We start from the raw sequence: 72,089 nt of genomic DNA on the forward strand, positions 1-72,089 counted from the left end.
GAACCTTGTAATGTCAGTGAAGTGCGATTGTTGCTTGGTCTCTTTTGGTTATTACAAGTATTTCATTCCTGTTTTGCTGAAAGATCAAAACCATTGACAAAGCTCAAAGACAGGAGTAGCGCAATGGCATGGACACAAGAATGTCATGATGCCTTCCTTGATCTCAAAGAGAGGTTATGTAAAACTCCGGTGTGTTAGCAATGCCAGATTTCAAGCAGGAGTTTATTCTGAACACGTTTATATTTTATCTCGGAAGATGAAAGACAAGTAGAATATGCCAGTCGCACCTTGACCAAAGCAGAGCGCCAGCATTGTGTGACAAGAAAAGAACTTTGAACGGTGATGTATTTTGCTAAGTACTTTAAACACTACCTGTATGGCAAACATTTCACTGTCCGCACTGATTACAGTTCCTTACGTTGATTGCTCAGTTTCAAGAACACAGAGGGACAACTTGCCCGTTGGCTCGAGACACTTAGCATATGTGAAATGAGAATAGAGCACCGCCCAGGCAAACATCATGCAAATGCTGATGTACTCAGTTGAAAACCGTGTAAGCAATGTGGATTTATTAGTGACTAGGGAAAAAACGACTTCGTCAGTAGTTTTACAGATCAAAGATTTAGAATCTGGATAAATGTCCTTGAACAGTCTTCAAGAAAAGGACGGATCATTACAGTTAGTTAATACATGGGTAACAGAAGGAAAGAAACCTCGTTGTTCAGCTATCAGCAGGGACGGGTGATTTCTCAAGTCCTTATCGTCTCAGTTTGAGTTATTGAAAGTGGTCCGGGGCATCTTGTACCGAAAATGGGTTAAAGGTAGAAATACAAAGCTTCAGGCAGTGGTGCCATCTAATGAGGGGCGTATGGTCTTAGCTCAGTACCATGACAATTAATCATCTGTACACCTCAGTGTGTCTAAGACTGTATTCAAGATCCGCCTTTGTTATTACTGGCCAGGGATTCAGGGAGATGTCTACATATACATAGCTGGATGTAACAAATGTAGCAGGAAAAATGGTTCCAACGAAGTAAACGCGCCCCATTGCATTTAATTCAATCCGGTGCTCCGATGGAATGCATAGCCACTGATATACTTGGAGAACTGTCCATTATCAAATAAAGATAACAGATATATCTTAGTTGCATCAGACTACTATTCCAAGTGGACTGAAAATTTTCTCGTGAAAAACATAAAAGGAGAGACAGTGGCAAAGATCGTCGTTGAACAAGTCGTGACTAGATCTGGCGTGTCATTATGTCATTCACTCTGACCAATGCACATAATTTGAGAGTCGCCTATTTAGTGAAGTTTGTAAGCTCTTCGGAATCAAGAAAACCCGCACAACTCCGTGTCATCCTAAATCAGACGGCATGGTAGAATGCTTTAATAAAATATTAACAAAATGTTCAGCGACTACGTTGATGAACATAAAAAACTAGGATATTTACTTGTCGTAAGCTATGATGATCTACCGGTCAGTAGAACGCGCAACTACCGACAACACTCCCAACTCGCTCATGCTTGGTAGAGAGGTTATTACACCTCTCGATCTTATGTACAAAACGCCGCCTATTGAGCGCAAAATTCCTCAGCATAGGTGGGTGTGGGAGCTGAAACACGCTTGGAAGAAGCTCACAGTGCAGTAAGACATCATACAGGCCAAGAAATGCGCAGGCAAAAAACGATACCATGATGCCAAGATAAACTGGCAGGTGTATGGTTTCTTTCCGTAGAGGAAAGCAGGTCATTATACCAAATTTACAAGCTACTGGAGGGGTCTATACACAGTCAGGTCTTCTATACGAAGTAGACTGTAGACCTCGTGATAATGCCGAAGTAATCCACGGAGATGGCATGCGACTTAAAAACCTCAACGTTTGGCAGACGAAGTTGACGATTGTGGGTTAACGACAGGGACAATGGCATTGTCAGTTACTCAGATCAAGATGAGTGTGAAAAAGAGTTTGCTTAGAAGCAAACGAACACGTCAACCCCCAGTCTGCCTGCAGGACTATGTAAAGTTCTAGCAGCATACACCGGGAAGAAAAGAAACCTGAATAGTTAGATTTCATGCGAGAGCGCATAAACATAGGGAGAAGTAACGTGGCAAGGAAAGCCATTTTGTTGTATTGCATAGAAATATCTCCCCTTGAATCATTGGCTGATTATGGAAAATATATATAGTTTATTTCCTAATCAATATTTCAGTAATTTCGCCTGATAAGATTTATCATTTAGATTCGTGAAAGTAAACCAGAGGGTTGTATTTGTATTAACTATGGATGTGTAAAACCCCTTTCATCAAGTAAAAAAGAACTCAGTTATATAGTGAAGTTTGAGGCTGAAAGTAAAGATAATACATGGTTCGTGTGATAGTTGAATTATGGCTCTCTGATAAGTCAGTTAGATGACTACATTGCAACTGCAAGATACAGTCTGATTAAAATCAGACCCCATACTCATTATCATACCCAATGATATAATAATGAGTATGGGGTCTGATTTTAATCAGATTACTGCAAGATAGGGATTACACTATTTATAGGGTTCAGTAACGCTGAACAAGTGTTAGTGGACTTGTGTAGCAGTGTTATTGATCAAGGCTGAAGACGTGTCAGTGGTATTGATTGAGATTTAGGAGTGTTGGCATCTCCTTGGATGAGTTGCGGGTACCAGAGGTGTTGGTATCCTCGTGAAGCCTAGATTAGAAGGGGTGTTGGTACCTAGCGTCTGTGAGAGATGTTGGTATTCTCTGCATAGGTACTAGGTTTCAATAAGGCTCTGTAGACCTGGTGAGTCTTAGGTTTCAGTGAGATCTTTGAACTGGAGAGAAGGCAAGCAAACAGTTAACATCCATAGTGAAGATCAGGCAGACCATTTATTTACGTTGCGCATTGTATATTTTGAAGCACACCAAGTTTTCCAGAATGTCAGTTATACCTATTGTAAATATGTTTTGTATATCTGTATAATTTAATTGGCACCAGGCTCTCTTAGGTCTGCTACTACGCAGACCCAACCCCGTGATATTAAGGCAGAAAAATAGTCTGACCCCCTACACGTTACAATGCTTTAAAAAAAATTGCAATGGCTGAGAAACACAAATCGGACTGAAATGCAGAGAAAAATTTATCGTAGTTTTTTTCTACAAGCTAGTAGTATCGAGAGGATGGGGTGGGGTGGAGTTGTCAACACATTTATAGGACACCGCTTATCACATTCATAACGGTTAATTGGTTACAACTAGAATAAAAGAGGAGTTTGAGGAAGAAGAAAGTGTGACAGGCGGACCAGGGTAAGAACAATATACCTGAACTTTCTTCAGAAAGTGTGGGTATAATGATATTTCATATAGATGAAATTTTAGAAAATTAATCAAGTGTTCTTATATAAATGATAGTACAATGCTTTTTTTATAAAGTGGATATGCAAATAAAATGGTTTCTTTTGTTTCCATTTTTAAATAAAATATTTTATATTACAATTTCTGTCTCTTTCTTTGGAAATAATTTACAATATTAAAAATTTTAGCGACAGATTTCGTGATTTACATAAAAATCTTGTTACATTTTGTAAACATATCAAAGGCAAAAACATTGGAAATGTCAATGCTATGAAATCAACACCATTCTCATAAAATTAATTTTTGGAACAAAAAGGCTAAACCAATTAGGTAAAATATTAACATTCACGTTTCCTACTGGTACAATTTATCTAAGTTTCCTAATGGTATATGTATTTGTTGAAAATGATAAAAACAATAAAAAAAAAAAAGTTTCCTAATGGTAGAATTTACTTGAGTTTCCTATTGGTAAAATTATCAAAGTATCGTACTGACAAAACTTAAAGCTTCCTTGTGGCAAAATTTATTTAAGTGTGTTATTGGTAAAATTTATTTCAGTGTTTTATTGGTAGAAGTTATTTTTAGGTCGTATATTTATATTCTCTCTTGTCAGACAGAAGGTTACACAAGCAGAAAAGGTCAGGGGGGGTGTTGGCTCTAGTAATTTGGTTATCAGAGAAATTAATCATTATATCTTTGGCTTTCAATTATTTGTCAAAATTCTATTACACCAATATTCCTGTGATGAGATTCTAACGTTGTTCATGTATACGGAACGACACTCCTCAAAACAAGGGCTTTCGGTGAGTTACCCCCCCCCCTCCCCCGTCAAACTTTGTAGGGAGCGTGGAACACTACAAAATATTTGACTTGGTAGTGACCATCTGAGTTTCAAACCACATCCTGAAAAAGTATATATAATGGACAAAAACTTGTAAATACTTGTAACAAAAGTAATTGTATTTGATCCTTGAATCAGTTGAAATCACTGGACTGTATTTGATTGACCTGATCCGTCTCTACAACATCGGCCCATGTGTAGCACGTGTTTCATCCCGTACAAAAGCTCCTTCCCATGTACCACGTCATAAAATCTGTATCAATTTATCGCCTCGACAAGGAAATATAATGTTTAGGTGTGTGTTGGTTATAAGTCTTTTTATTTATGCACATAGTGATCTTTTTAGTGCTCTATGTAAACTACAAGAGTTATTGAGAGAAGAGGAAAAACTACAGTTAAGCTTAAACAGGTACATCACTAGCATTGAGGAGAATGGACAGGATGTCCCCCCAGAAATTACCAGGTAAGAACGACCCTCCATGCGTCTCGTTACACCTTCGTCGATTTCAATAATTCTCGAGGTGGTTGACGAGACTGAAATTCTACACGAACCTGTTCATATGATAATTCTGTAGGACCCTAAATTTATCGTATAATAATTCTATGACGTTTTTATTTATTGGCGAAAAGGGCACTTGCTCAGAACATCCGCGCCAACCGTTCCCTTACCTCCAATAGACCAGCATTTACAGAGTTCAGAATGATATTTATTAAAGGTTGTTCTCACCGCCGGGTCATATATTCACTTTTGAAATAAAAAATTCAAGAAAAAATAAATTTCCAACAGGAAAAAGTAATTTTCTATAAATAGAGTAAACAACCATTCTGCGGGAATATGAGAAAATTCATATTGCTTCGTTGTTCCGTCTTTGATCTTTGTACGAGTTTTTCCGGCAAGCTACATTAGGGTGGGTACGTTGTTCAAGCAGTATACCCCCTCGTCACAGATTGTCATGGTATCTGTCATTCTACCTTCTAACCATAAATTTCAGGAGACGGGGTCGAAATATACTTTGAAATTCTTTTTTTATTATTATTATTCTTGTCTGTTTATTTTTCAGTCTTAGTTTGCAAAGATTCAGTGTGTATTTGTTTGGATTCTTTTATTAATCAAATTAAATGATATTCAGTGTGTTGTCTCTCAGATTGTAAACTGCAATTACAGGAGAACGATATTAACATCTTAAGATATTGGGCGAGGGGATACACAGACTGTTAAAAAAAATTTGAATAATCCAAAAATGTTAAAATGTTCCGGGAACAATCGATTGTGAATTTTAATGGAAATCTGTACTCATATATCAATCAAAATGAAATTAGCAAATGAAGACGTAGCTTATCCGATATTGCAATGCATCTGTATGACTTGAGAATAAATCATTCATCTGTCACTCTAAGCAAGATGTCACACACACACCTTCCCCCTGCTGCGGTTCATTGAAGGAAAGGTCCAGGGACAACTTGTTATTCCCAGATAAAGGAGTGTTATCAAATCTTATTTGAATGAGAACTGTCGAACCCCCCCCCCCCCCCCCCCCCATTCCCTCCACGCTCTCCCATATACATATAATAGACCTGTGTGCACAGATGTGAAGTATGATGGCCGCTGTGGGCTGATGAATAAAACAGGATTTTACTGATAACTACACAGAAATATCTTCCAACGACATCTTGATGATATATATATAAAAAAAATAATTAAGATTTTACCATTTTCCGTTTTAATGCAGCTTTATCGCGATATAGATCTACGAATAAAATTATTGAAATCGCATGCTCTTTCCAGCGCACGCACATGTTTTCAAAATCAATCAAAATTTATAGATTTACAATAAGCATGTATATAAAATAAATATACAGACCGATATAAAAACTGTGCATATTTTGTGTACACCCTATATAGCTGTTAGAGAAAACTCCGCTGTAATGAAAAGGAATATTGCTAGATAAACGCAAAATTCTCTCATTAATCTACGCATTGTGACGCAGTCTCTATTAATGTGTGTTATTTTCAAATCTACTTTCAGCTTCAAACATGTCATCGAAATTAAAATGACACAAGTGTTTCTTTTATACCGCATATTTTAATTATTTTAAAATACATGTTTATATATGTACATGAATTTTTATTCCTATATCTAGTAACGATATGCAGATTGTATTATGTACATGGTATAATGTTCTGCTGTCCGGACAATTCGTTTTTCATACTTTTGGTGTTTCGAGATGAAATATTTGGTATGAACATTGAATACGTTTATAACAACAATACCTGAACATAACTAAAGGGACTGGAGAAGATCCTATCGGGATCTACAATCTGGGCAGTACGCCGTGCTATTGATTACATTTAAATCATAGATCTCATGAAAAGACGGAAACATCTGTGTACTTGGAGGTTTTTGTCTGTCCTTGTTTTACAGAGACTAACATCGATATTAGAATGAATCAAGCCTATGTTATTGCATGAAATATTGACCGGTCATTTAATCATCTTTTTTCGAATAATTTACAACCGAACTGAGCGTCTCTCTAGAAAAATTTGAGCTAGTTTTTGCGTCAGAATGCTTTATATTTAATTTTTGCGTCTCAAAATATAAGCGGTGAATCTACTTTTTAACTCAAACAAATAGCAAGTATTTCCTTTCATTTCTATAGAAGAAAAAATTTGCGAGAATAAACAAAAATTAGATTTGCGGTATATTTTTGCAGATGACTATAAGCTGAAGTTCACTGTCGACTGAAAACGGCACAGTTTGTTTCACTAGTAGCAGCAGTCCTAAGATAAACTTTGAATTTGTTAGAGAAAAATAGTGGATATCAGAAAAGTCCGAACTACATGTACTTCAAATACCCAGATATCGAGATCCTGCACCCAAACATCAGATCAACATCTTTCTACATTTTGTTTTAGATGTTTGGTTTTTGTGGTTTTGAATTGTGTGTTATTCTGGGGGGGGGGGGATACTTTTTTTCTTTCGTTGCTTTGGTGTATGTGTAGTATTTTGTCATCTTCATTATGCGAATTCCTCTCTCTTTTTCTTCATCCGGAACATATTAAAAATTCATCAATTAGTTTCAATCAAAAGTCAATGAATCGGTCCATATATCGCAAAGATATGGTACACCATAGATTACTACATGTAAATCATCCAGCCCAGGTGTCCACACCATGTGTCTGAGGATATCCGTCTATAGTGTACAACCCAGGGGTCCACTCTATGTGTCTGAGGAAAGCTGCCTATAGAGTACAACCCGGGGGTCCACACCATGTGTCTGATCGAGGAAAGAGTACAACCCAAGGGTCCACACCATGTGTCTGAAGAAATCGGTCTATAGAGTACAAGCCCTGTTTTACAAACGAACTTGCGACGAAGACAGAATATTACATAATTCCAAAAACTTGTATTAATTTTGTGAGATTATACTTGTATCAAATTACATAACTACATTTTTAAAGCGCTAAGCGTAGCTACGCTTAGCGCTTTATTGTTGACATTTGGACTTTGCTTTCGTCATCACGTTTCCGGTTTATCGCCACCTATAGGCAAATTTATGCATCGCTTTAAAGAGCTAATCGTAGCTATGCTTAGCGCTTTATTGTTGCCAGTTGGACTTTGCTTTCGTCATCACGTTTCCGGTTTATCGCCACCTATAGGCAAATTTATGCATCGCTGTAGTAAACAAGTCGTGTTTAAAGTAGTCGTAATTTTGCGACCGATCTAGTACCGGGATAACATTCATATCCACAGGGACATTTTCCCCCGGAAATACAGTTCGTTGAACAGTGGATAAAATATGTATTAAAAAGGTGACATTTTTGTCCTCATTCTGGGGGAAAGTGAAACACAGATGCAGGTCATTCTTCAGTTAAAATTCCTGTTTGAATCTGCGTCTGTGATAATTAAAGTGATTATTAAGTAATTCAAAATCTAAAAATGAATAAGAATCTGTACATGAAACCGTTTTGGCTAGGGTGCCTTTTGCATGGTGGAATCTATAATTAGAAGCCACGTCATTAAGCTATACACGAGTCATGAGGGTATTCCACTTGTGTTTTGACTGCTGTTCCGACTCAATAAAAATTTTGTCCGACACAGCAAAAATGTGTACAACACAGTAAAAAACTTAACTGATCCGCGTCGATCGTGAACGAGAAAGAACTTGTGCACGATTATGTTTTCACAGCGAAGGACAGAGATCGGTGTCTCAGAGGGACGATATTGCGTAACTGATTACACCTCCCCGATCATATATATAAATAGGTCATGCAGGAATTTAGAGGATGCAACGGTGTAACTTAGGCTTACCTTACTATTTCTAAACGACAAAGATATTCTTCAGAATCATCGTCAACACAATCGTTATTTAGTTTCAAAAATGAGACTGAAAATATTGATTTTGGGAGAGGGAAAAGACAAAAGGTACAAAATTATAAGTCTGCGTTTACGGAAGACAATGCCTCGGTTTCAAGTCTTCAAAACACCGCCTGGAATTTTACGAGGGTTGTTTATTGAAATACATATGGTTAGAACAAGAGTTAGATAAACATTGTCATTGTGTCAAGCATGAATGTAAAATGGTTTGCGGTCCACAGCACGCTACACACAATGAAAAATAATCGTGTTTTCAATTTGTTTGTACTTCAAACAAACAATTGACAATGCCAGGCATATGCTACATGTATTTCCGAACGTACAAAGGATGAGGGAGGGGAAGGGGGCATGGATTTACTGTCGTTGTTCCCTGTCCCCACATTTTGTTTTCGCTGAATGATATTTTCATATAAAAATGCATTTAGTTTTTCGGCGAGATGCCATTACCGTTTGAAAATTACTTTTGTAACTTTCAAGTGCCTAGCTTGGGATTCTCATTGAGCTTATACATTTGCATGTTGTAAATGTTATATATTTATTGCGAGTCATTTCTCTTACGTTTTTTTTTTTTTTTTTCATATTAAGGTTATTTGCATTTTTATATAAAGAACTGTTTTATAAAGTTAAAACAATAACATGTGTATTATGTCTCATTCAGACAAACAGGTGAGTTTCCTTTACAATATGAATATGACCTTTTACACAAGTAGTGTAATACACACATGTTGATGAGTACAGTGTTTAATGTACCTGTGTACAAACTTTTGGAGTTGTTTTTTTTTTTTTTTTTTTTTAGATTTACGTATAACTAACAATCACTACAATGCCTAAATGTAAATCCATGCATATATATTAGTCTAATTTATCATATTCGATTTATTACATCCTCTTGTACTAACTTTCATGTTAAAAATGAGCTCTTTCCACTCTTGTTGATAACGCAGCATTCAGTTTCAAAGTTTTTATTATTGCACATGTATGGTGAACATCTTTTTAAAATAATTTCCTAAATTTTGTTTTCATTTATACATGTATTTATCTGACTTATTTGGATTCACATTCTCTCCAACATGATTTTGAATTGAAATCAACTTCATTATTGATTACAAAAAATAATTCCACTTTCATGGTTTGATTGCTATATACAGAGAATTATGCACTGGATTATGAAGTACAAGTCATACAGATGCATGTTTATGTATGTATTTTAAAAATGATTTCTGGCGAGGTGATGAAATGGATGCAAATTGTTCCATAGACCTGCATTATTGGTGTGTTTTGATATGAATATATGTGGCACTTGTTAGTTAGTGTATGTGGTTATGTGTATTTTTCTTTTTTGTCCAGTTGTTTGTTCCTTTTTATTATTATTTAACATACATGTATGTATTAAACTATTGATTTGTTTCATTTTAGTTGTATTCTAAAAATATTTCATACACCATTAAACTGGAACAACAGTAAGTTAGTTGCGTAATAACAATTGAACACTTGTTACCGAAAACTACCATTACAAGTTTTCACATTTTCTACCAAAACTTGACAAATTTCCATAAATATTCTTCTCTACAACATCACATCTGTAAGAAAAAAATTTGCATAGTCATGTAGAGCATTTCATGATCCAGGGTGGGGGCCGAAGCGGAGCGGATCAGAAACCCTGACTTGGGGAGATGGAAGGGGGCCAAACTGGGTATAACGTGTTTATGTGTTAAATATTTGAATAACATAGCCCTTAATGCTATTGATTGATTGTATATTATTTAACGTTCCTCTCGATAATTTTTAATTCATATGGAGACGTCACCAAGACCGGCGAAGGGCTGCAAAATTTAGACCTTTGTTTGGCGCATACGGCCATTGAGCAGTGGGGGTTCTTTAGCGTGCCACACGTACTGTGACACGGGACATCCGTTTTTAAGACCATCTCCGAGGACCCGTGATATTCACATCTGATGCCGAGAGTTTGGCAATGGAAATCTTACTACCTGTTTTAACGACCTAGGTCTGTCGTGGCCGGGATTCAAACCCCGACCGTCCGCATACAGGGCGAACGCTTTACCTCTAGACCACCGCAGCATTACCACAATGCTATTGACACTTAATTCTGATTATAGATGTTTAAAAAGAGCAGGTGCCCTTTACCAAAATTGTAAATTTCATGATCCAAGGACAGAGTTTTAGTTCCGGGTGTCATATAAATCATATAAAGTTTATATTTCAACATGTTGAAAAGTTTCAGGACATTGTTTCCAATCCATATTTGTTATTTCCTTACAGAAAATGTATTATGTAGTTGTACGAAAATAAAGAATAATTCATGAACTTTTTTTTTACACTTGTTCCTGCTCATTAACATTACATACAGAATCCATGAAGTCAGCTTAGCGCTTTTCAGTACTTTCAGTACTTTGATTTATTCTTGTCAAAAATACAATTTAATCAATACAAAGAATATAAGTAAATTGCAAAAGAAGATCTTGTTAGTTCTTTTGTAAAACTTTAAGACTGACGCTGATGCTGCCGGCAGTGTGGCAGACGAACACACAGTCTACCCTCGCCTCCTCCTTACTGCGACCCGAGTTTGATACCCGTGATCGGCAGTGGTTATAAGTGAGAATATATGGTGGTCGCCCAATCGGACCCGTGCGTTTCCTTCGAGTACTCCAGTTTCTTATATCAAAATGGCCCCTTAGCACCAATTTTCGTGCAAGCCGTGAATAGCTACACTGTAGTATGTAGGTACTGTTCATTGCTATTTGTATGTATGACTTTAAAAATAAATATTGTTATCATTTAGATTGAAAGTTTCATGTTCTATCATTTTTTTCATTTTGTAGATAAGTGTAAGATACGACAACTTCTATTATTTTTTTGTTGTTGTATCTATATCTACAAGAGTACAAAGTCGCAATCACGTTAAATCGTCTGTACTTAAACGGTGCATGAGATCAACGTCATTTTGTTGTATTTTGCAGATTTTCAAAGTCCCTTAAAGCAAGGAGATTGGAAATTGGTGATGGCACCAAATACATTGAACATCCTATTAACGACTTCCATCTTCTTTATCGATTCGTGGTGGAATGGCAGTCGGTGTTCGATAATATTTGGTGCGAAACTTGTGAAGTGACCAATGCTGCCAAAGGTTGGTTGTTTGTTTTACGTCCCGTCGAGAATTTGTCACTCATATTGAAACGTCATCAGCTGTAGGTGAAGTACCACAAATTTAGAGCTATGCTTAGCGCTCAAGACCGTAGCATTGGGGGTTCCTTAATGTTCCAACGCCTACCGCGACATGGGAACTCTGTTTTCAAAGTCATATCCAAAAGACTAAGGTTAATGTCCGAATACCTCTCCAAATATATGCCATATACTATTACAGAAGATGAACATTTTTCTATTTAATATCAAAATAAAGATTTTTCTTCAGGATTTGATTGTTGTGACGATCTTATTTCACGATTCGCTAGTGATGAACTTGTTCGTGGCGGATAATTTTCGCGACCGAGATTATTTTAAACAAAATACAAGAGACATTAAAATGGACTGGTTCGTTCGCAACGAGAATTGTTCGCGATGATGAGGTTCTCGCGAAAAAAATTCACACGCGAATAAAAGTTGGTTTGCAGTAGTTTCATCACAGTTATTAAACACTTGTCACCTTTGTTCTTTCTTAATACTGCCTTATTGTTTTTTTCCCCAGATTTTAACTTCACTGTACAAATTGTACACAAGCACCTGGGTCTGTGGCCTTCAATGTACGATATGGACGGCGCCTCGCACGCTCTACTCCGTCTGTGGAAAGTTTATAAACTGAATTTGGACGACTTCATCAATGGAAAAGTCCAGAACTACACAGCTGACCAGCCACTGTCGGACGAGCAAGTTCTAATCGTGACACAATACGCAGACAATAACAAGGAGGATTATTCGGAGATGAAATGGCTAGAAGCCTTATACAGACGACTACAGAAGCAGGATGGATTTTCTAGAAACGACTCCTTTGTCATTCGTATCGCGCGGGCATTAGCCGCGTCATTTTACAAAGTTAGTAAATAATCCATATCTAGGGAAAAAATTGATAATTCCTTTCACATCGAACTATGTTCTGCTATGTAAATACCTAAAATTATTCTTGCTCCGATTTTGATCATTTGTTTGATATTGGTTTTGTTTATTTGTGGTTTTCCCCTTTTGTTTTGCTGTTGTTTGTATGACTAAATCCATATTGCCCAAAGGATGTTATCGAAATTTGTGAAGGAGTCACACGTCTTGCCAGTAGCAGTCTCTGTATTGAACGTAATGTATAAGTTACTCGTTTCTTGGCAGGTTTCAGTTGGGCTTAAACATATTACCTCCATTCTCACTACTAAATGGCTGCAGAACTGTAACTTTCTGGGTAAACGTCGGCACAGATCAGTAAAAGTTACAGACCCACCCCATATAAAATCCTTCAGCTTACAGAGGGATTTCCCTGTGCATGATTGAGGTTTTATATCGACGTATGCTTGCTTTGCCACCTTAACATTTTGATATGGGAACATTTCTAATATTTTTCCCTACCAAGACATACGTTTCAAACATTTATCAAAGCCATATTGAAACTGAATACTCTCAGCTCCAATAAAATGTCGCATGTTTAAGTAGCCATTTTTGGTTGTCAATCGATTCGAGCCCTACTGAATTCCACATCCACAAGTTTCAATACTTTTCCTCTATTTACAAACAATCCGGTATATTTTTAACTATTTTCCAACTAAAACTTTCAGTGAAATATTTTGGATTTAAAAGTCATTCCATGTAGGTTAATAAAGTAATTGCTTAAATGGCTCCCATAAGATACCGGTACCAGGATTAATATTCATTAATTCTATGTCATAAAGGAAATACATGTATACAGTGTTCATGAAATTAGATATGGTAGTATGAAAGGTGAAGATAATGAATAGTAATCAATCTCAAAATCCCTATAAGGAATACAAAATAGAGAGTTGGGCAAACACGGACCCCTGACTATACCAAAGATGGGATCAGGTGCCTAGGAGGAGTAAGCAGCCCCTGTCGACCGGTCACACCCGCCGTGAGCCCAATATATTCATCAGGTAAAAGGAGTAATCTGTAGTCAAAATGAAAGTGCCAAGAAAGGCCTAATAATCGGTACAAAACTCGCCAGACGGCTTTTGACCCAATGATAGGTTATATTGGCAAACTAGATCATTGTGAATAAAACAATAATCAATAACGTTCCAATTTATTGAAAACTTTACATGACTACGTAATGAAATGAAATCAATTGAGTCTGAGTTTTTGGTTCAAATGTGGTGTTGCTAAATGTTTGAAGGCATGTTTTCACATGTATAAGAATTTTTCCATGTTGAATCTTTGAGGCGGCGAAGGAAGGATACGGCAACATAAGACATTAATCGTGTGCAGAGAGAATTGTGTCGTCAATTAAAGGTTTTTATAAGAGAGGATTCTGTAGATCTTTGGTCTATTCCAATTTCTCACCAGAGAGTTACTTTCCTGCATCAACTACTAAAATGAGTCGCGGTATGACGTTTCAACATTTTTACTATGATGTCTGAAGTATTCTTCTGTTGCTCTTGAGGTTGTTGTTTTATTGAGTTTGATGAAAACAGATAAAACCTTACCGAACATATACTACATTAGTGGAATTTACTGGTATATTGGCAAATTCTACTTCATCATAAACAAAGCTTTTAAGAATGTAATATAAATTTGTATCTTTCATTATTTACAATGTAAGACATCATTGTCCGGCATTTCAGGCGAGTCGAAGACCCGTCAAGTCCATATCATATTATAATCTTTATTTTTCTTCCCAGCTAGGTATTTCTAAGAAATCAGTTCTTCTTTTGGAACCTTTCCAAAGTTTAGGTGAGTATTAAAATTTGGAGAGAACGAACAGTATAAAATGTTTCACCACAGAGTCATGAAGCAGATCATGCAGTAGATCGAAGTCTTCTGATTGATCGATTAAAACATGGAGTATGTGTTTATCATTGATCCGACTGGTTTCTTCAGCTGTGGATCTTGCTAGGTAATTAAACATTCATTGAAATAAACACTAGCCTCCATATTTGATATCCTACCAGACGTGTAACAAATAAATTCTTCTGGTTCAGTCTGTCCACACTTTCAATTCATTCTGCCCATACTTCCGGTTCAGTCTGCAAATATCACGAGTTGAGAACTATAGAGTGACAAAACAAAAAGAGGCCTAGTTGGGGAAAATCGTGATATCGGATATTGTATGATAACAGCAGTTCCCTTCAGCTTTTGTGTGAGTAGCGTTGAGGAATCGGGTAGAATGATATTGTGCCTTTTTAACTTAAAAAGAGCATTGGAGACCAATCGAGACACGGAATGGACCAATCAAAACACGCGTAACAGAATTGGTTTGAAATCATCCAACAAAGATGAAACGGTTGATTAATACAATCCGTGGTCTGCAGTGCAATAAAAGCCTACATACATTAGACTGTTATGAAAATTTTTTCCTTAAACAATCCATTACAAACCTACACACTGATAATTCTCTCTATGGAACAGTGCATTACAAGCATACATAAACTTATCATTCTCTCTATAGAACAGTCCATTACAAGCATACATAAACTTATCATTCTCTCTATAGAACAGTCCATTACAAGCATACATAAACTTATCATTCTCTCTATAGAACAGTCCATTACAAGCATACATAAACTGTTAAGCGTCCGCATTTGATGCAATGTATAATGAGATGAACATCGTCGTGCAATCTTCTGAACATTTCACCAGGAGAGAAGATCAGTGATTTCAGACATTGTATCTCAAGGAAGAATTTTCATCGTTTGGATTGAGATTCAATGAGAGGCCCATCAACCAGACCTTGAAAGCTAAACTAGATAGTTATTGGGACCGTTACACTGTGACGGTCACGGTGTTGACATCACTTATTGTAAATGTCCTCATTCAGTGAAAGGTCACCAGTCAACCGAGGAAATTCAAGACTGATGTACAGCAACTCCTGAGGTTGATCACTGTACAAAATTGCATTCTGCAACACAGCTCATTAAAATGTTGATCAAATACATAGTTAAGATTGAATGCATTAAGATTGGGATATAACTGAAGGTCGCTTTATCACTGTTGTAGACGGTATGTACGTCAATATGAATGACTCCTTCGTCCACTTACCAACCATTACCAATACGGGTACCTTAGGACTTCCTCTCAAATCCGAACATACAACTTTATGGTCTGTCATAGAAACTAATCGTTGATGAGACCATTGTCTTATCTGGAAGCGACTAGAGAGCATTCTCACTGCCTTACTTGTGATGAAATCGAACACTCTTGAGATTGACAACGTTCGAACATGCGTTGAGTTGCGATTTCCGGCTTTTCAAACTCGATGAAGTAAACTGAAACGACAAATGTTCAAGATATAGAAATACAAATAAACTTTCTATGTGAAATGCATTATTTCTAAAACATGTAGATATTCATAAGTTCTAGAATGTAACCACATTGAATAATTTTACCATTTATTATTAGGACACCGTGGTATAACAAGAGATATAGCATTCTATCGATCCAGTGTATCAAATAAAGGAAATGCCACAATCACAGAGCCAGAACCACGTGACCCGATGTATGAAGCCCTCTGTCGGGGAGATCAGAAAGTAACTATTCTGTATGCTGATATTTAATTAAGGACACTTATTACCAAAAAATGGATGCATGGGTATTATGAGTTTAGTTGGGTTGTACAAATATAGAATTCATAAAAAAGAAAAATAAGGAATTTGTAAATATTTTATGATGTTCAAACGTTGAATTACCCCTATATACAAATTTGAATTTCCTCATTGTTTTGGACTTAATTGAGAAATCATGGTAATAAAGTATATTCCATACGCCATACGGTACAATGCATTCATTTTACTTTTTAGTTTTCATTTTCATAAATGGGAGGGGAGGGGGTGTAACAAGTGTTGTTAAATCCAACTGATATGTATCTGTTTATTTCTGGAAATACATGTGAATTTTAGCAAAGTCATTAAAACATTTTGTAGACAGCAATAGAACTGTCCAAACTCCGTTGCTTCTGGAGAAAAACTATAGTGCCATACTACAGAGGGAAAGAGGAAGTTGTGAACTATGAACCCAGAATCTCGCTCTTCCATGACGTCATCTCTCCCACCTATATAGACCTACTTAAATCCATCGCTCAGAAAGGTGTACGTTGGTTTTTATTTTTCATTGAGATCTGTAACTGGTAAAGGTCCTTTGACACTGTCACGACTTATAAACGATTTCCGAAGAATTGCTCAGTCAAAAATCACCATTATTCGCCAGGCCTATCTTGGGGGTTTTCTACAGACGAAGCTATTTTCGAATAAAGTACAATACGACTACGATGTCTGTTCAACTCTGTACGATATTTGTACGATAACAGGACGCGATTCTTGTGCGGATTGGAGCGATGACGTAACGAACGCATTGAGATCGTAGTGCGACTGTATAAGACAAAAAGACGATTTAATACGATACTCTTACGAATGACTACGAAATTGTACGTTACATACACATTATTTCTACGAATTGTTGCGATTTAATACGAATATACATAGTTGGTTGGTGATGACAATAGATACAGTGCGGAGGTTTCGATTGCTGCAATGTTTGGGGGAGGAAGTTGAACAAAATGGTGCAAAAAATGACGAGGTAATTGCCCAATTATTACACAATGAACATGCACAAGGACAAAGAAGGAGGAGAGGATAGTGATCTCCAGACGCACTCAGTATGGATATTTGGAACTTGAAATTGAGGATAATTGAAAAACTTCCTCGGAGTTGAGTCAGATATGTTTCTTGCTCTTGTAGACAGACTGAATTCCAGATTCCAGACTATAAAGAAATGACACTTGATTCCGAAAGGCTTTGGAATCTGGATTAAAGTTGGCCATATCACTTCGGTATGTAGCCAAAGGAAAGTCATACACAAGTCTAATGTACAGATTTGGAGTTCCGCACACTATGTACGATTTCTTTGCTGGTTCGAGAAGTGTGTGAAAGTATAATAAAAGAACATGCTGACGAAGTAATTGCACGTCCAACAACTACACGAGTGGCAACAGATAGCTGAGAAGTTCAGAGCTAGATGGAACCTTGACCATGTTCTTGGTGTTTTGGATAGTTATAAAATGCCCACGAAATGGAGGTTCCCTTATCACAACTACATGTACAAAGGGTTTCACTCCCTCATTCTTATGGGGCTTGCTGATGCTGATTATAAATCTATTTGGGTTGGTCTAGGTGCAAAACGGCTCTGCATCAGATGCTACTGTACTTAACAGCTCGGAACTAAAAGACGTAATTAAAAATAACTATATTGGATTTCCAAAACCTGTCCCTCTTCCATATGACTTCCTTTCATTATTGATGATGATGCCTTCCCTCTCAGTACATGGATCATGAAACCATTTTCAAGAAGGAACTTAACCAATGAAGATCATGTATTCAACTATAGACAGAGCAAGACGCGTTGTAAAAAAATATTTTTGGAATACTCGCTAACAGATGGTCATGTCTTTTAAGTCCCATGCGCCGAGAACTAGAAACTATTTCACCTATTGTCATGTTACTGTCTGTACTATTTGATGAGATTGTGATTTCCAAATATCCAAAATGAAAATATTGTCAAGAGGACAATAATTTTCAGGTGGTCCCAGGGACCTGGAGAGATTATGCTAACTTTACAGATTTGGACAACACTGTCAGACGGAATCGAGCAACTAACGCAGCAAAACACAGAGGCTGTACTTAAAGCACTACTACAATTCAGCAATAGGGGCGTTTCCTGTCTCTTTTTGTTTTCTCTAATTTCCATTTTTCTTCGTGGCATTTTGATTTTTGACAAGGTTTAGACAATTTGTTCTAAAATTCAACGCGTACTTTCATTTATCGTACAAACTCGTAGTTCAATCGCACAGTACTCGTATTGCACTTGCATTTGCCACCAATCACCTGTTTTCATAGCGTGTTTGCATGAAATTGCACTACATTCCTATTTATTCGAGGAATACTTGCAGTAACTCGTAGAACACTCGACGTGCCTCGTAGGATATTCGCAGTGTCACAAGTACGGTACTAGGAAGTTCCACGAGAGTCCTACGAATACGTACACGAGTGTAGTGCGAGTGTCGCGCGATGGTCTACGATAGCTTAAAAAATCGTACTGTGGCCACGACTGTTTTGAACATGTTCAAATCAATTGTTGCGTTTGCCGATTTGCTGCGATGCGGGAACATAGCTAAGGACTATCTCTACGATAAACCCGAATTACTGCGATTTTGGAATTCGTACGCTATCGTATCTCAAAATCGTGACAGTGTGACAGGGTCTTTACCAGCAAGAACAGCCACACGTTGTATAACAGATATTTACTTGTACGTTAGTTGGATGTGGTTTTCCCCCAAATGAATACCGAGAATAACATCTAATACTAATTGCATTCATTAATTGAATAGATGGAATATCATGGGGGAAGAGGGTTTTACGTAATTTAAACAGCTGATATTATTGTTTTTAAGTTCACCAGATCAACCGTTTTCTTAGAGGGAAAAGGACCAAACGGGGAGACTGTTTATGGTAAAGTGGACGACGTCCGGATCAGTCAAACGTACGTCTTCATTAATTTCCTGTTTTACTTTAAATGCTTCCGATGTTTCTGTGATGTTGATGTTAAAGGATGTATGCTTCCAGATGTTGGATTGTGATGTTATCAGATGTAGGATTGTGTTTACATTATCAGATGTTGGATTGTGTTTACATTATCAGATGTTGGATTGTGTTTACATTATCAGATGTAGGATTGTGTTTACATTATCAGATGTAGGATTGTGTTTACATTATCAGATGTTGCATTGTGTTTACATTATCAGATGTTGGATTGTGTTTATATTATCAGATGTAGGATTGTGTTTACATTATCAGATGTTGGACTGTGTTTACATTATCAGATGTTGCATTGTGTTTACATTATCAGATGTTGGATTGTGTTTACATTATCAGATGTAGGATTGTGTTTACACTATCAGATGTAGGATTGTGTTTACATCATCAGATGTTGGATTGTGATGTCATCAGATGTTGGATTGTGTTTACATTATCAGATGTAGGATTGTGTTTACATCATCAGATGTAGGATTGTGTTTACATTATCAGATGTAGGATTGTGTTTACATCATCAGATGTAGGATTGTGTTTACATCATCAGATGTAGGATTGTGTTTACATCATCAGATGTCGGATTGTGATGTTATCAGATGTTGCATTGTGTTTACATTATCAGATGTTGGACTGTGTTTACACTATCAGATGTAGGATTGTGTTTACATTATCAGATGTTGGACTGTGTTTACACTATCAGATGTAGGATTGTGTTTACATTATCAGATGTTGGATTGGGTTGTTATCAGATGTTGGATTGGGTTTATATTATCAGATGTTGGATTCTGTATACATTATCAGATGTTGGATTGTGTTTACATTATCAGATGTTGGATTCTGTATACATTATCAGATGTAGGATTTTGTTTACATTATCAGATGTAGGATTGTGTTTACATTATCAGATGTTGGATTGTGTTTACACTATCAGATGTAGGATTGTGTTTATATTATCAGATGTTGGACTGTGTTTACACTATCAGATGTAGGATTGTGTTTATGTTACGAGGTCCTAGATTCTGTTAAAAATCTTATAAATGTATAGTGATAAGTGTTGGATTATGTTAACGTTATAAATGTATACGTATATGTGTTGGGTTCTATCAACCTTATAAGTGTATACTTATAGGTGTTGGATTGGAACAGATGAGTATCCAGAGCTAGCTAAATTAGAGAACAGGATCAAACTTCTAACTGGACTGAGTGCAGCCTACAAACTTCAAAGAAGCCATTCGGAAAAATTCCAGGTAAAACTCCCGAGTCACGTTTTGTGGGTCTTTATACTAATCATCCATCTGTTTATATCCTAATTGCAATGGTATGTGATATTAACCCGGATTTACTGATGTTTTAGGTTCTAAATTACGGAGTCGGCGGAATGTATACCGTTCATTACGACAACACGGTAAGTTTCATGCATACATACGCGTGACTTATACAGATAAACAGATAGTCCATGGGTAAGGGTCCAAATACTTGAGTTGTGAGCTGGTCCTAGGAATAGACCTCGTCTTTATGGGCTGTCCTCTTTGTAGTCTCTTTAATGCACATAGTTCGCCAGCACCTAATGCATGTAATGACTGTATACATGTATTCGTCTAGCAGTTTTGTTTCAAGTAATCATCGCTACAAACATCGAAATCAAAATATTATGAATATAACACATACGGTTATATAAGTTGATCTGTGTTTTGTGTAGATACACTGTTATATAGATTGAGTTGTGCGTTTTGTATAGATACACTGTTATATAGATTGAGTTGTGTGTTTTGTATAGATACACTGTTATATAGATTGAGTTGTGTGTTTTGTATAGATACACTGTTATATAGATTGAGTTGTGTGTTTTGTATAGATCCACTGTTATATAGATTGAGTTGTGTGTTTTGTATAGATACACTGTTATATAGATTGAGTTGTGTGTTTTGTATAGATCCACTGTTATATAGATTGAGTTGTGTGTTTTGTATAGATACACTGTTATATAGATTGAGTTGTGTGTTTTGTATAGATAAACTGTTATATAGATTGAGTTGTGTGTTTTAGAAGTTCACGTTGTGGACACCTCCTAATCCTCTAGATCCGGACGATATTCGGACTTCTGGAGACAGAATGGCGACATGGATGTTTTACGTAAGATCTCATTACGACTGTTGATGTTGTTAAATGGAAGTTTTCTTTAATTCATAACGGAAACCTCTATAAAGTGTAATTCAGCAAAGAGAACTTATGAGACAAGTTTGGTTGATATTGTATTTATGCTCATACTAGCTTAATGACGTCAAACTTGGCGGTGCTACAGTCTTTCCGGAAGTAAAGGCCCGGGTACCAGTTGCTAAGGTAATAAGTAAGCTACTGTAATTCACTGTCGATATGAGCATATTCCTTATTTTCTATCAAACATTTAATGTTTCAGTTTATTTAAAATCATCTTATTAAATCTGCTTGCTACATCATTGTGTAGGGTGGTGCTGCGTTCTGGTACAACATGAAGCTGAGCGGAGCAGAAGACCTGCGCACACTACACGCAGGATGTCCAGTGCTGATAGGATCCAAGTGGGGTATGTAATCATATTGGGGCTGGTTGTGATTTCTTTTTCTATAGAGTATACGTATTTAATGCATAGGCGCCTGTTTCATAGACTTCTTAAGCTGTACTATTTATTAACACAAGGTATCCATCTTTTTCGAGATCGAAAAGTAGGTCACCGCTACAATCCCAATATATTATGTTTTTCTTCATTTTAGCGTCTAAGAAAAACATTTAATGTTGTCCGGAAAACCCCTTCTCAGACAATATGGCGAACTTGCTCTAGGATTTGAATAATGAACTCTGTTAATCAAGAAAATATCTTCTCCGTCAATCAGATACTTACTGATTGATTGTTTATGGGTATGATGAATGTCAACAAGATTAAATATTGGAATAGCAATAGCTGATCTCTTGAATGTGATTGGTTGCTTTGACGCTGATACATCAACGTAATCAGCTACGTTTGCTCGAAATTGAAAATTCTCTAGAAAATCTTCCAAAGTCTATTTTAGCTACACATCTGAATTAATAAACATTGCTTACTGTTGAGTTGTGTGACATCTTATTTGAATTTTTTGCACTTGATACATGTATATTTAACATTCAGGTGATTCACTTGTAATAATGACCATAATTATATCTTAATGATAATACATGTAGATATAATGCAATGAAAGACAAATAATCTACATTTAATTAAAAAAAAGTATCCTTTTTCAGAATATCTCTCTTTCTATCAGTTATAACATTTTTGCATTTAAAATGTTATATATAATTGATTTCAAACACCATTTCTGTCCTGCGAAAAATAATTCGTGAAATTAATATTTCTAAATCCTATATTTCGAAATTCAAAAAAATATTGAGGTCCATACTGAAATTATTGCGATGAAGAACTGCAGCTTCGTTTTTAGAGGAAACCTTGTGTGAAGCTTACAATTTTCGTGGATTGTTGAGATTTTACAGATGTGGTATTTCTTTGTGGTTGTAATTTCGTAGGATAGGAATACTCACAAAATCCACGAAAAATGAGCCCCAACGAGATCTAATGATTCCATAATATAAGAAATGAATATATATCAGTTCATAGAAATCGCAAACTGAAAGCACCATGTTGTATTTTGTAGTGAGCAACAAGTGGATTCGCGAAGAGGGAAAAGTGTTCAAAAGGCTGTGTGGTCTGACTGAAGACGCCACAGAAAATCTACCAACTTCCTGATGAATAACAAATCTACAGACTTCCTGATGAACAACAAAAAAGACATCCTGGTGAACAACAAATCTACATACTTCCTGGTGAACAACAAATCTAAATACTTCCTGATGAACAACAAATCTACAGACTTCCTGATTAATAACAAAAAAGACGTCCTGGTGAACAATAAATCTACATACTTTCTGATGAACAACAAATCTACAGACTTCCTGATTATAACAAAAAAGACGTCCTGATGAACAACAAATTTACATACTTCTCCTGATGAACACAAATTTATAGACCTCCCGATAAACAGAATCTTGTACTGCAAAGCTTCTTAAACTCATGTGTTTCTGAAAGAAGTCCATAGACAGGGCTAAATACAACCCCTCAAAAGTGTGAAAATATGTGAGAACTTTTTTGAGATATGAAATATATTTTCAAAATTTGAGAAAAAACATCAGGTAGGCACATGTGACCCTAATTTCCATGTGAATTATAAAATAGACTTCAAATTGTGAAATCTAGTAAACGGTATATCAAAATGATACCTTAGTAAAAATATATAATCATGAACGCAAGCATCTAAATCCACAATGTTGTCATGGATATTAGCAAATTGGGATTTTCAGACGAAAATGCATATTTTTTTTTATTTTTCATATATTTTGCTAGGGAAAATATCGAGCACAATTTTGCATATATGTACCATTTTTATGCCGAACTTGCAGCTGATATATATAGAATATCACACTCTAATGCTGATCTCAGACCTGGGATTGGCCCCGAGAGTTGAACTCGAGTGAGATCACTCGAGGGGCAATCCCAGGTCCGAGATCAACATTAGAGTGTGATATTGTTTATATCATATACCTAAAACACAACAAGTTGATAAACATTTTTTTTTTAAATGGGGGGGGGGGGGTTTGACCCAACAAATACGCTACATGGTATACTATACAAATGGCAACGATATTTCATTATTTGACTATTTCATTCCTTCAGTGAATTTACTTTAATGGTAATGTTTCCAATACTGATGGCTTTTGTGAAACATGCTAAAGTTTGGGTTTTGTAGCTTTATTCCATTGCTGGTCACGATAATTGGATGATTAATTATGGACATCCCATCATGTGGTCTACAATCTGGACGTTTCAATATTAACTGAACTGCTTGGTTGAGAAACTCGTCACATCTATCGTTGTGTTGTTCATGTACATGAATATACTATTAAACAGCTCCTAGGAGTTTGCTAATTAATAAATTGGAAATAAGTGAATTAATTTCATTTATTTTTTCGAATTTACCATATATTTTGCTAGGGAAAATATCGAGCACACTTTTGCATATAAGTACCATTTTTATGCCGAACTTGCAGCTGATATACAGTTGTATAGAACGTGCAAGTTTGAGAGGTAGGCAAATACGAGTTCCATATTTTCTGAAGCAATTATATACTTCAGATCTGTCAATCATATTTTGTCAAAAATAAGAAATTGGAATTTTCATAAACTTTGTGACCTTCCTGTCAGTTTGAAATATGTCATCACACATATTGAGGTCTGCATGATCTAAGTTAATAAATAATGATATACATATTTGTTCATATTGACTTCTCAAGTTGAGGACCACAGAGAGCCCTGTCCTGCCTTCTCCAAGAAAAATCCACCTCTTGCAAATTGACGTCACCTTTAAAACATGCCGATATCTATGGGCGTCGGGTCGGGCAAAAAATACCGTATAGGAGAAAGTAAACACTCGATATATTTTTATGACCATAAAAACTTTATGAATGACTTAAAAGCAAAATTAACCATCTGGTAAGTAAAGAGGAGAGACGTTATCGCAAAACGAACAATACAAAACAAGACAAACCACTTGATTTTATATGCACAACAGTGTTATTTTACAAATAAATTATAATAAGATCAAGATAAACGGTTTTTCACCATATATACATATATTGAAATCAAGATACATTTACGCGTAACGAACGAGCGCGTAAACAGTAGTCGGATTTTTACGCTTTTCAGGTTGCGACCCAAATGTACATTTTGTAGGTCACCGTGTTCTCATTTTAGATTTCCAATTGAGAACGTCACATCTTGTGACTACAAGTATTTTCGTGCAAACATGGATGTGCAACTATAACCTAACATTGGGTCAAATGCTGTCTGACGTGTTTCATACAGATTGTTAGGCTGTTCATGGCACACTGATTTTGACTACGGGTTACTCCTGTTTATCTGATCGGGATACAGGGGTGACGGCGGGTGTGACCGGTTGACAGAGAATACTTACTCCTCTCAGGCACCTGAAAGTGTCCTAAGAATAGTTATAAGATTTGACTTAAGAGATATCTTAAGACAATACTTCGGATTGTTCTACTTTAAGACATACCTTAAGATGGATAGGTCTGTAGAAGCTTTCATAGGACTATCGATTAGGATATTCATCAAAGAACACTCAAATATCAACGGTAGGAGGCTGAGTTACTTTCACATTCAAAATAATTCTGTTGTCCCTTTTCTGTAATTCAAAGAACTTGTCAACAAACACCTTACTTTTTTAAAAAACATTTGTCAAAGCAACAAACTGTGCGCCAATAATTAAATGAGGAAAGATAACAGTGTTATAAACTTTTGATAATGGTGCATATTTGACATAAAAGTTTGCAGACGACCTAAAATAACTCTTTTCTGTGAAAGTGTCGTGCAGAAAGAATCAATGTGGACATTTATCTCAGCAATCGGATTATGTTCCGCAATCATAGTTCCCATGTTCGTGTATACGACGCAATGTCGGTTAATACGAAACTATCATTGTAGGAATTCTCTCAAACAATATTCCCATGTTTGTTTTGCTGAATTTTTCTTCAGATCTTGAGGATGATTATAGTTTTACCGGTAGGTGTTATTTGGTGCACAGATTGAATAGTTGAAAAATCCTGTCAGTTACAGCATGTATTGCTCTAACTGTTCACATTTAGGTAATGAACTGTCAAACTCAGCAAATTTGTTCCCAATGCAGCAAAAGAAGTCGTTAAAAACAATGGTCATGTCTTTCGCATCTGTAACTGTAACTGATTCCCCTTTCATTTCTAAGTGCACTCTATCAATGTAACGAGAGTTGATTATATCAGTGATTTGAGATTTTAATGAATTTCTAATACAAGTGAATATCCTTGTCTAATGATGACATGTAACGAGAGTTGATTATATCAGTTTGAGATTTTAATGAATTTCTAATACAAGTGAATATCCTTGTCTAATGATGACATGTAACGAGAGTTGATTATATCAGTGATTTGAGATTTTAATGAGTTTCTAATAGAAGTGAATATCCTTGTCTAATGATGACATGTAACGAGAGTTGATTATATCAGTGATTTGAGATTTTAATGAATTTCTAATAGAAGTGAATATCCTTGTCTAATGATGACATGTAACGAGAGTTGATTATATCAGTGATTTGAGATTTTAATGAGTTTCTAATAGAAATGAATATCCTTGTCTAATGATGACATGTAACGAGAGTTGATTATATCAGTTTGAGATTTTAATGAGTTTCTAATAGAAGTGAATATCCTTGTCTAATAATGACATGTAACGAGAGTTGATTATATCAGTGATTTGAGATTTTAATGAGTTTCTAATAGAAGTGAATATCCTTGTCTAATGATGACATGTAACGAGAGTTGATTATATCAGTGATTTGAGATTTTAATGAATTTCTAATACAAGTGAATATCCTTGTCTAATGATGACATGTAACGAGAGTTGATTATATCAGTTTGAGATTTTAATGAGTTTCTAATAGAAGTGAATATCCTTGTCTAATGATGACATGTAACGAGAGTTGATTATATCAGTGATTTGAGATTTTAATGAGTTTCTAATAGAAGTGAATATCCTTGTCTAATGATGACATGTAACGAGAGTTGATTATATCAGTTTGAGATTTTAATGAGTTTCTAATAGAAGTGAATATCCTTGTCTAATGATGACATGTAACGAGAGTTGATTATATCAGTGATTTGAGATTTTAATGAATTTCTAATAGAAGTGAATATCCTTGTCTAATGATGACATGTAACGAGAGTTGATTATATCAGTGATTTGAGATTTTAATGAGTTTCTAATAGAAGTGAATATCCTTGTCTAATGATGACATGTAACGAGAGTTGATTATATCAGTGATTTGAGATTTTAATGAATTTCTAATAGAAGTGAATATCCTTGTCTAATGATGACATGTAACGAGAGTTGATTATATCAGTGATTTGAGATTTAATGAATTTCTAATAGAAGTGAATATCCTTGTCTAATGATGACATGTAACGAGAGTTGATTATATCAGTTTGAGATTTTAATGAATTTCTAATACAAGTGAATATCCTTGTCTAATGATGACATGTAACGAGAGTTGATTATATCAGTGATTTGAGATTTTAATGAGTTTCTAATAGAAGTGAATATCCTTGTCTAATGATGACATGTAACGAGAGTTGATTATATCAGTTTGAGATTTTAATGAATTTCTAATAGAAGTGAATATCCTTGTCTAATGATAATTCCTTTATAATGTATGTCTAGTTCTAAAAGATTATAATTATAAATGCAATGAAATATTATACATATTGGAAAGTTTAAGCGTGCATGTATATGCATGTAACGTTAAATTTCCATATTAGATAAATAGATAAATATCAGGTTTGATTTTTATACACATGTAATATTCAACAAACGGCTATTCCTTCCCCCTGCAGAATATATATATATATATATATATATATATATATATATATATATATATATATATATATGCAAGGTGAAGATAACGAACAGTGATCAATCTCATAACTCCTACAAGCAAAGCAAAATAGATAGGTGGGCAAACACGGACCCCTGGACACAGCAGAGGTGGGATCAGGTGCCTAGGAGGAGTAAGCATCCCCTGTTGACCGGTCACACCCGCCGTGAGTCCCATATCCTGATCAGGTAAACGGAGTTATCCGTACTCAAATCAGTGTGCCAAGAACGGCTTAACAATCGGTATGAAACACGTCAGACAGCATTTGACCCAATGCGAGGTTGTATTGACGAACTAGATCGTTATAACGACCATATATATATATATATATATATATATATATATATATATATATATATATTGCCGGAGAAAACTCGTACTGCTTACAAATCTCATTCACTCATTGACTACCATTGAATAAGGACGATTATAAAACTCTGACATCAACTTCGACATCAGCCATATCTAAGCATAACAAAATTGGGATACCTCGTAGGATGAGTTCAATGAAAGGTGAAGATAACGAACAGTGATCAATCTCATAACGCCTGTAAACAATACAAAATATACAGTTTGGCAAACACGGCCCCTGGACACACCAGAGGTGGGATAAGGTGCCTAGGAGGAGTAAGCATCCCCTGTCGACCGGCAACACCCGCCGTGAGCCCCATATCCTGATCAGGTAAACGGAGTTATCCGTACTCAAAATCAGTGTGCCAAGAACGGCCTAACAATCGATATGAAACACGTCAGACAGCATTTGACCCAATGCGAGGTTGTAATGACGAACTAGATCGCAATAACGACCAAAGAATTTGCAAAATGCTGACTTCATTCGAGACTGTTCAAACCCCTGTACCATCAACTTGTTTGTCAGTAGCTTGCCTCGATTTAAAAACTGATCATATGCAGAACAAGCTCCTGCATATCGAATCAGTTGAGAGATATAAACACCATATGCAGGTGATAATGGAATATTGCTACATAAATATGGGAAGTTGACGATGGAGAAGCTGAAATCATTCCGTTTGTCATACAGTGAGTTGTCAGTTTGCCGTTAATGTCTACTTTCAATAAAATATCAAAGTATGAAGCAGAAGTGAACGACCGTGTGGTGTCTTTTATTTCGAGCTCACAGGGATATATCGAATCGACATATGTATGTTGTTATTTTTAATAGACAAAACGTCGTCGATATATTTAAATGTCGAATTGAAGGCCACAGAAAAAGATTTTTTCTTCCCGCATAGACGTTTTTGAATAAATTTTGCTTCATACGAATATAGAAACAGGTCACCTAACAAAGGAGCACAAATCGTGCCCATGGGAAATCCAACAGACTGTTGGAAGACCTAATCACCAAAGACCACGAAGATATTGTCAATGAGGAACTCTAACATATTTTTTATTTCAACTTCAGAGTAATTGTGCGTAGAATCAGAGTGGTGTTTAACAAAGTAATATTTGGATGATTATGACTGATCACTAGATATGAATATTACCGTTTTCCATTTTTGTTGAAGAAGCAATTGTATATGATGTCAAAAAGTCTAGTCTTTAATTCAGCGTGAGGAATGGTCGTGTAAAGTGTTGAAAAGTCATAGGTTTTGATGCTATTGATTTCGGGAAAGTTTTGCGATTTCAAGTTTACTAAAACTTCTTTAGAATTGTTTAGAATCCACATTTGATTAACACCACTTCTGGCATATGTAGTGACACAGTACGTTTAAAGTTTCTCCTTCACAGCTGTTAATATTTTCGTGAGGAGCAAAGATAGGGGCTTGGTAGAGCACTTACTGGATCCAGCCATGTATCTTTGTTTGTAAGGGTTTTTATGTAGTTTAGGAATCCAGTATAGGTACGGTAACTCATATTCATTCGACCCATTGACTGGAATATTAAATGTATCTAAAACTGAAGCATGGTTTTGAAGAATTTCATCTTTTGAAAGGGCAGTTGGAGTATAAGTAGGATTACCAAAAGTAGAATTAATGCCAAGTTCGTTTAAAATGCAGTTGTGATAATGAGCCTTACAAACAAAGACAATGTTGTTACAAGCTTTGTCAGCTGGAACCAAAACATGTAACCTATCTAATTCTTTTATCACTTCTGGTTTACTAAACATAGATGGACAGATGGTACGTACTTTTGTTTTAATGTGTCTAATGCGGGATTTTGATATTCCTCTTAGGCTTTTAACCCATTCTGACAATGTATCAAGTTCTTCTTTTTCATATTTAGCCGATTGTCTGGCATAATCTTCGACAGAACTCATAATAGAGATGAAGTTATGTCGCCAATTGAAAGACCGTGGTTCTCTGTATTTAGGACATTTTAGAATCAGTGATTTGAGGTCAACTATATCAACATCACCAGTAATGACATGTCCAGCTGGACTATAGTTGAAAGAAGATGAAGAACAAGAACACATTGGTGGATTACGTATAAGGTGGTCTATATCTAGGCACTGGAAAGTTTGTTTATAATTAAAAAGTTTGGATGCATTAGTAGAAGTATATCTGTAGGAAATACAGGGTGTAGACTTGAACTTGAAATAAGTTGGAATACACGATCGAACCCTTTTATGACGAAGAATTCTGCTTATGTTGACGACATATATTCCTTTGTTTGTAAATTTGAGCTTAAGGAACAGGTGGCATGATTTGGAAGGAATATCATCCATGACCCGTGCTGGTTTAAAGAGCCTGTGATTGGCAACATCCATAATCATTGAGTTCAGTCTATATTCAGGTGTTAAAAAATCCAAGTTTAGACTAGATGTGACTTCTTCAAATAACGTACATATGTATGTAAAACTCTCAATGGAACAGAGTAAAGTTTTGTACGAATATGCTGTGGACCTAATTGTCTGTTGACGTATGGTAAAAGTTAATCAAACGTGACATCATTTATAATTGGTCTTTTATATGAACGATTTCCATGACTGCGTTTCCGTCTTTGAGTATTGAGAAAGAGTCCCATCACATTGTGGACTAGTCAAATTTCCCACATCATATACATTATCATTGCATCCATATGGAAATGCAGTGTCTAGGGTCCTGATCCAGTGATCTTCTCGTTGTCTACGAAAAGGGGTACCTAATGTTGGATTGTTTGTGTGATGGTAATGTTTTTTTTCCCAAAATCCTTGCCCTCATGGACAAGATGGAGTGGCCCGGTGAATTAAAATGCTTGTAAAGAAGTTGGTTACCGCCATTATTTCTTTAAAATCTGTGCCCTGCTATTCTTTTATTAAGTGAACCCTTAGTTTCTCCCATATACATTAAGCCACATAGGTTACACTCAATAGCGTAGACAACGGTAGAAGATTTACAAGTCAAATTATCAAAAGTTTTGGTACATAAACTACGTCTAGTGAGATTACTACTAAATGAATTTCTAGTGATCAGTATATCACAAGTTTTATAATTTTTACAGAACATTTCGAGTTTGAGCACATGGGATCTGAAAAGGCATCATCAAAAATATCTCTTAAAAGAACGTAACAGTCTTTAATTTGGGTATAAGAATTTTGGTTTCTGTACCAAACTTTACGATTTGACGATTGTACATAAGTGAAATCTTTGATATCTCGAAGGATAATCCGAGTGACACCAACCGATCTGTTGGAGCCTGTGGCCCTTATAGACGCCACAGAGTGACACCTTTTTATAGTGGGCGATATGTCATCCAGTATTGTTTCGTTATTATGTATATTCATGAAGGAACATATATCGAGCGACAAGTACCCTCGGGGACGGACTGTCCACCAACAGAGATACAAGCTCGATGGTTAAATGAAAGGTGAAGATAACGAACAGTGATCAATCTTATAACGGCTATAAGCAATACAAAATAGATAGTTGGGCAAACACGAACCCCTGGACACACCATAGGTAGGATCAGGTGCCTAGGAGGAGTAAGCATCCCCTGTCGACCGGTCACACCCACCTTGAGCCTTATAAATCTCATGTAAACGGAGTCATCCGTAGTCAAAATCAGTGTACCAAGAATCTAAAAAATCACACTTATTAGATCCGCGCGGTATACTTTGTGTAAGAATTGTAGCGATTGTGAGCGTATCTTAGGATCTGATTTTAATCAGATTAAGGATGAGTCTTGGCATGTCCTAACTTTATCAGAAATCCAAAGATATATCTTATGTTAAGACAGATTCGATGGCTTCACTTAGGACTAATATATATCACAAGTTTGTCTTAGGACATGCCTTATTCCTAAGACGGCTTCGATAGCTTGCCTGCTGATCCCACCTCTGGTGTGTACAGGGTTCCGTGTTTTCCCCATGCTCTTTATAGAATTTATGAGATTGCTTACTGTCTGTTATCTTCACATTTTCAAGCATCATGTACATGTACACATGTAGTTACATACGGGCGTATCGTGTATTTTAGCGGTGCTCTTTATTCAACTTCGGTCAAGTGATAGAATGGATACTACATAACGAGATACATTTGTATATGTGTTGTAAATACGACGATAAATTGCCATAACAATAACATTTTGCGTACAAGAGCAGAGACTTGTGAGAAAAGCTTTAAATTAAGATTCATAAGGTTCGTCGTCATTCAGTGTTAGCATTTGATTTTGAAATCATCGAGCAACTTCGTAAACTAATTTAGAATGTATATTTAACAGTGACGTGCTTTTGAAAAACATTAATGTAGATAAACTGAAAATATAAATCTTGTACACGAAGTCACTTAATTCATAGCTATTGAAAGGATAATGGTACAAAAGTGGTTCTTTTTCATTAAAATTTTGTACTTGTTTACGTCTTATCTTCTCTTACTGAAAACGAAATGCCTTGCGAAAGTTATGCAAACACTTGTACTCGAATTAAAAACAACTTTACTTCAATAAAAATTTGATTATCATTCGAGATGGCCATATGCAGTTCTTTGTGTGAAGTTTTGACCCGAGAGTCTGATATTGTGTTCAATTTTACTGTAAACCTGCTGTCATTATTGTACACTGTAAAATGCCACCTTCCTTGTGTACTGTAAAATACCACCTTCCTTGTGTACTGTAAAATGCCGCCTTCCTTGTGTACTGTAAAATGCTGACTTCGTTGTGTACTATGGATGCATTCCTTTCTTAATTTCTAAACATCTGTTCTAAATTTTCCACAAATATCAGTAACCACAGAGAGACAATTCTTCATGTTTACTCCTCCATTAACGTTCATATTTACAAACATACAAAACTTGCAATCATTCATGATATATACAAACATAGCGTGGAGGTATACAATGATAATATGAATATCTTTACACAGTGCATTCACACAAGAGTTTCAGTATGCAGAGTTGTCTTTCCTTAATCCATCTTCAGTTCAAACCTTAAGCCCGGGGCGGCTTTGTATCGGAATGTCCCTGTCCACATCTGTCCTTCGGTGTCCGTAAACTGACCAACTCCTTCCATTCTGAAGTAAGACATTCAGTACAGAGTAGTATAGGGGCTTTTGTAAAACACAGCTCTTTTTTCGACGTTTATGATATGAACAATATCATTTATTATCGCTATTTCCATGCACGTGTATGATATGAGCAATGCCATTTATTATCGCTACTTCCATGCACGTTTATTATATGAACAATGTCATTTATTATCGCTATTTCCATGAACGTTTATGTCATGAACAATATCAATTTATTATCGCTATTTCCATGCACGTGTATGATATGGACGATATAATTTATTATCGTTATTTCCACGTTTATGATATAGGATCAAAACCATCTATAATCCCTATCTCGGTGTACTTCCACGTCTTTGATATGAACAATATCAATTCCTCATGTTATGACATGAACAATATGACTTATTATCGCTATCCACCTATATGATATGAACAATATCAATTATTATTGCTCGTTCACCGAGTTATAAATCCGTCCGTGTGAAAACACAGTTTGTTCAAAAGATGTATAACCAACCATGAGAGGACTGACAGCTGCATGTATGCAGGTTTTTACCCAAACTCCAAATAAATTATACTACAGTATTCATTCAGAGTGTGGGTGATGAACGTGTTTCCTTGTGAACAAACTACAAAGTATATGCTGACATCTTGCTAAAAACTTTATTCATCAGTGACAGTATGGATTCAGTGTTTTATGCCTAACGAAATTGAGGGAATGCGTCTCGAACCCGCCGCCGTGAATCAATAATTGAGTTCAATGTAAGATACATACAGTTGAATTTTGGTATCTCGAACATCGATATCTCGAAAACAATGGATATGCCGAAGTCAGTTGGAAGTCCCAATTTAACTTTATTTTCTTTATGTAACTTAACTTTAAAATTTTGAGCTCTTGGATATCTCGAATTTTCCCCTCGGTCTCATTGAGTTCGAGATAACGAGGTTTGACTGTACAGTATACACGCATTTAAAGATCGTTAATAAATCGTTCAGATCGATTGTTTACCTTGGATACAATCCATTTTACTTACTTATTTTCGTTGAACTGTCCTTCGTAAAACGAGTTGTTTTTCCAAGCGTATTTTCCCTGACCGTGAAATTGATTATTCACAAAATCGCCCTCGTACACTGCCCCTGAGGGGTGGGTCAGTTTCCCTTTCCCGTTCATTTTGTCTCCCTTCCACTCCCCCTCATATACACTGCCATCTGTGGTCGTGTGGACACCGTAACCGTTTCTCTCTAGTGATCCGTCACTGCCGTGTTGATACTCTCCGTCTAAAAGTGAGAAAATCAGACTCTTGATACCAACAATAAATGGATGCATGGATATATATATATATATATATATATATATATATATATATATATATATATATATATATATATGGCTTAGTTTGATTGTAATAGATATAAATGTAAAATTCCTTTAAAACATAAGGGACTTGTAATTTTTAATTTTTTTATGATAATCGTTGAATTGAAAAAATATATATATTTGTCGTTAACAATGGGACGTCCGTTTTATTAGAAAATTCCATGACCTTCACAGTTCACTTGCAATGTCTTGAACTTGGCAGAGGAACATTCACTACCTAGTTAGCGCCCTAACCACTATAGGCTTCAGCGGCTGATTCATTCTAAAATCAGCATATATTATCATACCACAGTTCATGAGCTGCGAAGAAAGCTCAGATTGTACATTACATGTACACATTCGACTCCTCCTGGAGAGATCTAAAGATAAACTGCAATGACTTGCACTGCTTTGGATGTTAGATTGAATCACGTGATACTTACCGTATTTGTTTGTACACACACTTGGTGGGCGGGGCCGGATCTGCATCACAAGTGTAGTCGTGACACTTACCGTATTTGTCTCTGTTAGAGAAGAAGTACACATCCTTGGTGGGCAGGACCGGAGCTGTATCGTATTTGCCTCCGTTAGGGGAGATGTACACACTCTTGGTGGGCGTGGCCGGAGCTGTATCACGAGTGTAGGCGTGACATTCACGGTATTTGTTTCCATTAGGGAAGATGTACATACCCTTGGTGGGTGGGGCCGGAGCTGTATTACGAGTGTAGGCGTGACACTTACCGTATTTGTCTCCGTTAGGGAAGATATACACTCCCTTGGTGGGTGGGGGAGGAACTTCCTCTTTCTTTTTGTCTTTTTTATCTGTAACATGGAGATAAATGTTAAACATATACATCGTATGTATTTCTAATATTATGGGAAATTTGTCTGGGTTTCTGTGATTCTGGAAAAAAGTCAAACTTTGGGTAATGATCTTTTTTAAAATACAATTTCAGATATAAAGTTGTAGTGTTCAGTCATTCAATTCCATTTTCAATTTTGATTCAATCAATAAGCCATGCAACAAGCTGAAACTCTTTCCTTCTGTATCACTGTATTATACAATCAGGCTAATTTCCCTCGGGCTTTGCCTCTAAGCCAGCACACCACATCCACATAATTAAGCAGTTGCATATTTTAAACAAGTATCCTGTGAAAAGATCTCGTACCATACAGGGACCATATTTAATCACAAGCTTTCCTCAACCAATGCGTGATACGTACACATTACAACCTCCACGGATTAACGCTACTTTCTTATGACAGGGGTGAAACTTTTCAATTGTTGAAGCTTTATTTTATTACAAAATTAACGAATTAAGATATAAGCATAACTGAAAAACAACACGAATTATGGGTATTGTTTATGACACTGCAACCTATAGAGCCGGTTAACAATGTACAAGTAAACCGGGCCCCGTGTTGGGTTCTAATACTAGTGCTTTTCTCCAAGAAAACCTCCTGTTGGAAAGAAAATCAAACCCCTTACCACTCTGATCACTGCTCGAAGAGTCTGTAAAGTACAACAGATAATCACTATACCTGTAAACATCAATATCTTAAGCGGAAGAAGCTGAAACTGTACGTAAAGCAAAGATATAGCAAAACATTAAAATAAACTTACAGTACATTCACGTCCATGAATTTTAAAATTTATTTTAATTATACTCCCTGTACAATGCTCCTCAGTTTTTATACAAACATACTTCAAAATATATATATATGTGTCACACTTATCAAATTTAATCCTTCTTCGTATACATGTACCTGTGTTTTTGAGTCAGATCTGTTATCTTTTAATTATACCTCTACCCGCATCTGGTGCATACCTAAATGTTTTCTATAGTAACTGTGATATAGAAAGCGAGAAAGCTGGTGACAGAAAACTGCACGTGGACCTGAAGGACATTCACCAGAAAACAACACCACCCACAATATATAGAGATAACAATACCACCCACAATATATAGAGATAACAATACCACCCACAATATATAGAGATAACAATACCACCCACAATATATAGAGATAACAATACCACCCACAATATATAGAGATAACAATACCACCCACAATATATAGAGATAACAATACCACCCACAATATATAGAGATAACAATACCACCCACAATATATAGAGATAACAATACCACCCACAATATATAGAGATAACAATACCACCCACAATATATAGAGATAACAATACCGGGACGTGGGTCAAGGTCAAAGGTCACAGCTTTAGCTCCTTGTTTTGAGTTGATTTCATTTGCTACAATAATTGAATATACTATGATGTTTAGTACGATTATGCATGTAGCTGTAGGACTGTAGCTCTAGGGGATAGTACATCCCATTTTCTTTTTCTGAGAGAGCTAAAGACCTGCTTAGTTATATACTGCAATGAAAATAACATAAATTAAAAATGTATAACACTGCAAAGAAATTAATACGTGTTAGTAAAATTAAAACTGCTGCAGAATATAAAATTGAGAGTTTTAGAATTACAAAGCTTCAGCGATTTCTTTAAATGAATCCTAAATTATGGTGTCAATTCATCAAATCTAAGTTAATGGACACATCTTTTAAATACCTTAAATTCAGATTCAGAATACTTATGTTCAGCGGAAGTACCTGCTCCCCATATATAATTTTAAAAGCAGTGTATACATATACTTGAAACACTTATCCAACATATAGTCATTACGGCTGAATATTTCGCATAAAAAGGGTCAATATACAACAAACGATACGTTTAATATCATTTACTGCTGTTTGTAAGTCATGTCGCGTTTGATAACCAGGAAACCAGATTCAGATTTTGAGATTCGAGATTCTACAGTGTTATATAATCAATTATCTGAAACCCCTAACGGTAATCTTATTTTCATAAAATACCATCATAAAAATTCAGATTGACCAATTCAGATTTACTTGCTTCGATCCCATTATGATTAGAAAGTGACTCCTTCCTCGGGATTTCTTTTAACATCTTAGCGAAATAAGGCCTGCTGTGTCCCTCAGCAAAACCAAACCATTTTCTACCATGCGAAGCTAAACCCCACCTCTGCTTTCGTGTTTTCTCCAACAGTTAATGTTAACGATTTATAACCTAAGATATTTTATTTCTTGTAATCGTTTTTCACTCTTGTCAATTTTTATGCCCCCGTGATCGAAGATCGAGGTGCATATTGTTTTTGTCCTGTCTGTCATTCTGTAATTCTGTCATTCTGTCTGAAACTTTAACCTTGCTAATAACTTTTGAGCAGTAAGTGATATAGCTTTGATACTTCACATGAGTATTCCTTGTGACAAGACCTTTCCGTGGGTACCAACATTTTTGACCCCGTGACCTTGACCTTGGAGTTTGACCTACTTTTTGAAAACTTTAACCTTGCTAATAACTTTTGAACAATAAGAGATAGAGTTTTGATATTTCACATGAGTATTCCTTGTGACAAGACCTTTCCATTGGTATTGAACCTTTTGACCTTGACATTTGACCTACTTTTAATTTATTTTTTTACATTGGTCATAACTTCTAAATGGTAAGTATTAGAGCTTTCATATTGTATATGAGCATTTCTTTTAACAAGATCTTTCTACTGGTACCAAGATATTTGCCCTTGTGAACTTGGCCATCTTCGGAATTGATCATTATCGGGGGCATTTGTGTTTCACAAACACATCTTGTTTAAATCGATTTCTACGTTACTCCACAATAAAAGTTACAATTAAATTTGTATAGGAAAATACATTATAGTCTAAAAATAGAAGGTTTATACACTGTTCAGTCACTCCAGTGGTATATTGCTGAAACACGTGATCTTTGAGTTTTCTCTCTCTCTCTCTCTCTCTCTCTCTCTCTCTCTCTCTCTCTCTCTCTCTCTCTCTCTCTCTCTCTCTCTCCTTCATATATTACCTCTGTCAGGTAATGTACGATTTCCATAATATTACATTATTTTTATTTTATTTTATTCATTTACTTTTTATGTACATTTGTTTAAATATGCTATGCAAACCATTGCACATGCATCTATAGTTTGAGTGAATAAATTGAACAGCATCCCAGATTCAAGCCTGGATATGGTTTCCTTGTCATCAATCACTAACGTTATACATTAGGTTAAAAGTTAGATAGTGATTAATATGCATGTATTTCTAAACGTATCAACCTATGCTTAGTTACGTCTCATAAGCCCCAAAGAACGAACCACCACAATGTATGAAATGCCACATTAATCGCATCTTACCGGTTAAATTGTCTGCAAAATAATGATTCCAATAAATGTACAAAACATGGCTATAAGTCTGTCATCTCATTTCATTTTTTTTTTTTTTTAAATACATTTCATTTAGAAATGGATTTTTTCTATTGTGTGTTATGAAGTCATCTCTGCCGGGTCCAACAATTCAGTATTATTCAATATTCAGGCTCTCAAATATAATTATACTCATGTGTGAGGGGTTGTTTTACCGGGGGGGGGATGTCACAAATCGTTGTCGAGAAATTAAGATTGCTAAAATTCCAATGTATTTTTTTTTAAAAGTTTAATTAAGTAGGCCTACTATATCCGGAAGGACGATAAAAATTTACTGTTTTTTTAACGATGTCAAATCAGAGATGATTTCACAATTGCTTGAGTAAAGTAAATAAGTTTCATCAATAAAATCATGACAAATTTATGGCCATACAAGTAATGTACATCTATATTATGATATATATGCATGATACACATTTTATTTCTTGTTACGATGAGGTTTTTTTGGGGTTGTTTGTTTGTGGGGTTTTTTTTATCATTATTATTTTTTTAGCCTCAACCTTTATGAATGTTCTAAACATTCGAAAATCAATTACTGGATAAAAATAAACAGAGTTCGAGATACATACCAGCTGGCATTCTTCAATGTTTACAATTTCTCTTCAGAACATGGAGGCGGCCATTAATTTATCGGTGACTATGGATACTTTCATCAATACATATTTTCGTATTCACTCATCATTACCAAATGTTTATACAAAATGTACAATATTTATTCAAAAAGTATTAAGTATGGAAACCATGTATATTTTTGATGACATTAATTGCAGAATAGAATGCGAAACTGATGACTACGATAAATGTATCTAACGACTTCCGGTGACATTGACTATCAGGGACTGTCGGCAGAACGAACTTGTCATGCTGCGTCCACAGAGTCTGGCGAGGGTGTTAACCAAATGTAGAAGGACAGGTGCTTTGACTCTCAGAGTAGCGTCGTCAAGATCGGCTAGTGCAGTCAGAGCTTTCAGGTAAACATCCATAATACACAATAACATGTCACTCCCGGACTCTCATGCATGACAGGGCCAAGAATCGTTTCATTACTAGTCGTGTCTATATAATAACAGGCATATAAAACATTATGACAAGCTTTTACACGTGCATTACCCGTCTAAATGTAGTAAATAGTGCTATTATGCAGTCGGATACATTTATGGTACTTTAATTAAGACCAGTATCTGGGAAGGGCAAATAGATAAGCAGTCTAACTTCGCATTAAAATTGAAATTATTTTCCTTTTTACGACGTAACCTTCAGTTTTGTCTTGGTAACTTGTGCAAAGTACATGTAAATTGTTGTAATATCATGAAACGTTTTTCAGGGGTTTTGAATTGTTTTGATGATTGCTTGTGTAGTACTGAATGGGACTACATAAAATCAGTATGAAAATCTCCTATTGTATTTACTTGCTAAGCATTACACATTTGGGAAGGTTATGTAGGAAAAGCAGTGATTTTTTTTATTAACCCCAATGTGACACCATAAAGGGAAATAATTGATCAGCATCCGTCATCCTTTTTTAATGTGCATATCAACGGGTACCTGTAAAGTGCGAAACGAAACGAAATTTACCGAAACGAAATCTACCGAAACGAAACCCACCGAAACGAAACCTAACGAAATGAAACGAAACAGATTGTACAACCAAACTCTTTTAATTATAGTAATTAAAAATGGTATTTTAGGCCCTTGTGAAAGTTACCACATACAAATAAAATTCGCCTCCCTTTTGATGTAGGCTTTGGGCTTGACTGATACAAAGTTTTAAAAATTGGAATGGGGGGGGGGGGGGGGGTTGAGTAAGCAAAACGTACATATCCGAAGTTGATTAAATAACATGTGCAATTAGTTTCAGATCCATAAATTTCAGAACGGAGGGTTACAGTCTCACAGGTCAGAGGTCTTAACGAGGGGTGGGGTCGCCGGCGCTGGATCCGCCTTTGGGCATAAATACATGTTTCAGTGTTTTTTGCTCTAAAGACAAATCTATGTATAAATGTGGATATTGTGTATTTGTATGTAGTATATCAAACGGTGGATTCTGAGTATGTCTTCCCGTTCTCTTTGTAATTTATGCTTCCCTTGTTCATAAGTCTTTTGATTTTACAAAATGCTGACCTCCTCCTGATATTATTGCATAAAACAATTTCCGTTTTCCGTCCCGTTTTCAATTTCACGTCTTAGCAACACCCCAAATGTATAGAGTTATCTTTAGACTCACTACATATCAATAATAACTTTTAATAATACATGTATATATATCTTACCGAATTGCATTCATATAATATGGTATACTATTTAATTTATTTCATTATTGAAAGTATACACTCGCACCTCAGCAGTTAGAGATAAAATAAGAGGTTAAGAGCTCTTCCTGTTTTCAACTTTCTCAGACACCAGCTTCTTCAAACAATGTATCTATACCCAAAGGCGGATCCAACGCCGGGGACCCCCACCCCTCGTTTAGTGTGTTTCCCCAGACCTCTGAGACTGTAACCCTCCGTTCTGAAATTTACTGATCCGAAACTAATTTCACATGGTATTTAATCAACTTCGGATATGTACTTCTCCTTACTCACCCCCCTTCCAACTTTTAAAACTTTGTATCAGTCAAGCCCAAAGCCTACATCAAAGGGGAGGCGAATTTTATTTATCTGTGGTAACTTTCACAGGGGCCTAAGATACCATTTTTAATTATTTTAATTTAAAAAGTTCGGTTATACCATCTGTTTCGTTTTGGTAGGTTTCGTTTCGTTTCGGTGGGTTTCGTTTCGTTTTGGTAGATTTCGTTTCGGTAGATTTCGTTTCGTTTTGGTAGATTTCGTTTCGTTTCGATTTCGTTTCGCACTTTACAGGTACCCGCATATCAACTATAGTCCAGCTTATATAATATCTGGTGTCGACTTTAATCATCCATGTCCATGAAAAATGCTTCTGGTCCTAGTTTTCAAATATAGCCTGTCTTTGTGTCCATTTAATGTAAATCAACTTTTATTTGTGTGTAGGAAATGTTCACAAGGTTCTCGAAATATTTTTTCTTGCTCACATTTGTCATTGCAAACCAGTCATTTTGTTTACACATAGAACTTGCATAAATATTTATATTGATCCCGCTTCAGACAAATTTAAAGATAATTAATTGGATAAAAGCTAATCACATGACACCCTGAAATTTTTTATATTACCTCTCCATACGGAGGGTGTATTAGTTTGACAACTGTGATGTCACTAACGAATCACATTACACCCTCTACATACTCTTTATGTCCTCGTCTGTCCCACCATCTTTGTTAACCACACTACTGAGATAGACCAACTTGTCTGTTTCCTTGATGTCTTCTTGTTCAAGTCATAGTGGGTTCTGTTGCCGGTTGTTTACTCTCATCACCTCTGTCTTTTTTGTGTTGATCTGGAGGCCTGTCTTTCCGGCTTCTTTTGCAACATGGCACAAGTTTTCTCGGGCATCTTGCTGCTGATACAAGATTTTCAATGTGATACATGTGTAATGGAATTCAATTTGATAATTCAATAATATTTATATAAGATGTTACTGAAATTTTAACAAATTTTTGAAAGGTTTTCAGTGGGATAAATTTGTCATACAGTCAGTTTGGGATATAATACAAAGTCATCTAAGGTGTGAAATAGATATTCGTATTGGGATTCAGCTGTGCCTCGCCCAATACGGATTTCCATTTCACACCCTGGATGACTCCATATTAAGTTCCAAACTGACTGTGTAACTAAAATGTTTCATTAGGAAATATTACTCATTATAGATGCCTTTCCTATATTCAGTTATTCACAAATTAAAGTTTTTGCAGTTACTGGTTTATGGAAGTTAGAAATGTTGAAATTAAAGGTAATTCAAAGGAAGGTTTGCAACTGTATTTGTGACATCATGGAACTGTCCCATTCACAAAATTTTGAAAATGCAGAGAAAAATACAAATAGTGAAACTATGCTTTAAAAGGAATAAAGCACAGGCATACACCATTACAGTTCTCTCAGATTTTATTGATATGATACAATTATACACATGGGTGCACTGTACCCCTGTCTCCAATTAAAGTATGATATGTCATATAATCACAATCCTCTTCCTCGATGAAATATGTGGGCGATTGACCCATCCACCACCTTCTGGAGGACCCAACCATCTCCGGATCTTCAAGAAGACCCGCCCCCATTCCTAGGGGATCCGGGGGTGACCACCATCGTCGTCTTCTCACAACAAGCCTAGTGTAGGAGGGCCCCTACTGGACAATCTGCACTCTAAATCTTCACCATCATCATCAATCACAATAACAAAATATAAAATTCCATCATTTCATATCAATCATAGTGTTGAAAGTCACTCTTGTAAGAATTCTATTTTTAAGATTTCACCTTTTCCTATTTTCAGCAAATTCAAAGGATGTACACAATCTTCAAGAGGAAATCGTCTTCTAAGAGTTTCAGGGAACAATGTTTTCAACAGATACTACAGCTCAGAAGGTATCAAACACAAGTATCAGTGACTCATTTGAACATTTTGAAATGGAATTTAATTTCGTCTTTAAAATATTGAATTTCATGGAATTTAGTGAAAAATGTTATATACGTATAGACCAAAAATATAGATTGTTGTGTTTCCACAAGTCAAAATTAGGATAGGCTAGTAGGAAATTAATTCTCTTTTTCTCTTCTCAAATTTTATGTTAAGAGTACACAAAGAAACATTTTGATCACTATGTCCATATAAGTTGCAGGTATATTTATCAACAGATTGATTATGAGGTACTCATTTTTGACTAGCTATTCATGTAACTTTAAATATGCTTTGATATAATTTACATGCATGTATACAGTGATTGAAAATTTGAAACAATATCTATTAAAAAGCTCTTGAACAATATGTTTTTAAAAAATCTTATTTTGGGGGTATAATTTAGAGTCAGCCAGGTTAGCAGAAACACAACAATTTTTATTTTAGGCCTATCTGAAGTGTAAATGATGTGACCAATCACATTGATGATCACAACTTATTCTGCTTCAAATTGAATTGTGCTCAAACATGTCAAATGCAACATGCTTAGGTCTACATCAAATAGATCTTTTATTTAATGAATTCTTTAGCAGCACTGCATTAGGCTTGAAATTTCAACATTGCTCGATTCTATTAATGCAGCAAGAAAATAAATAGAATTTCAATTTAAGGTGGCTCATAACACCAAGACTCGTAGTGTTATGACACGTACTACGTCACAAGATAGCAATTTAAATTTTGTGAAATTATTGTATCAATCAGTTTGCTTGTATATCGTAGCTCAGTGGATAAAGTATCAGGTCAAATTAGTGAACTGCAGGTCCCAGGTCAGATTAGTGACCTACAGGTCCCGGGTCAAATTAGTGACCTGCAGGTCCCGTGTCAAATTAGTGACCTGCAGGTCCCAGGTCAAATTAGTGACCTGCAGGTCCCAGGTCAAATTAGTGACCTGCAGGTCCCAGGTCAAATTAGTGACCTACAGGTCCCGGGTCAAATTAGTGAACTGCAGGTCCCGAGTCAAATTAGTGACCTGCAGGTCCTAGGTCAAATTAGTGAAAACCTGCCAGAGTATTTTGCTCATATTTTTTTTATTGAAATAACCTTTTGGAAATTGGGGTTGTTTTTTTTTTAAATCCAAAATAACATATTTTTGCCTATTTGACACATGTACTTTTAAAATTATCATATCTTTCACAATTAAATCTTTTCATGCTGATTTGAAACACTTTTTCCAAGGTGTCACTGTAGTGAGGGGTATCTTAAATAACAGGTTACACACCAGAGAACACGAGTATACATAGAGATGAATAGATCTAAAGTTCTGGAAAAAAAATCCTTTCTGATAACAAAATCCAGAAACTTTAAAAAAAAATTCTGTGATTTACAGTTATGGATTTCAGTTTTTAATAAGTTAAACAGAGACTGAATGGTTATGGACATATTTTGATTTCAGTGCAAATGCAATATTTGATTAACGCCATACTTATCTGAATATGAGGAGAGGACATAAATTGTTTTTAATATTTGGTGTAATTTTGATTTAGAATATGTTGGACAAAATAAACGTACGCTAAGGGCAAGGTTCAAACACATATACGCCTTAAATTCTTCCAAGCCATTTTTTCCATATTTTTATTCAAAATTATCCAAAAGTGAAAGGTATTTTTTCGAAATATTGTATAGGGTGTAACTTGCAATCATTCATTGTTGCATAGTCTGATGTGTAAGAAATATGATTTATTTTTGGGATTGACTGCTGTGTTCTTATAATTTAAATTTTTTGTAACATGTGTACATGTCAAAATATATCGTTTACCCATAATATTCAAAGTTCTTATAAAATCACTTGCAGCTAAGATCTATTTATTTATAAAATGAAACTTGTTTGAAGAAATGTTCTATTATAATTTACAGTATGTACCAAGCAAAAGTATCTCTGTAAATCATGTTTTATTGACAAGAGCATTAATTTTGTGTAATTGTGAGAAAATAACCAATTACGAAAATCTAGTTCTCATGAATAAAACTCTTACATATAGCAGACTTGAGCAGTATGAATAATGATTCACAAAAGTTTTGTCTCGTGAATAGATACATTATGATTGTATCAACAGTCAACACAAAAATAAAGTCCCGTGAAATAAAAGTGATGTACAGTACATTAGATATGTACAATGTATTTTAAAGTTCTGCTCAGATTTACTCGGCCACATGAAGCAGAATTGTTTGTACTGGCAACATGGAAATTAACATAGCCGTTTTATGTATTTATTGAACTTTTTTTTTCTTTTGTGAATGTGAATGTAATCCACTTGATACATGCACTACACTTTTTTTTAGATTTGCCAACCCATATAAAGGTAGTCCTTCCCGCTTTGTCCCCAACAATGGAGACTGGAACAATCAGCAAGTGGCAGAAGAAGGTGGGGGACAAGGTTTCTGAGGGGGACCTCCTGGCAGACATTGAGACAGATAAAGCTACTATGGGGTTTGAGGCCTCAGAAGAGGGCTACATTGCCAGGATTTTTGTGGAAGAGGGAACCAAAGATATCCCCATAGGGAAGGTACTAGAGAGAGGATTTTATGCAATAAATCCTGAATTTTTCACATTCTATGATTTCTTTGAAATTCAGTAAATCCGATTATGGAATAATTTAATACAAACATGAAAAATTGTTTTCTTCGGAGTTGAGGCCTAATTTTTTATATGATGTCAGAGTTGGTGATGTTCACATTGTTGTCAGGTAATTTTTCTTATGGAAATCATGTGTCACATCTCAACCAAATTTATTTCCATATGCATACATATCCATGCAACAATGAGATATGATGATATTGTTTTGTGGTTGAGATGTGATAATTAACATATTTATACCCCTGCAATCGAAATTGGGGGGAGGGGGGGGGGGGGACTGGAATATATGCATTAATTCTCTTATACTTCTGATGTTATTTAGGTATTTGGATATAAACATGGGAAATAATTGCTTACCACATTCAGCTTATCGATGACAAAGTACCACATGTAATCTACAGACTTATTTGAACAACTCATTAAAAATCTCACACTTGATTACTGATGATAACTTGTGACCACTTCCATATATGGAAACAACACCAATGTAAGTCCATACGTGGAAACTTATATTAAGAAAACGTTCACCAGTAGACAATCACGTGACGTGAATTCCATACACACATGTACAACCGCATTCCACTACACTGATATTTCACGAACAAGTTGTGATAGATTGATTGATTGAATATTGTTTAATGTCCCTCTCGAGAATATTTCGCTCATATGGAGATGTCACCACTGCCGCTGAAGGGCTGCAAAATTTAGGCCTATGCTCGGCGCTTATGGCCATTGAGCAGAGAGGGATCTTTATCGTGCCACACCTGCTGTGACACTGGACCTCGGTTTTTCCGGTCTCATCCGAAGGACCGCCCCATTTAGTTGCCTCTTACGACAAGCAAGGGGGTACTGAGGAGCTATTCTAACCCGGATCCTCGCAAGTCGTGAAAGTGATTGATTGAATAATTGAAAGAGAGAATGACATAATTATAATCTCAAATTGATTGTCATCCTGTGACATGTACAAAACTTCTGTTATTTTTGCTGAGAATGCAGCCAGAATTTGGGCCAAGTCAAACTGTTAGTTAACCAAGTATAAAACAATTTGTCCTGTTTTAATCTCACCCAAGCAGAATGTTCATTTGTTCTTCTGGAAGTGTATAGATTTGTTAACCTTCTTCATTTTCTACTTCTTCTCCCAAACTACTGGTACATTTGAAATTTCAAACACAATTGGTACAGAACATGTTTGGGTAAGAGGATTTGATTTGGTTGATTTAAAGATCTGACTTGGACCACTGGTTCAGAGAAGACAAGTGAAAGCTTCCAAATACAGTGTAGAAGCAAGTTCAATCAAACAAAGCGTAAGACTGAAGCCAGTAAGAACAAAGTGCTGCATATAAGCTTTTGTCCATAAGTATCTTATTGTGTCGCCTGCGTTACACAGTGGCGACATATAGGGATCACTATCCGTCGTCTGGCGTCGTCGTCGTCACAAAAAATTTCTGTCACAGTTTTCTCAAGAACCACATGGGGCAACTCCCTGATATTTGGCACAGAACATCAGTGTGGCCAACTGTATTGTGTAAGACATTTTCGAATCTGTCACTTATCAACTTCCTGTTTGCCGGGACTTTGAATTTTTTTACAGCAAAAAAATTTCTGTCACAGTTTTCTCAAGAACCACATGGGGCAACTCTCTGATATTTGGCACAGAGCATCAGTGTGGCCAACTGTATTGTGTAAGACATTTTCGAATCTGTCGCTTATCAACTTCCTGTTTAGTGACAAAAACCATTTCAATAATTTACTTTTTCAACATTATACGTGATATATTACATATAGAATGAACTAGCAGGCGACACATGTCTTCCGGGGAAGACTTAATACTGCGTATTTGGGTAAACATTTATTTTCAAGCCAGTGAATATCTTACTTCTGTTGTAGAAAGAAATTGATGTCTTCAAGCTTCAATGTTGTCAGTACTTGAATATTATTTATTTTTCCAGCTACTGTGCATTGTTGTGGAGGAAGAAGGTGATGTTGAGGCATTCAAGGATTATGTACCCAAACCTGAAGACGACCAGCCACCGGGTGGGATCCCGCCAGCTTCTACACCACCACCCACACCACCCCCTCCTCCCAAGGCAGCACCACCCCCTCCTCCTCCTCCACCAACAGCCGCTCCAGCACCCCCACCACCACCAAGCACAGCAGCCCCACAACCAGTGGCAGGTGCTGGAATTCCAGCCTCACCTTTCGCAAAGAAACTGGCAGCAGAGCGTGGGGTTGATCTTGCTGTAGGAATTTAAGTCTTCCTCTTTTTTTCAATTGAAATATTTATACCTATATAATTGTAGCATGAATAGAGCTCATTCATTTTGATATTCAAGGCTACAGAGGTGAAAAATATGGGTGCATTTTTATTTTAATTTTTTTTAATTCTTAGTAAGGCCAAAGTTATTTTATTTTTAGGTTTACTGATTTTTTCAACCAAAATGTCCATTTGGCTGTGACAAAGTAAAAATAAAAATAAGTTGAAACTTCTTTCGAATGAAACATCTTGTTTTTAAATACTTTCAATCCAGAATGTAATTTCATTTAAAACCACGCCTTCCGGAAGTAAGGCAATAAGGCATCCTTGTGTATTCTTTATGCTGTGTAGATGGACGTTTTATGATATATTTGTTGTAGATGGTAACAGGAACAGGTCCAGGAGGAATCGTTCAAGCAGATGACGTCCTCCGATTCCAGGCTCCTGCTGTGTCGTCACCTGTCATCACTCCGGGGGCGGAGTATACAGACATACAACTCACAGGAATGAGAAAGGTACAGGGCACGGATGAATATAAATCATCATTATTACATGTACAAATACAGGGCTTTAATAGACAGATATATATAATCATAATTACATGTTACAATACTGATCTCAGACAGATTTTTATAATCATTATTACATGTGCATTTTCTTTCTCACATTTATCAAAGTCTGACATGTATAATTGTATTTGATTTCTGTGTTGCGATTATAATTTGAAGTGACATTTTGTCACATTGTTGTATGTTTGGTCCATCGATATTTGAACATCTATTACGCATGTCTTCTTCATTAATAGACTATTGCCAAACGGTTGCTGGAGTCCAAACAAACGGTTCCCCATTATTATCTCACAATAGACGTCAACATGGATAACATCATACAGTAAGTTACTGAATTTCTTATCTAATACAAGTTACTGTTTCTGCTGCCTCTGACTAGAACATATTTGATTGCATAATGTACATGTGCAATGGGAACCAGTTCTAATAAAGAGAAAGAAGACATTAATTGTTTTGTGAGGATTAACCATTGTATATATTATTCTGAGCCATGGTGAAAATGTTGGAGTATATATATTAAAAAAAATTCTCGGGGGGGGGGGGGGGGGGGGGGGGAATAGGACTTTTGGTTTGATTTTGTGAAAATCATGTAAAAATTAAAATAAAGAATATGTGAAACATTTAAACATACTGTAAACAAACTTTCATTCATGTGCGAGAAATTTTTCACAAGGTTTGCAAGAACCTCGTCGGAAATATTTCTTGCCACAAACCTGTCATTTAATATCTCTCATATTTTATCTCTGTCATAAGAATTAATTGCTAGGAACCAGAACATCACTGCTAAATCGCGAATTAAAGTTGTCATTAATAAAAGCTAGTTTACAGTATTCGTTATTCTTTGAGATCTGTTGATAAGAGCAAGTTCTTAAAAATCCTGAATTTGAAGGAATATGATTAACTAGAGTGTATTGACAAAGACTTTACTCTGTTATATTTACAGACTTCGAAAAGAGCTGAATGAAGTATTATCCAAGGATAAAGTTAAGTTGTCTGTAAATGATTTCATTATCAAAGCCTCGGCATTATCCTGTAAGAAAGTTCCAGAGGCTAACTCATCATGGCAGGGAGACTATATCAGACAGTAAGTGTAAATTAAAGTTACTGGTATGTATAAGTCACTTTAGTGTAACAAGGGACACATTACTGTAAATTATGTCTCCCCTCTTTCAGGGGGAGACATTTTGTTTTTGTACTTTCGGTCCGTCCATCTGTCTGTTACAAAATTTTGTGAACACTTCTCCTCCTAGATGGGTTATCAGATAAACTTGAAACTCTGTACAATGCTTCATTGCCATTTGTAGATATACATATTGTAGAGAGAGGAGGATCCAATTATTTTCCTAAAAGTTATAGTGGATCTAAAAGGGGTGGAGAATGTATACTTTTGTGCTTTAAAAATTATATCCTTTCTCTGCATACACAGACTTTCGTACTGTGAAGTAGTTTTGATTTTCTTTTTGGAGGGGTAGTATCTGCTCTTTAGTCATTTGACTTGACACTCTGACTGTTGATTTTAGATACAATTCTGTGGATGTCAATGTTGCTGTGGCAACAGATGCTGGTTTGATCACTCCTATCGTCAGCAGGGCTGACATCAAGGTAACTGTTAAAAACTCACAGTTAATAATTATATTCTGACAATAAATGTCAGTACTGCATACTTAGAATTTTATTCTGACAGTAAATGTAGATATAGAATCTTTTTAGATAATGGTAGGCATCTGCAAATTCTACCATGATGGAGTGATTGAAGTATTTGATTGAAAGAAAAGTCTGTGGTGTTTTCTTTTATTTAGGGACTATCCAATATCAACCAAGATGTTTTATTGTTGGCTGCTAAAGCTAAAGAAGGAAAACTACAGCCACATGAGTTCCAGGTCAGGTTCTTTGAACTACATGTATTTTCTTTGACCTATTTTTGATAAGAGGATTGTTACATTTTAGAATTTAATAAATTCGGTTGCATTATGAAATATTGTGGTAGTGTAGAGTACATGCTCCCATTGCAAATGACACATCATGGTCATATTTTTATTGTGGATTGAGCAGTGTCAGACAAAGAATTTATGTCCACCAGGAATATTCTTTGTGAACTTATATTCAATATTTTGTATATATGTATATTCATGAAATTACATCAGATAGTTGTAATATTAAGCACATTTTGTACATTTGCAAACCTTGAAAATTTACTCCTTTAAAGGGACTGATTCACAATTTCCATCCAAATTTTGTTTTTCACTTTTTAAAATGATCAAAATCTAATGTCTAATGTGTTTAAAAGGTTTCACAAAAAATTAAGGTAAAGTTATACATTATCACAGAAGCTTATTTTAGAGAGTTTATTATTTGTTTTGTAAACAAAGATTGCAGTATGTATACAAAGTGTTCAAAAGAAATGGATATCGATCTAAGTTTATTATATCTATCTCATTTCAAGCATTCTTCGGGTAAAATGTGTCATTTGATAGTTAAATTTTTGACTGTGCAAAATTAAGATGCTTTAAATCACAAAATTAACATTTCACTGGTTTGTTTGTAAACATAAAAAGACTGAGTCTTCGTTTACATAACACAGATTTAAGGATGAATATTGCTTTTATTCTTGCATTCAGAAGGTCAAAATGTTGGCTTCCAACATTAAATGAGTTATATTCTTAATTTTTAACATCTAAAATGAATTTTTTTTCAAAAATGTGAACCTTAAATCAATTATATTGAAATATTCAAAATGATTCCCATACAACAATCTTCAAGGTTTTTTTCTTTGCATTGCATTGTGAGTGAATTTGAAATTGCTTTCATTGAATTACTATGTAATTCTTAATTAGAAACCCTGAGCTGACAACGAGGTTTTTTTTCATAATGGTTATAATGAAGTACTCCACACTGGATGTTGTCATTGTCATAGAATCTATAATTACATGTATGTAAGAAGTTTTAATGGGGTGCCAATACAAATTCTTTTAATAAATTCTTTGGGGGGAGGTGGGGGTTGTACCATCATTCCATTGCCATTTCGTCTGCTTCAACATGGTGGTGGGAAAATGCATCCTGATCACAAAAGTACCACAGCATTTTGTATGCCGATACCAATCATGACCTTGGCTCAACATACATGTACTTGTATATGCAGCACATGTAATGTGAACTTAATTTATTTATTCTTTGTTTAATGTACAATATGTTTACAAACTAATAATTGTTTGACTTCCTTGTTTGATTCAGGTTGGGATAAGTTTGTTAGGTCAGGATCAAATTCAAAAATTTATTTTCTCCTAATGGATGATAAAGATCAAATTTGTTTATTTTGAACTTCAGATATATTGAAAACTAATCAGCTGATTCCCTGAATATATTTAGAGTTGCCTGTATTCCATATAGCCAGTTATTATAGCAGGACACAAATTTGGCGAGTTTTGGTCTGCTCTACAAGTTGTACCATTAATTTTGGTGAACTCATTTCTTTATGTTTATATGATATATACTCGTGCACTTAAACTTGGCAATTTTTGTTTTGGTGAATCTTTGGAAATTGCCAAAATAGACAAAAATTCTGAAAATCGCCAAAATTATATACCCACCAAAATAAAAGATAAACTGTGCTTGATTTCTCAGTTATACTGACTTTATCCAATGTTACTTCAACAGGGTGGAACATTTACAATCTCCAATTTAGGAATGTTTGGAATCAAATCCTTCTCAGCAGTAATTAATCCTCCACAGGTATGTGACTTGTGTGTTTGAAATTCATGTACAGTTGAACTATGGTGTCTCAAACATTGATATTTCAAATACCATGGATGTGTCAAAGTGAGTTGGAAGTCCCAACTACATTTTCGTTACATATCTTAACCTCAATATCTCGAACTCTCGGATATCTTGAAGATTTTCTTCAGCAACATCAAGTTTGAGATAATATGGTTTGACTGTATTTACAATCTAAGAATAATTTTTTCCTGTTAAAAATAGATATTGACATAGAGTTATAAATCTGTTTTTACACTGTTAACAGGCATGCATTTTGGCTGTTGGTGGAGCAGAAAAACGACTCGTTGTAGATGAAGATAGTAATTCTGGGTAAGGCATTTTATTAGTGTTAAAACACACAACAGAGTTGTAGGTCCTAATAATTCACAGGAAATGTAGTTACCTTGATCCAAGTTCTCAATAACAGTCCAGTTTCAGTGAGTTGTAGGTAATACACAAGCTTAGTCTTGTTTCTTGCTGCAGTTTTGTCTTTGCAATTTTCACCAAAGAATAAATCGACTAATTTAAAACACCATAAAGTCTTTAAAATGATTATGGAAATGACAGATTTCAATTGGAAAACTTGAAAAATAAGTAGGTTTGAATTTTCAGAGTTGAAAACAGTACACTGTTCTTCATCATGATACTCTATTGTTTAAAACTATACCAGATGTTATTTTTCACCAACAAAAAAAACGAAAAAAAAGATGCACACATGTATAAAGATTGCTATACATGGGTATAAATATCACAGAGAAGTTTATTTCATTAAACATTCTATATCTCTCCCAACAGTTATAATACTGCTAACATGATGTCAGTGACGTTAAGCTGTGACCATCGGGTGGTAGATGGTGCTGTAGGAGCTCAGTGGCTAGCAGAATTCAAGAAGTTTATGGAGAAACCTGAAACCATGCTGTTATAGTCAGTGATGTGTTAGAATTCGTTCTATTTGAGTGTGTGTTAAAACAACCACAGTGACTTTCGGTAAAACTCTGGTGAACATGAGATTTTGATTGTGTACAAACCAAAAGAGAATCTCAGCGACTATTGTTGTGGATGTTATGACCTCGTTATGAGTTTTTATTGTGTAAAAAAGTTCTAATGTAGAAGTGTATATTTATTGCATTCTCGTGACAAAGTGCAAGCTATTTTTAAGAAATGTAATGATGTTTATATAAAAGAACTAAAAAGCCTGGGTCATGACATTTAAATGGATATACTGTTAGACGTGATTAATAGGCTTAGATTAAAGTAGAATTTGTCCTTTCATGTTTATGAGTTTAATTCTGTTGGGTTTTTTATGTAAATTTTATTCATTACCCTTAAAGCAATAAATATAACAAGTGTTCAGACATTTTGTTCCTTACCTGTTTCACATGTCACGGACGTGGAAATGGTGCACTCTGTATGTAGATTCAGACATTTTGTTCCTTACCTGTTTCACATGTCACGGACGTGGAAATGGTGCACTCTGTATGTAGATTCAGGTGGGCCTTCTGCACTCTCACAACTTGCAAGTGTAGAAGGAACTGTGAACGATTGTATTGTTTCACCGCCTACCTTCTGGTCAGTTTTTAAAAGTTATAGTTTTTAAATGATTTTTTAAGACAATATAAATATTTATATGAATTTTCATAAAACCTGATTTATTTGACAAAACAAAGAGAGATCACTCTATAATTTAGGTTAAAATCTATTTCACCATGGAAATGAATGGAAAACGGAAATTGGTGTGCAGCATCATTGGGACAAGAATTATGAAATTTAAGATTCCTGCACCCCAGTGACCTCATGGGCAGGGCAAAAACTGTCAAAAATTGACCAATTTTTAAAAATCTTTTATTCAGCCTCACATCTGTAAGGAAAACTAAATGCAGACATATAGAGCAGGAAGGCCTCTACCAAAATTGTAAATTTCATGATTCCTGGGCTAGAGGTTCTGAATCTAGGGTGGGGCCAAACTTGGCATATAGTGTTTATGTAAAACATTTAAATAACATTTTCTTTAATGCTATTTATACTAAAAGGAAACTAATTGGGTATTTCAAAGGAGTCTTAGGAGCCCTTTACCAAAATTGTAAACTTTATGATCAACAGGGGAAGGGTTTTGGTTCCAGGGTGGGGCTAAAATTATAATGATTATGAAAGACTTGTCTTTAATTTTGCTGATAATGTATAGAAAGTAGATAGCTCATATTTAGGAGAAGCAGAAGAAGGTGTGCCAAAATTGTCAATTTCGCAACCCCAGGGTTCTGACTCTTAGCCGGGTCAAAAACAGCTATATACAAAATGTAGTGTTGATGTTACATGTAATACATAGTCTTCCATCAGTATGAGTACTTTCAGAGGCATTCATGTTCTAAGAACACACTTCGTTTTGTACTGTTGCTGAATATTAGAATTTTTGCTCAGAAATGCAGAATAGTAAAATTATTCTAGATTTCATAGCTCTTGGGGAAAGTGATTACTTCTTCGTCAAACGCTCAGTGTTTAGAAGTGAGAATGGTGGGTCTTTTGAAAACCAAAGTCCCATGTTGCAGCAGGCATTGGCATGTTAAAGGAGCATTAACTGTGAAAATTATGGCAACCATTTTTTCTCAAAATCTCTCAATGGCATAGGAATATATATTAATGACTAATAAAAAGATTCATTTTGTACAAAAACAAGAGAAACTTAATCAAACTAGAGATTGTTTTTATGAAAACAAATGGCTCCCCAAATTGGAAGTGATCCAAATGAATCCTCTTCCCCTTGATGTACGGAATGGTATGGAGGAGAAAGCAGGAACATGGACATTATGAACTCTGAGAAGTATTCACAAACTATTTTACACCCTCCACCACTCATATCCACTATAACTTTAAGGAAAATAATTGGATCCTCTTGTCCATACAATTTGAACATCTGCAAATGGCATTGAAATATTGTGCAAAATTTCAAGTCTATCGGATAAGCCACATGGGTTGAGAAGCATTCACAAGCTATTTTAATATCCTCCACCTTTCTTAGATCCACTATAACTTTTAGGAAAATAATTGGATCCTCCTGTACTGACAATATGCACATCTACAAATTGCAATGAACCATTGTACAAAGTTTCAAATCTATGGAATAAGTCACATAGGAGAAGTGTTCACAAGCTATTTTACATTCTCTACCACTCTTAGATCCACTATAACTTACGAAAATAATTGGATCCTCCTGTCCCGAAAATATGCACATCTACAAATGGCAATGAACCATTGTGCAAAGCTTCAAATATATCCGATAAGCCATATAGGAGAAGTGTTCACAAGCTATTTTGCATCCTCCACCCCTCTTAGAGCCACTATAACTTTTAGGAAAATAATTGGATCCTCCTGTGCCTTCAATATGCACATCTACAAATGGCAATGAACCATTGTACAAAGTTTCAAATCTATCCGATAAGCAATATAGGAGGAGAAGCGTTCACAAGATTTTGTGACAGACAGAAAGTACAGAAACAATATGTCTCCCCCTGAAAGAGGGGAGACATAACTACATTAGATAACCAGTTTCAGTGGAAAGATTGATTGATCGTATATTGTTTAACGTCCCTCTCGAGAATATTTCACTCAAATGGAGACGTCACCCAGGGCCGTAAATTACATGGAGGCGGAGGAGGCAGCTGCCTCCTCCAACTTTTGAGCCAAAAAAAATTAAAATTTAAAGTTCATTAGAATTTATGTTGTTTCCAATAACTAAGAACATGATACCCCCCTTAAAAAGCATTCCAAATCTTTCTTTTAGAATGAGTTAGTCAAGTAACATCTTAGAAGGCCCTAGAATCAAGGATTTTGCACGAAACGTGTTCAGTGTGCACAAAATGTGCTCAGCGTCTGGGGGCCTGGGCGGCCCCCAGACCCCCGCCTAATTTCCTGCCTCCTCCAAATTGAAGGTCAATTTACGGCCCTGGTCACCACTGCCGGTGAAGGGCTGCAAATTTTAGGCCTATGCTCGGCGCTTATGACCATTGAACAAGAAGGGATCTTTATCGTGCCATACCTGCTGTGACACGGGACCTCGGTTTTTGCGGTCTCATCCGAAGGACCGGTAGTGGAAAGACATATATAAGGAAGAATTATTGTCTTGCAAGACAATAATTATCTAATCACCAAGATTATACATTCATGTGCTTGCTTTGAGGTTAAAAGGTGTTTGAAATAATTAAATACTGGTGTTATCACTGAGATATAGCATTTAGAGCAAATTTCAATTATATTCAATTTTTGACGAAATGACGTCAAATGCCCCCATAAATAATCTCGACTGGTACAGCCCTGGTACTTAACCTACATGAAGCGAGGGACGTAAAGAATCTCGACTGGTACAGCCCTGGTACTTACCCTACATGTAGTGAGGGACAAAGAATATCGACTGGTACAGCCCTGGTACTTACCCTACATGTAGTGAGGGACAAAGAATCTCGACTAGTACAGCCCTGGTACTTACCATACATGTAGTGAGGGTCATAAAGAATATCGACTGGTACAGCCCTGGTACTTAACCTACATGTAGTGAGGAACATAAAGAATATCGACTGGTACAGCCCTGGTACTTAACCTACATGTAGTGAGGGACAAAGAATCTCGACTGGTACAGCCCTGGTACTTACCCTACATGTAGTGAGGGACAAAGAATCTCGACTGGTACAGCCCTGGTACTTACCCTACATGTAGTGAGGGACATAAAACAAAACAAAAACTAGAAATGTAGGTTATACAAAAACTAGAATTATTATTTATTCTGCGAATAAAACATTAAAAGGGAAAATTCGGACAAATATAAAACATATATACACATATGTACACAAATTAAATGGAACGTTGCCATTTCTAAAAATTACAAGTATACATGTATATGTCAAGAAATTAAAAAAAAATGGAAATGTGATACATATATACAATTTCTTTTTACAATATTTCTGTAAAAATAATGAAAATGCAAGCACTGTGTACAAATTAAAATAAGTGTTACATCTAGCACTAAAACAAATAATCCTGAGTCCCACCAGAATCTTGTGGATAGCCAGACTGATACAAGGCAGACATGCCAAACGAGTAAGCGCTCTCTTCAGCATACGGTGGATATGAAAAGGGCGAACTATGATGAAACCCATACGGCTGTGATGTCATCGCCGGGTTGTATGGAGGCGCTACTTTGTAGCTTTGCTGGGTTGGGTATGCGGAATACACCGGGATTTTCGATGACTCGTGAGACATGTCTTGTGTATGCGATAAAATCGGAGACAGATCAAACGGGCTGACGTTCCTCAAGTCCGGTAATTCTGGTGTCTTCCGGTCGTCTTGGATATCGTTTTCTCCAGCATATATGACATCACTAGTGACGGGTGATGACGTATGCCTGTTGAGGAGATTGAGGGAGTGTTCGATTATGTTCGAGTCCGTCAGAGAGATATCGACACTGCTGGTAGAAGCAAACACATCAGAAATAATACCACTGTCATCCTTTGTCCCTGTGGTGTTGACTTTATCCATTTCAATGGCACTCGTTGACTGGGCCGCTTCCGTATTTGCAGGTATTTCTTCGTCCACCTTGACGTTTGTATTGTCTTCGGAGGAAGAGTTACATTGGGATGATGGCATCATGTTTGCCTCAATATTCTGTCTCTCAAAGAAGTTTCCTCTTCGAAATATTTCATCTCGGTTCGGTATTTTACAAAGTTGTTCTTCAAAAATCTCCCCAGGTCGATAGCTTCCGGAAAGCGCTTTTCTAAATACCGCCATTTTCCTCTCTAAGTAAACTGCGACCTGTCCCCAAAACTGCCCGGCGTTGACTCTGTAGTAACCGTACTGAAGTGTGTTTGTACTGCGGTCTTTGTCGGTCGTTGGTCTGTAGTCACCCCGCGCAAAACTAGTAATACTGGACGGAACCAGGCACCAGAGATAGGTAGCTTTGTGTAATTTCTTGGTCACGGAAACTCCTCTTCCGACAGAGATCTTGGAGAAACACTTAGTTTTGGACAGGCTGTGTCTGACAGCATTCTTCCAGTGCTGTCTTTTGGACGTTCTGAAGAACGTGAAACGGCTCTGGATGTACTTGTAGATTTCTCCAATCGGCAGACAGAAGTTTGGGGATCTCAGAATGGCCAGAAAGACCAGCTCGCTGTAGGAATAGTTGGGCTTGGTGCTGGGGTCATCCTCGGGGCACAGACGCTCGTACAGACATACAAAGTCTTCCACGACTTGACGAAGTTGAATTTCTGCGGCCGAATACGTCTCTTTGCCTAGTTCAGCAGCATCTAATAAGAAATTGAGTGTAAAGCAGTACTTACTGAACAGGAAAGCTTTTAGTTACTTAAGAAAAGCTAGAAAGTAACTATTAAACAATATGCAATGTACTTGTACTTGGTCTTTATTTGTAAAGGCAATTGTTGAATATTAAATATCCTAACATTGTGAAATTGAGCTAGGTAAAGGTTTCCTGGTGATACTCAAATCTACGTACGCTTGCTAAATAATTCTGCAGGCATCCAATGAGATTCATCTAAAGGTCCAAGCAGAACTGTGACAACAACGAATATCCGGATACCTGGACATCCAGAATGTAATACCCCCCCCCCCCCCCCCCCCCCCCCGCTCGCTGTAAACAGTATCAAGCTTTCAGCTAAAAGCGTTTTGATAAATAGAAATTGTTTCCCATGCTATTAACATATTGAGGAGGTGGGAGGAATAAATAATTTCACTGGGTCCATTTCTAGTAAAACTGCAATCTTGTAAAGTTTTCTAAACAACTTTCATGAAGACAAATTTTCAGAAGACATTTACAGGTTTGGATGTTTAAGAACTCCCTGAACATTTTCTAGTATTAATATTTACGATTTTATCATTACACTGTATCAAGCAAATCACAAAAGGCATGCTCAAAACAGAACTTTAAGCTCACTTCGTTTTTAATTAAGACACTGTATATAAAACAAGGTATGTTTATAATCTGTCGATTATAAAGTCTCCCAAACGAAGTACTGGCTGTATAAAAGTGGTCTTTTTCTAAGTACTACTATTCTCTGCCTCATTGATAACCCCCTTGCACAAAATACATGTCAATTTTTATTTTATGTAAAAAAAAAAATTTAGATCACAAAAATCTTGATTTTTCAAAAAATCTCCTTTTTTCCTTTAGTTAAACTGGTGTCGCTTGACCTTGATCGTAGATTGTAGATCTCAACATCCTCTCATCATGTCTGAAGATCCCATGTCTTTATCACTCCCAGTTCAAAAGCTATACCATATTTTATGATCAAGGACAGATGTTATATCACCGGAGTTACTTGACCTTGACACTAGTTTGTAGGTTCCGTCATCCTCTCATAATTTCTGAAGATCATAGGTTCCTATCAGATCAGTCTTTATGTTCAGGTAAGAGGTCAAAGTCACTTGACATTGATCATACTAATTTGAAGGTCACATAATTCTTTTATCATTCCTGAAGATTCCATGTCCATTTTGGTCCTAGTTTTAAAGTACATGTAATACGAGTTTTTATTATCAAGGTCACATGAGTCATTTGACTTTGATACTAGTTTGTATCCTCTTATTATTTCTGAAGATTCTGTCTCTCTCAATTCCATTTCTGAAGTTATACCAGTTCAGAGGTCAAGGTTACTTGACCTTGATACTAATTTGTAGACCCTGTCATCCTTTCATTATTTCTGACGATCCCATGTCTCTGTCAGACCTGGTACTGAGGTGATACCAGTTTTATGATCCAGAGGCCCCTTAACCTTGATACTAGTTTGTAGGCCCTGTCATTACCTTCATTTTTGTAAGACCCTAGGACTATCATATTTGTCAATTAAAATCCACCTATGACGTCATTCTTTTGTTCGAACACTCCATTATTTTTCAGGAATAGAGAGTTCGGAAAGTAGGTCAACCTTTATACAAGTAGATATAAATGCATGCAACAAAAGAATGAAAAACGTAAGACATGATTAAAATTAAATTAAAATTTAGTTTTTATTAACGTTTACAGTGGATTTTAAGTGGGTCAATGTACTCGTATCACTCCATTCCTTAAAAGCAATGGACCTCAGCCCCTTCGGGGCCTCGGTCCATTACTTTTAAGGAATGGAGCGATACTCGTACATTAGCCCTTATGTAATATCTGTTGAATTTCAAAATTAATTTTCCCCATAGAGCAATGTTAGACCCCCCCCCCCTCCATATGTACCCTAACCCCTTTCAATCTGAAAACAAAAACACTTCTGCACAACTACAGTAGATAATATACGTTGACCTATCGTATCCTTGAATATCTAATGCTTTCATCAACGGGTTACGGAGAACAATCGCAGACACTTTTATCCCCTGCCACAACACGGAAGAGGTCATAAAAATACCGGTGTCTGCGCGTCCGTCCGTTCGTCCCACTTGACTTTGTGAACACCACTCCTCCGAAACCGCTCAAAGGATTTTGTTCAAATTTTGTAGGTTTGTTAGTCACTATGTGTAGTTGATCATATTGCATTTTGATTCGACGAACTTTACAGGAGTTATGAGACTCTGTTGAATGTGTGCTACACTATAGGAACAATTTGTGATCTCCGACGAAATATATTTAGCTCTGACAACGGATTTTGTTCATATTTAGTAGGATGGATAGTTACTATATGTAGTTGATCACACTGCACCGCTATTTTAATTCGACACATTTTACAGAAGTTATGGGACTATTGTTCTTTTCAACTTTTTTTTTTTTTTTTTTTTGCGGTGGGGCGGGGAACATATGGCTACGCATAGCAAAACTTGTAGACGCGGGAAAGAAGAATGTGGAGCGCCTTAACATTAATCAAATAATTGAAATTATCTTTAAATATTTGAAGATATCATCAAATCAACTGATGAGAGCAATAATTGATTTGATGAGCGCATCAATTCAATTATTGCTCTCGTTATTGTACTTATTTATTGTCGTGATTATGCTATATATTTATATGAATTACTTGTGCATGCGTGAATATTGTTTTTAAATACATGTACTTATTTAATATGCTCTCTATGTTGCGTTAACAGCGAATGAGAAAAATAAAATCTTGAAATTTGACAAATCCATACAATGTTCGAGGTGGGGTGAGATCCAAGTTTATACTTTTTCGTCCAAAAAGGAGGGACTAAGGACTCCAAAATGACATAAAATGACAATTCTTGCTGAAAATCTTCAACCAAACGGTAAGAGGTGTGCAATAGTTTATTTCTAACAAGATTTTTTACAATAAATATCGGAAAATACTCCAACAAAATGTATGTTCCTATCATGCATAAATCTAAATAAATCATTGATTTTGCAAAATCTGATGACATCACAGGAGGGTGGAATTACTTTAATCGATATTAATTATAAAACAGCAATGCATGTAATTTGTTTAAGGAAGTTGATGTGGATGAAAAGTGTGGGACATGTACAACACTATTTTTAAATTTACTTTCTTTAGTGAAAAAGTGCAGTTTTAGTAGAAAGTAATATGAAAAAAAAAAAAAAAAAAAAAAAAAACCTGCTGCATTCGAACCCGTGGTCTACAGTTCACCACACAGGCACTTGAAATATGGATTTTAACAACCCCCCCCCCCCTCTTTTTTTTTGTTTAGATGATTTCTTTTTGCGGCGCTAATCTCTGTGAAATGTGTGGATTCCCTGCCTATCTTATCCCTCTTTTGAATTTTGTAATCGTTTAACGCTGTTTGTAAGCTTTAGAAATTGTCCTTCTACCGATATAGCTTTAGAGATTGGCCTTCTACCGGCATATCTCTTAAGCTTACAAAAAGCGTGGACGATTACATAAATCGAAATAGGGAAGAAATAGGCAGCGAGTCCAAACATTTTGGAGAAATTATCAATTATCGCCGCAAAATTAAAAAATTAAAAAGAGGGGGGGGGAGAGAGAGAGAGTAGTATCCTTACTTCAAGTGCCTGTGGTTCAGCAATGGACACGTTAAATCTACTGAGCTACCCACCTACGCAATTTTACATGTAAAGGGAACAGACAAATGTTGCTGATATCTCTATATTTTCATTCATGTTTTAAAAGGAAGTCAGCCATTGTGATGATGTAGTGCACCTCCTTCAAGTGGGTAATCTGTTCATCGTGTTTTATTTATATTATTATACCAAAAGTTAGAGTGAAACCATTTGCAGAGGATTATTTTTAATCAGTATGAATATTTATCGACATAAATTGATCTACAAGATAAAGAAAGCAATATTTGCACAGCAGGCAATACATCAAATATCAACGAATTATAATACTCCTAATACAAAAACGCAAAGCTCTTCCGTCCGATGGCGAAACGTTTTAGGGTGAGAAACGTCCGGGGGGGGGGGGGGTCCCTCATTAAGACGAATTAATGAGCAAACGAAATAAAAGGGATTGGCGTAAAGCAAATAGCAGACAGAAGAAATACTACATGATTCTCAGGAATAGGGCATATTTTACAAATAAGCAATAATGCTTTTTAAAAAGTCTTGAATATGACCGACTGCTATAGAGATCAGCGTGCGGGGGTTGTGTTTAACTGTTTAAAAATAAAGTTAATTGCATACCATTTATGGTCATTTATTAATCATGTACATACACATAAATTTTCTATAAACCTATTCAATAAAATTTCTTTACTGTTTTAAAATCACAGAACGCCCAGAATATCAAAATGAATACCTTGTAGTGTGTTCGCATGTTTTGCCGCAGGTGCCTCGGGAATCTCGAAATTTTCTTCTCGTTTTCGCTTCACCATTTTTTCTAAATATTCACTCAGTAGCAAGCCCTGACAGAATTCATTCGTCCTCTCAATGCCACAGTAAAGGTTTTTTTGGTAGCAATTTGAAATTTCTCAAAATATAAGATAAGAATGTCACAGTGTTTGTTTCCCGTACTGAGTTTTTGTTGACAGCGTGAGCTCAAATCACGTGGTGGTAATATTCCGAATACGTGCATCGGTCGCAACATTGCTCAAACACACGGTGGCAGTAGTATATTACTGTTGACCAATTATCAAAACAATGACGACTGGGAAAATGTATATTGTTGATAGTTTACCGTGGGTAATCAAAACAACGAAAATGCTCAACTTTTCTATTTTGTGATTAAAAATCGAAACCATTGCTGACATCAATTATATAATTTCACACGATAACTAATTAACAGGAATTGAAAAAGCTGTTTTAAAAGTATAATAATAATTTTCTGAAAGCGAAACATTAGCACGTACATGAATATTTAGAATAACATATTCTTTCTTTAAGATTTAATGAAAATTAAGAATTGTCGTAAAGAAAATATAAATTACATGTAGAAGAGTATTGGAGTAAATGATTTACGTTGTGTATGCGTGATATTTTTCAAAAATATATTTCATTTGCATTTACAGAACATTTACTCACCGTTTTTAAAATTCTTTGAAATCAGTAGTTTAGTCCAATATCGTACTAATACTTTTACATATATTTTATTTTAACATTTGAAGGTTTGGTTATTCCACAGACTTTATATAGACTGACCCAGTCTATATAAAGTCTGTGGAATAACCAACCCTTCTTATACTATCATCCAGGAACACCCACCCACACCCAAATTATAATGCTTTACATGATAAAATATATAGAAATTATGTGATCTTTATTCTTTTTTAATGTTCACATGATGTTAATTATCTTTCACAAAGATGACGATCGGAACACTGACCTGTCTCAATGAGCAGGCGATAGTTTGATGTATGAAATCAGAAAATTCTGGAATATTTCAAAGGCAAAGCTCGGCATTTTTCATCTTCAAAGTTGCTTTTGAAAATTGCATATGCATATAATTCAAAAATTGGTGAAATAAAAAATGCCATTGACCCACCTTTGGATAAAAACAATTGGTCGTGCGAACTTAGTTCAAAGCAGCCTGGTCCAATTTACATTTCCCATAACCTGGGATATGCATATTCTATTTACACAGTACTAATTGATGTATAAATATTTCATATTATGGAATAGAATCAGTGGGTTAATCATATACGAAAATGCTGTGCATTTACAAAACAAAAAATGCATAAATTCCAACTCTTTATCCAAATTTTCAATACACGTGAATTATGCACAGTTAAACGTAACATTATCCTTTCTAAACCAGTTAGTTTTGATGATTACAATATTTGAATATTATAAACATTTATTAACATTTAGATATACAGATATTAACATATATTTTGGAAAAAATGATTTGCCAAAGTATGACTCTTTCAACAAAATCATTTCTGATTAAGGCTGAATGCCACACCAGAGAAATTTATATTATTATTCTTTATTGCTGAAGACAGACGTCTTATGGCATACATGTTTACAAAAATAATAAACAAGTTAACAATTGTATAGTATGGCATGGCATGACATTATATGGTATGTTACACAATACTGATGTGAATTTATAGACAGAGAATGCTATATAAGTAAATCATTACGTAAATTAAAGGCACAGTAAAGATATTTCCCCAAATTACACAACTCTTTAAATTTTTTTTATTTTATTTTTTAATAAGGATGAAAAGAGGATGATATGTACAACATAAATTTAAAAACGAAAACTTTCAAATTTTACTTTATTTAGTCAACAAATGCAGTTTTAGTGGAAAGCAATCTGGGAAAAAAACATTTAAATCCCTGCTGGTCTCGAATCCGCGATCTTTAATACATCAGTCGATGTGCTAACACAATGAGCTACTCGCCTCACCTTGACAATAATAATTTATTTTTTCATTCATGTCATAAAAGGAAGTCAGCCGTTATGACGATGTAGAGTAAGTCCTTAAAATCCAAACTTTGTTTTCATTCTTTTAACTTCAGATGATTTAATTAAATATGTCACAAAAGTCTAATTCTCCGGTTTCTTGCTCTCTTCTCATTACTAGTATATAGCACTGTGTCCACATTACTAGTATATAACACTGTATTCACATTACTAGTATATAACACTGTGTCCACATTACTAGTATATAACACTGTATTCACATTACTAGTATATACCACTGTGTCCACATTACTAGTATATAACACTGTATTCACATTACTAGTATATAACACTGTGTCCACATTACTAGTATATAACACTGTGTCCACATTACTAGTATATAACACTGTATCCACATTACTAGTATATAACACTGTATTCACATTACTAGTATATACCACTGTATCCACATTACTAGTATATAACACTGTATCCACATTACTAGTATATAACACTGTGTACACATTACTAGTATATAACACTGTGTCCACATTACTAGTATATAACACTGTGTCCACATTACTAGTATATAACACTGTGTCCACATTACTAGTATATAACACTGTGTCCACATTACTAGTATATAACACTGTATCCACATTACTAGTATATAACACTGTATCCACATTACTAGTATATAACACTGTGTCCACATTACTAGTATATAACACTGTGTCCACATTACTAGTATATAACACTGTGTCCACATTACTAGTATATAACACTGTATTCACATTACTAGTATATAACACTGTGTCCACATTACTAGTATACAACATTGTATCCACATTACTAGTATATAACACTGTGTCCACATTACTAGTATATAACACTGTATCCACATTACTAGTATATAACACTGTATTCACATTACTAGTATATACCACTGTATCCACATTACTAGTATATAACACTGTATCCACATTACTAGTATATAACACTGTGTACACATTACTAGTATATAACACTGTGTCCACATTACTAGTATATAACACTGTGTCCACATTACTAGTATATAACACTGTATCCACATTACTAGTATATAACACTGTGTCCACATTACTAGTATATAACACTGTATCCACATTACTAGTATATAACACTGTATCCACATTACTAGTATATAACACTGTGTCCACATTACTAGTATATAACACTGTGTCCACATTACTATTATATAACACTGTGTCCACATTACTAGTATATAACACTGTGTCCACATTACTAGTACATAACACTGTGTCCACATTACTAGTATATAACACTGTATTCACATTACTAGTATATAACACTGTATCCACATTACTAGTATATAACACTGTGTCCACATTACTAGTATATAACACTGTGTCCACATTACTAGTATATAACACTGTGTCCACATTACTAGTATATAACACTGTATTCACATTACTAGTATATAACACTGTGTCCACATTACTAGTATATAACACTGTATCCACATTACTAGTATATAACACTGTGTCCACATTACTAGTATATAACACTGTATCCACATTACTAGTATATAACACTGTGTCCACATTACTAGTATATAACACTGTATCCACATTACTAGTATATAACACTGTGTACACATTACTAGTATATAACCCTCTGTCTACATTACTATTATATAACACTGTGTCCACATTACTAGTATATAACACTGTATTCACATTACTAGTATACAACACTGTGTACACATTACTAGTATATAACACTGTATCCACATTACTAGTATATAACACTGTATTCACATTACTAGTATATAACACTGTATTCACATTACTAGTATACAACACTGTATCCACATTACTAGTATATAACACTGTATCCACATCACTAGTATACAACACTGTATCCACATTACTAGTATATAACACTGTATTCACATTACTAGTATATAACACTGTGTCCACATTATTAGTATATAACACTGTGTCCACATTACTAGTATATAACACTGTATTCACATTACTAGTATATAACACTGTGTCCACATTACTAGTATATACCACTGTATTCACATTACTAGTATATAACACTGTGTCCACATTACTAGTATATAACACTGTGTCCACATTACTAGTATATAACACTGTATTCACATTACTAGTATATAACACTGTATCCACATTATTAGTATATAACACTGTGTCCACATTACTAGTATATAACACTGTGTCAACATTACTAGTATATAACACTGTATTCACATTACTAGTATATAACACTGTGTCCACATTACTAGTATATAACACTGTGTCCACATTACTAGTATATAACACTGTGTCCACATTATTAGTATATAACACTGTGTCCATATTACTAGTATATAACACTGTATTCACATTACTAGTATATAACACTGTGTCCACATTACTAGTATATAACACTGTATTCACATCACTAGTATACAACACTGTATCCACATTACTAGTATATAACACTGTATTCACATTACTAGTATATAACACTGTATTCACATTACTAGTATATAACACTGTGTCCACATTACTAGTACATAACACTGTGTCCACATTACTAGTATATAATACTGTATCCACATTACTAATATATAACACTGTGTCCACATTACTAGTATATAACACTGTGTCCACATTACTAGTATATAACACTGTATTCACATTACTAGTATATAACACTGTGTCCACATTACTAGTATACAACACTGTATCCACATTACTAGTATATAACACTGTATTCACATTACTAGTATATAACACTGTATTCACATTACTAGTATACAACACTGTATCCACATTACTAGTATATAACACTGTATTCACATCACTAGTATACAACACTGTATCCACATTACTAGTATATAACATTGTATTCACATTACTAGTATATAACACTGTATCCACATTACTAGTATATAACACTGTGTCCACATTACTAGTATATAACACTGTGTCCACATTACTAGTATATAACACTGTATTCACATCACTAGTATATAACACTGTATCCACATTACTAGTATATAACACTGTATTCACATTACTAGTATATAACACTGTATCCACATTACTAGTATATAACACTGTGTCCACATTACTAGTATATAACACTGTGTCCACATTATTAGTATATAACACTGTGTCCATATTACTAGTATATAACACTGTATTCACATTACTAGTATATAACACTGTGTCCACATTACTAGTATATAACACTGTATTCACATTACTAGTATATAACACTGTGTCCACATTACTAGTATATAACACTGTGTCCACATTACTAGTATATAACACTGTATTCACATTACTAGTATATAACACTGTATCCACATTACTAGTATATAACACTGTATCCACATTACTAGTATATAACACTGTGTCCACATTACTGTGTCCATATTACTAGTATATAACACTGTATTCACATTACTAGTATATAACACTGTGTCCACATTACTAGTATATAACACTGTATTCACATTACTAGTATATAACACTGTGTCCACATTACTAGTATATAACACTGTGTCCACATTACTAGTATATAACACTGTATTCACATTACTAGTATATAACACTGTATCCACATTACTAGTATATAACACTGTGTCCACATTACTAGTATATAACACTGTATTCACATTACTAGTATATAACACTGTATCCACATTACTAGTATATAACACTGTATCCACATTACTAGTATATAACACTGTATCCACATTACTAGTATATACCACTGTGTCCACATTACTAGTATATAACACTGTATTCACATTACTAGTATATAACACTGTATTCACATTACTTGTATATAACACTGTGTCCACATTACTAGTATATAACACTGTGTCCACATTACTAGTATATAACACTGTATTCACATTACTAGTATATAACACTGTATCCACATTACTAGTATATAACACTGTGTCCACATTACTAGTATATAACACTGTGTCCACATTACTAGTATATAACACTGTATCCACATTACTAGTATATAACACTGTGTCCACATTATTAGTATATAACACTGTGTCCACATTACTAGTATATAACACTGTATCCACATTACTAGTATATAACACTGTGTCCACATTACTAGTATATAACACTGTGTCCACATTACTAGTATATAACACTGTGTCCACATTACTAGTATATAACACTGTATTCACATTACTAGTATATAACACTGTATTCACATTACTAGTATATAACACTGTGTACACATTACTAATATATAACACTGTATCCACATTACTAGTTGTAACATATGAGACCTCGTGTGCTAATTTTCATGTTAAAGTATGTCCATTCTGGATAAGATTTATTATAATTATTGTACTTGATTCTAAATTATTTTATCGAGTTTAAGCAGCATGTATTATGTCTTGTTTTAACTTCAGATTTTGTTCACATAACTTATAGTCATACCGTTCGTGTTTTGACAACATCCCCATTTGGATCATTTGTGTACAAATTTTATTCTTTAAATTCCTTCACAAATACGGCAAAATAACGCTGTGTCCACATTACTAGTATATAACACTGTGTCCACATTACTAGTATATAACACTGTGTCCACATTACTAGTATATAACACTGTATTCACATTACTAGTATATAACACTGTATTCACATTACTAGTATATAACACTGTGTACACATTACTAATATATAACACTGTATCCACATTACTAGTTGTAACATATGAGACCTCGTGTGCTAATTTTCATGTTAAAGTATGTCCATTCTGGATAAGATTTATTATAATTATTGTACTTGATTCTAAATTATTTTATCGAGTTTAAGCAGCATGTATTATGTCTTGTTTTAACTTCAGATTTTGTTCACATAACTTATAGTCATACCGTTCGTGTTTTGACAACATCCCCATTTGGATCATTTGTGTACAAATTTTATTCTTTAAATTCCTTCACAAATACGGCAAAATAACGCTTTACCTTGAATTACAACTGTTAATAATTACCAGATATTCTACTTTGTGCAGTCTTGAGTTGTGTCATTACTTATTTCCAAGTGAAATTGTTATTTACCGCTCGCGAACTTCTGGATGTTAAACCATGCGTCCTCTCGTCTGAGCGACCGCTTCACTACTCATCATGTCATCTTGTGATTCTGCCATCTGATTTTTCATCATTTAATTATGTTGTATATCAATTTTACCATGAATTAATGTAAAATGATGCTGACCACTATTTTTGTCTATATTTACCTTATGGTGGTGAACTATTATCTTATTTTATCGATCTCATCGACGCACTAAGTTGTGAAGTTACACTTCCGTATTTACATATATCCTTGCGCGCACTACTTTAGAAGGCGCCCAGATTCAAATCTTCATTTTTATAACAAAATAACGTAATCTTAGATATTTTTATTCATTAAACTAATTACATAATTTAGTGTCAATATTATATAGGCAATCCGGACATGGCCTTATACTGTTCCTTAAATGTTAATAAAGGGTTTTAATTCAGCTTGTCCGGAAATTGGGAACTGTTCGGAATTTCCATAGATCCGTACAGCGTTTGGATTGGGTATAAATTTTCCGGACAAAAAGGACAAACGCTGATTGGTCGTAGAAGGTTATATTAGGAACCCAGCTTCAGCATCTCGTCACTCTTGAATCTTCATCCCTAAGGTTGACACATTCAGAACCAAACCTTCAGAGAAAGTCTAAGGTATTCAATTTCAAGATGATAAATCTTGTAATGGATGATGCTAATTTCTATAAGGACTTTGCGTGTCCGGACAGGACAGTTTTCGAGTACAGATATTATTCCAGTCATGTAGTGTAGTAGTTTGTTTATTTATAGTTCGAGTTATTAATTAGGGCTTATGACCGGAACATTTCTAGGAGTTAATCGTTTCCAAGTTCAGAGGTTTATTCGTTAGTTAACGTTTATGTTTTAATAGTTGTCCGGATAATTTGTTCGGATTCCAAAGTAGTTTACAAAGCTAAGTTCACATAGGTTATTCTTGTCCGGAATGAGTTGTCCGGATTTTCGGCGTTATTTGTTCGGATAAGCTTTTAGCTAAAATAAAGTCATTTTAGGAATATACTTGTTAGAAATAATTTAGGTTACTCATAATAATTTGTCTTATAAGTTAGAGGTATCGTAGTAGAATATTAAGGGCATTTAAGAAGTTTAGTGTCAGATATAGTTTATTTACAAGATTTAGATTTCCTTATAGTTAAGACTGTCCGGATTGATGCATGTTAAATTATTTTCGGCAAAACCTGAGTAATAAGTTCTTGAAAGTGGCAATAATTTATGATCTTATTTACGCAAAGTTGTTTTACTTTGAGTTCGAGAACGATGGTCGCTTGCAGATACTCGTTAAATATATTAACTGTAGAACGATATCCAAGTTCACCCCCCCCCTTTTTTTTTACTGGGTCACATACTGTCTGAATGGTCAGCATCTCATTCGTTGTTATTGTTTTTTATTGTTGCCATCCTCAATAAAAACTTGTCATGCCTGACAAAGGAGTTTTTATTTTGTGACAAGAGTCCGCTCGACTTGTTACATAGTATAT

General features: G+C 35.3%; 4 protein-coding genes across 8 annotated transcripts; 2 read left to right on the forward strand and 2 right to left on the reverse strand.

Moving 5' to 3' along the window:
* The first annotated feature begins 4,393 nt into the window (after positions 1-4,393).
* LOC125646437 (prolyl 4-hydroxylase subunit alpha-1-like) lies at positions 4,394-24,638 on the forward strand. 2 transcript variants are annotated; one of them, XM_048872729.2, is made up of 13 exons: positions 4,394-4,653; positions 11,545-11,711; positions 12,270-12,613; positions 14,413-14,464; positions 16,130-16,257; positions 16,651-16,815; positions 19,173-19,261; positions 20,441-20,558; positions 20,666-20,716; positions 21,358-21,444; positions 21,583-21,651; positions 21,776-21,872; positions 22,972-24,638. In XM_048872729.2, exons 1-13 carry the CDS (start codon positions 4,478-4,480, stop codon positions 23,061-23,063), a joined length of 1,635 nt encoding a protein of 544 aa, XP_048728686.2. In that variant the 5' UTR covers positions 4,394-4,477; the 3' UTR covers positions 23,064-24,638. The 2 variants fall into 2 exon arrangements, with proteins under 2 accessions (XP_048728686.2, XP_048728685.2); XM_048872728.2 differs by having other exon boundaries at positions 4,397-4,599.
* An 8,386-nt stretch (positions 24,639-33,024) lies between these two features.
* Positions 33,025-39,636, reverse strand: LOC125646071 (MORN repeat-containing protein 2-like). 4 transcript variants are annotated; one of them, XM_056139386.1, is made up of 6 exons: positions 39,541-39,595; positions 36,859-36,921; positions 36,142-36,165; positions 35,394-35,474; positions 34,330-34,573; positions 33,025-33,298 (listed from the first exon to the last, which is right to left on the reverse strand). In XM_056139386.1, the coding sequence occupies exons 1-6, from the start codon at positions 39,548-39,550 to the stop codon at positions 33,193-33,195; spliced, it is 528 nt and encodes a 175-aa protein (XP_055995361.1). In that variant the 5' UTR covers positions 39,551-39,595; the 3' UTR covers positions 33,025-33,192. The 4 variants fall into 4 exon arrangements, with proteins under 4 accessions (XP_055995361.1, XP_048728163.1, XP_055995362.1 ...); XM_048872206.2 differs by lacking the exon at positions 36,859-36,921 and having other exon boundaries at positions 39,541-39,607; XM_056139387.1 differs by lacking the exon at positions 36,142-36,165 and having other exon boundaries at positions 39,541-39,605.
* A 129-nt stretch (positions 39,637-39,765) lies between these two features.
* Positions 39,766-54,066, forward strand: LOC125646070 (dihydrolipoyllysine-residue acetyltransferase component of pyruvate dehydrogenase complex, mitochondrial-like). The gene is made up of 12 exons (XM_048872203.2): positions 39,766-39,942; positions 43,380-43,471; positions 45,843-46,066; positions 48,087-48,377; positions 48,772-48,906; positions 49,197-49,282; positions 49,904-50,044; positions 50,481-50,562; positions 50,760-50,840; positions 52,615-52,689; positions 52,979-53,043; positions 53,509-54,066. The coding sequence occupies exons 1-12, from the start codon at positions 39,833-39,835 to the stop codon at positions 53,636-53,638; spliced, it is 1,512 nt and encodes a 503-aa protein (XP_048728160.2). The 5' UTR covers positions 39,766-39,832; the 3' UTR covers positions 53,639-54,066.
* Positions 54,067-57,451: 3,385 nt separating this feature from the next.
* LOC125648461 (uncharacterized) lies at positions 57,452-63,646 on the reverse strand. Its single transcript, XM_048875570.2, has 2 exons — positions 63,414-63,646; positions 57,452-59,000 (listed from the first exon to the last, which is right to left on the reverse strand). Exons 1-2 carry the CDS (start codon positions 63,487-63,489, stop codon positions 57,724-57,726), a joined length of 1,353 nt encoding a protein of 450 aa, XP_048731527.2. The 5' UTR covers positions 63,490-63,646; the 3' UTR covers positions 57,452-57,723.
* Positions 63,647-72,089: the final 8,443 nt, after the last annotated feature.

This window comes from Ostrea edulis, chromosome 6 (genome assembly GCF_947568905.1).
Source record: "Ostrea edulis chromosome 6, xbOstEdul1.1, whole genome shotgun sequence".
Taxonomy (NCBI): Eukaryota; Metazoa; Mollusca; class Bivalvia; order Ostreida; family Ostreidae; genus Ostrea; species Ostrea edulis.

Bases quoted from the DNA above. Each gene is read 5' to 3' on its own strand.
- LOC125646437 (XM_048872729.2), top strand. From the start codon at position 4,478: ATGTTTAGGTGTGTGTTGGTTATAAGTCTTTTTATTTATGCACATAGT. The intron at 21,652-21,775 runs GTAATAAGTAAG...ATCATTGTGTAG, and splicing joins CCCGGGTACCAGTTGCTAAG to GGTGGTGCTGCGTTCTGGTA. The intron at 21,873-22,971 runs GTATGTAATCAT...TGTATTTTGTAG, and splicing joins GCTGATAGGATCCAAGTGGG to TGAGCAACAAGTGGATTCGC.
- LOC125646071 (XM_056139386.1), bottom strand. The intron at 34,574-35,393 runs GTAAGTGTCACG...TCTCACTTTTAG, and splicing joins CCCTAACGGAGACAAATACG to ACGGAGAGTATCAACACGGC. The intron at 33,299-34,329 runs GTAAGTAAAATG...GTCTTACTTCAG, and splicing joins GGACAGTTCAACGAAAATAA to AATGGAAGGAGTTGGTCAGT.
- LOC125646070 (XM_048872203.2), top strand. From the start codon at position 39,833: ATGCTGCGTCCACAGAGTCTGGCGAGGGTGTTAACCAAATGTAGAAGG. The intron at 48,907-49,196 runs GTACAGGGCACG...CTTCATTAATAG, and splicing joins AACTCACAGGAATGAGAAAG to ACTATTGCCAAACGGTTGCT. The intron at 50,045-50,480 runs GTAAGTGTAAAT...TGTTGATTTTAG, and splicing joins CAGGGAGACTATATCAGACA to ATACAATTCTGTGGATGTCA.
- LOC125648461 (XM_048875570.2), bottom strand. From the start codon at position 63,489: ATGGTGAAGCGAAAACGAGAAGAAAATTTCGAGATTCCCGAGGCACCT. The intron at 59,001-63,413 runs GTATTCATTTTG...ATTTCTTATTAG, and splicing joins ACATGCGAACACACTACAAG to ATGCTGCTGAACTAGGCAAA.